We start from the raw sequence: 67,959 nt of genomic DNA, 5'->3' as shown, positions 1-67,959 counted from the left end.
ATTAGTATTATTTAGCCATAAGTTTCATCTACTCCCTAGATGAAGGAGTTTAGCTACTCATGAATGATTTAACAATCAAATTCACAAGTTTATTACTGCAAAACATCATAAAGTACAAGTATAAGAAAGATAAAAGAAAGCTTAGCCAATTGAAGGTGAAGCTCTCCAATTCCTGCTATGTTCTTGCACAATATGATTACAAGTGAAAACTCTAAAATGCTTCTCTAAGAACTCTTAACTAGAGAGAAAACTTGTTGCAAGAAGGAAAACTAGCTACTTCTGGTCCTCCAGGCTTCTCCCCTGTATTTCTGCATAAAAGGTGGTAGAAATTCCATTCCTCTCACTTCATAATTTCCTCCACTCAGATTTTGTAAAAAGAAGTCAAAGATATGATGTTTCCTTTTGTCCACACTCATTTGGTCTTCTCTTTTATTGCAGAAGCATGTGCACCGAATTCCCTTGCATCTTATAGCTGGAAAGTGGTATGCACACAAGAGAATTGACTGAGTCAAATTGCAGAATTTCGGCTATAAAACGCGCCTACACAAAACGCGGTATAAACTCGCGTTTTTTCTACTCGCGTTTTCACTCTGGCCTTATTTCAACTGCGATTTTCTCCATGATAAAGGCCAAAATAGCTTTTGTGCAAAACACAAAAGTTGTAGCCCTTTGAGTTAGCTTTCCAATGCTTCAAGAATCATCCAAATCGGAGCATTGTAGCCTGAGATATGATCGAAATACTGTCACCTGTTCAAACCTCTGTTTTAACTTCCGACCACAGAATGCAGCTTCTGTATTCCAACGTTTTGCCCATGAAGATGGCAGAAATGGATTTCGATGTCTTCATACGAATTGTAGGTCTCTTTCTTAGCTTTAAAATGGTATAAAGATCACCTCAATTCGATATGTGTAGCTCCAGATATGGTCAAAATACTGAAGAGTGTCAAAACTGACTTGTATTGCATTTCCTCACTTGAACGTTTTTCACTTCATTCTTCTTGTTGCCACTTGAATTCATCACCAAATCTCTATTTTTACCTCATTTGACATCCTTTGGTGATTGAATCATCATTCCTGCATAAAAATGAAGTTTTTACCATTAAAATCAATAGAAATGCAATATTATCCACTTTTACCAAAAATATATAATTTTACCAAAAACCTCTTTATTTTATTTATAAAACTAAATAATCAACTCAAAATTAACTAATAAAATGCACTTAAAAATACGTAAAATAACCTCTTATCAAATACCCCCACACTTGAATCATTGCTTGTCCTCAAGCAATATGAAATTCCAACCATCAATGATCCAAAAATTGAAAATAAACATATGTAGTATTTCAACTCCATTTCCTTGAATCAAGGTAAATAACCTTATGTGATCTTTCCATTAAGTTCAAGTACTCATAATATCAAGCAAAGAAGAGCCAAGTATACCATAATTTTACCAATTCAACTCAACTTCTTATTTTTATCCAATTTCGCAAGCAAGCAACTCCTATAGTCAATAAAGATGCTAACTAATCTCATGATCAACTTCTTATTTTTCTTAAAGAGGGATTTAATTTACTTTTATATATATATATATATATATATATATATTTTAAGGATTAAATATTACTTAAGTTGTGAAAAATGCCTTTTGACGCGAAGATCAACATTTTTAGATGCAGATCCCCGGTTACTCAACATTTCACATACTCAAGTTGCTTTGCATACTCTTAATTCAAGTACCTTTTTACGCGAATGTCGACATTTGTAGATGCCAACCCCCGGTTACTCGGTACGAGAATCATTGGAGTAGAATAACCCCTTTTTTTTTGATGTATATATATAATAAAATTCCCTCTAAGAGTAATCATGAGAAGAGTATGACACTTATTAACCATATTAATTTCTTATCTTATAAAATTAGATAAAAAGAAGAATTTTCATCAAATATACAAAATGTAGGCATAATTTTCTCCACTTTACTAGATATACTTTCCTATAAATGTAAAAATTATAATCACATAAAAATCATTTCCAAATTTCATAAGAAAAGAAGTATCAAAACCGCATATATTTATTTCAAAAGGATAAGTGACAAAATTTTATTTATTTATTATAGTTAATAACATATATATGTATAAGGTTTTGGAAAAATTTTGACAGAATCTCCCCTTAAAAGTGGACTAAAACTCCCTGCCAGCAACCACAAGAAACACCATTTAAGCACAAGAATTATATCAAACACAACTAAAACCACAAGTATCACACATATTTCTCCCCCCACACTTAAATTACACATTGTCCTCAATGTGTAGGGAAGAAATGAAACAAAAGAAGAAAAGAAAAGAAAGAAGTACTCCCCAAGTCAATGGCTGAGATCCTTATCAGCCACTAATCACGAACCACTGTCAAAATACAAGTACCTACCACATAGAAAACAGAAATATAAAATGAAGTTAAACATCTTAAGTTCCACAAGTTAAGATAATTAGGCAAGCAAGTTCATCAACTAAAGATAGCTTCTGCAGTGTGCCAAGTCAGTCATCCCCCTCGGCATCATCGTCATCCTCTGCATCACGATTGGGCGGTGGATGAATGCCCAAATGATCTTCAATTCGGCTTAGACGATTATGGAGTACAAATGAAGATTTGTGAGTTGGGTAGAAGAGAAGAAGAAAAACGCGGCTGGAAAAATGGAAAAGTGAAGAAATGTTCTGGAAATCGCGTTTTTGAAGCAGAAAAATGAACCGAAAACGCGACTAAAAACGCGCCTTAAACGCGCGTTTTTAAATCCGCGTTTTCTGCACAAATCTCGCAGAATTTAAAACGCGGTTACGTATTAAAACGCGACTAAAAGTCGCGTTTATATGTGTCGCGTTTTCCAGTTTTGCTCAGGCGTGAAAACGCGACTTCCTCTAAAACGCGACTTAAAGTCGCGTTTTAAAGGCGCGTTTTCTGTTCTGCAGGCGCAGAATTGAAAACGCGATTCTGAGAAACGCGACTTATAGTCGCGTTTCCTTGGAAAACGCGTTTTCGGCTTCGATTTTTAGCAGAATTTCAACTTTTGAAAAATTACAAAAGGTACCTCAATGACTCAAAATGCATCATAGATCATTTGTTTGCCAATTTTAATCACTGGAACAAATGTAAAACATTAAAAACATGCATTTTACCCCTTTATAATGAATCAAAAACACCTTTAACGCAAATCGAGGGGTTGAGTTGTTTGATCACAGTTCGCCTTTTTCACCTCAAATGGTCATTCTTGCTTCCATTTGCCAACCCTATCACACAAAAACAACAAATTAACTAAAACACTTATTCAAACCACAAAATGACACCAATTTAACACATATAACATAAACATTGGGTTGCCTCCCCTTTTAGCGCTTTTGTTTATAGTCGTTGGCTCGACTCACACATTCAGTTTCTTAATTTGAAGAAGAGTCGCCCAAAAGACATATGAGTCCTTTGGGTACGATTTCACCTGCCAAGTAGGGTTTCACTCGTTGTCCATTGACCTTAAACCTTTCATTTCTTGAATTTGCCACTTCAACCGCTCCATAGGGAAATACTTGAGTGACTTCAAATGGTCCAGACCACCTTGACTTCAATTTTCCTGGAAATAACCTCAGGCGTGAATTGAATAAAAGCACTTTTTGCCCTACCTGAAATTGTTTAGGAATAATGTGCTTGTCATGCCAATATTTGATCTTTTCTTTGTAAATTTTGGCATTTTCATATGCATGTAACCGGTGTTCCTCCAATTCACTCAACTCAAGTAATCTCCTTCCACCTGCAAGATTAAAATCTATATTAATTGCTTTAATAGCCCAATAAGCTTTATGTTCAATCTCTACAGGTAAGTGACAAGCTTTTCCATAGACTAAACGATACGGCGACATCCCTAAGGGAGTCTTAAATGCCGTTCGGTAAGCCCATAGTGTGTCATCTAGCTTTGTAGCCCAATCCTTGCGTGATTTATTCACAGTTTTCTCCAAAATGAGCTTTATCTCACGATTAGCTAGCTCCGCTTGTCCATTGGCTTGAGGATGGTACGGGAGTGATGTCTTGTGCCTACAGCCATATTTAAACAATAAGGAATCCAGTTGTTTGTTACAAAAATGTTTTCCTTCATCACTTATTATGGCCTTAGGTATACCAAATCTACAAAAAATATTCTTTTTAAGGAATCGGAGTACAACCTTAGAGTCATTAGTAGGTGAAGCGATTGCTTCTACCCATTTAGAAACATAATCCACTGCTACTAAGATGTACTTATTATTAAAAGAGCTTGGAAATGGTCCCATAAAGTCTATACCCCATATATCAAATAATTCAACTTCTAAGAAGGTAGTTAGGGGCATTTCATTCTTTCGAGATATATTTCCAGTTCTTTGGCATGCATCACAACTTTTAACATATTTCCGAACATCTCGATACATAGTTGGCCAATAAAACCCTGATTGCCATACCTTTGCCACAGTTTTTGAGGTGCTAAAATGTCCACCTGTTTCAAGGTTATGACAATGATATAAAATATTATGTACCTCGTTTTCGGGAATACATCTACGTACCATACCATCGGCACAATGTTTATACAGCAATGGTTCCTCCCAAAAGTAACTTTTGACATCATGTAAGAATTTCTTCTTTTGATGGTAATTAATTCCCTTTGGAATCTCTCCACTTACCAAAAAATTAGCAATATCAGCATACCATGGAGAATTGATAATTGCTAGGACAAACTCATCCGGGAAATTCTCTTGAATAGGAACTTGATCCTTGACTGGAATATATTCTAGGCGTGATAGATGATCCGCTACTAGATTCTCTGTTCCCTTTTTGTCTTTTATTTCCACATCAAATTCCTGCAATAAAAGAATCCACCGAATTAGTCTTGGTTTTGCATCTTTTTTATGTAACAAATATTTAAGAGCCGCATGGTCCGTATATATAATAACTTTAGATCCTACTAGATAAGATCTAAATTTATCCAAAGCAAATATCACTGCCAATAGCTCTTTTTCTGTGGTTGCATAATTGAGTTGTGCTTCATTTAACAACTTGCTAGCATAGTAAATGACGTGCAACCGTCCTTCTTTCTTTTGTCCCAAAACTGCTCCAACCGCATAATCACTTGCATCACACATCAATTCAAATGGTAGTGACCAATCAGGCGAAGTTATAATTGGGGCCGAAATCAATTCCTTCTTCAACCTTTCAAATGCAACCAAACAATTGTCATCAAATTGAAAAGGAGAATCTTTACATAATAAATCACATAATGGCTTTACTATTTTAGAAAAATCTTTAATAAAACGTCTATAAAAGCCAGCATGTCCTAAAAAACTCCTTATCCCCTTGACATTGCTTGGGGGTGGCAATTTTTCGATGACTTCTATTTTGGCTTGATCCACCTCAATTCCCTTGGAGGAAATCTTGTGTCCTAAGACAATTCCTTCTTTTACCATAAAATGACATTTCTCCCAATTCAGTACAAGATTTGTTTCCTCGCATCTCTGCAAAATCAATTCCAAATTATGAAGACACTGATCAAAAGATGAACCATACACAGAAAAATCATCCATAAATATCTCCATAATTTTCTCAATATAATCAGAAAAAATAACCATCATGCATCGTTGAAAAGTTGCGGGAGCATTGCATAACCCAAATGGCATTCTTCTAAAGGCAAAAGTGCCATAAGGACATGTAAATGTGGTCTTCTCTTGATCCTCTGGAGCTATAGCTATTTGATTATATCCTGAAAAACCATCAAGAAAACAGTAAAATTCATATCCGGCTATTCGCTCCAATAATTGATCAAGAAATGGTAGGGGAAAATGATCTTTTCTTGTTACCGTATTTAACTTACGATAATCGATACACACTCTCCACCCTACCACAAGTCTAGATGGAATTAATTCATCATTTTTACCCACGATTGTAGTCATTCCACCTTTCTTTGGTACCACATGAATTGGACTAATCCAAACACTATCGGAGATAAAAAAAACTATACCTGCGTCAAGCCATTTAAGAATTTCATTTCTTACCACCTCTTTCATGTTTGGATTGAGTCTTCTTTGTGTTTCCACCACTGGTTTGCAACCGTTCTCCAATAAAATTCGATGCATGCATATAGAAGGACTTATACCTTTAATGTCTGAAATTGTCCATCCAATTGCCTTCTTACGCCTTCTTAGAACTCGTAACAACTTTGCACACTGTTCATCATCAAGGTCAGCACTAACAATTACAGGTAAAGTTTTATTTTCTCCAAGAAATTCATACCTTAGATGAGTCGGAAGTGGCTTGAGCTCTAACTTTGGAGGTTCAATTTCTGAAGGTTGTGAAAACCCTTTTCCTTGGCCAAGACTTTCATACAAATTACCCCTTTTATAAGGTGCTTGAAAATCCAAGTATTTGGCCAATTCTTCAATTTCTTCACAAACATCTTCTTGCTTACCTAAACTCATTAAACAATACTCAAGAGGATCTAAGTCAAAGTTGACTTGACTCATCTCTTGGGTTAGTTTATCAATTGTGCCAATAGAATAAGCATGATCGGTAAAAGAAGGGTATTTTTCCATTTCATTCAAATTAAATTCTACCTCTTCTTCACCTACTTGAAACTTAAGTTTGCCATTTTTTACATCAATAATAGTACCTGCAGTAGCTAGAAATGGTCTACCTAGAATAATTGGCATAGATATATCTTCTTCCATATCTAATACCACAAAATCCACTGGAATGATAAATTTTTGAACTTTTATCAATACATTCTCCAACACTCCCAATGGATATCTAATAGACCGATCCGCTAGTTGCAAAGTGATATTAGTGCGTTTAAGCTCATGCAAACCCAATTGTCTAGCCACCGTTAAAGGTATTAATGATACACTAGCACCAAGATCACACAATGCCTTAGAAAAATCAACGTTACCTATGGTGCAAGGTATAGAAAAACTCCCCGGATCTTTCAACTTCGGTGGTAGCTTATTTTGAATAATTGCACTACATTCCTCCGTTAATGCTATTGTTTCGCAGTCTTCCAACTTTCTTTTTCTAGTCATGATTTCCTTGAGAAATTTCGCATAAGATGGAATCTGCAAAATAGCATCGGCAAAAGGAATGTTAATGTGCAATTGTTTGAAAAGTTTAACAAATTTTTCAAAATCTTTATCAAACTTATTTTGCTTTAATCTTTGTGGAAATGGAACCGCAGGGGGTATTGGAATGGTAGTGGAAGATGATGGTTGCTTTTCTCTTGGATTCTCCCGCCTATTTTCCTCCACAATCGCCTCTTGGTTCCTCTGCTTTTCTTCTTGTTTTTCATTCTCATCTTTCTCAACTTCCTTCACTGGAGGATCTTCTAATTGTCTACCACTACGAAGAGTAATGGCTTGCACCTGCTCCTTAGGATTGACCTCTGTTTTGCTAGGTAATTCTCCTTGATTTCGATTATTCAAAGAACTAGCAATTTGACCAATTTGGACCTCTACATTCCTGTACATTGTAGTGAGTTGATCCAGTCTCCCTTCTACTCGTTCAAATCTGTCCGAAGTCACCGTAGCAAGTTTTTCCACCGCGATCTCCCAACTTGGTTTAGTTTCAGCCTGTGGTTGCCTTGGTTGAAATCCCGGCGGATTGGTTGGCCTTTGTTGATTTCCTTGATCCTTCCATCCGAAGTTTGGATGATTTCTCCATCCCGGATTGTAAGTATTCGAGTAGGGGTTATTTTGAGCATTACGATTGTAATTATTGACGAATTGTACCTGTTCAGAATCGACACACTCATTAGTATCATGTTCACCTCCACATACAGAACAGCATGCTACATGTGCATTAGATGAACTTGGACCTTGTCTACTTAGCAATTTCATCACATTATTCATTTGAACACTCAGCATATTGAGAGTGTCCATTTCTATCATACCTGCGTGACGTCTTGTATTACCTCTCTCATTGGCCCATTGATAGTTATTTGCTGCCATTTCTTCTATCAAATTATGAGCTTCTTGGGGTGTTTTTCCCATTAAAGCTCCACCTGCAGCTGCATCAATAATAGTTTTAGTGGAGAAAGATAAACCATTATAAAAGGTTTGTATGATTAACCACTCCGGCAGTCCATGATGTGGACATTTCCGAAGCAAATCTCTAAACCTTTCCCATGCCTCATATAATGATTCACCTTCCAATTGGCTAAAACTAGTGATATCCATTCTAAGCTTAGCAGTCTTACCTGGTGGAAAATACTTATTTAAGAATGCTCTTGATAATTCATCCCATCCAGTGAAAGTATTGGGAGCATGAGAGTGTAGCCAAAGTTTGGCCTTATCTCTTAATGAAAATGGGAACAATCTTAGCCTTATAGCATCATCACTAACTCCATTCATTTTAATTGTATCACAAATTTCCAAGAATGTAGCTAAGTGTGTATTAGGATCTTCTACTGCATTACCTCCAAATTGAGATTGTTGAACCATTTGGATAAGTGATGGTTTAATCTCAAAGTTGTTAGCATTTACCGCAGGCCTTGCTATGCTCGTTTGTGAACCTTGTGTTCCCGGTATAGTAAAATCTCGCAGAACTCGCCTATTTAGGTCATTTTCAGCCATTTCTTCTTCAAATGGTAATTCTATCAAGATATCTTCTATTGGCTGCCAAACCTCTTGTTCCTCTTGATGCAGTGTATTCCTCCTTTGTCTCCGCAATGTTCTTTCAATTTCAGGATCAAAATGTCCAACTTCTCTATTTGATCGGTGCATGCACTACAAATAAAAATAAGAGAAATTTTTGTAGTTTTAATTCAACAACTTGGATAAAAACAATGAAAATGTCTAAATTAATAGAGATGACTAGGCCCTAATATTGCCGCTCCCCGGCAACGGCGCCAAAAACTTGACGGATTTTCACTTTAAGTGCAAGTTTAATTCCGATTTTACACCCGTTGGACTGCAAGTATACAGGTCGCAATTTTAGTACAAGATGCGTATCGGGTCGATCCCACGAGGAGCAATTTAAACAATTACTAAGCCCCTGTTCTCTCTATTATTTAGACTTACAATTAATTTTTGAGCAGAGAAAGTCTAATGCCTGTAATCTACAAATCTGATATACAAATCTAGTTTAACAAATGCTGAATGCAAATAGAGAAATTTCACTTAATGAAGATTCTAGGGATGTAGATTCCACTTATGGCATAAACTACACAAATGAATGGATTTACTTCTTGCTATTATTCTTGCTTAACCAGAGATTTATTTCCAAGATTACCAAGTCTCATTTTCATGATGAAATGGATTAGAGCAATATAGATTTCCCTATTTTCATGGTGAAATACTACTACTACTCCGTTTTATTTCATGAAATGCTCAATAATCCACCTAAGTGTATCTCTATTTTCATGAACATACAACTCAAGCACTACTCATGTGTTTCAATTGTTATTACCAATTCTCATTGAATAATAACACTATAAACATGCTATTGGTGATCAATCAATAACAAGAAATCACAGCTACACAAGTAGACAAGTTAACTCAAGATATAACAAGTGTAAATCACATTCAATTAGTATTATTTAGCCATAAGTTTCATCTACTCCCTAGATGAAGGAGTTTAGCTACTCATGAATGATTTAACAATCAAATTCACAAGTTTATTACTGCAAAACATCATAAAGTACAAGTATAAGAAAGATAAAAGAAAGCTTAGCCAATTGAAGGTGAAGCTCTCCAATTCCTGCTATGTTCTTGCACAATATGATTACAAGTGAAAACTCTAAAATGCTTCTCTAAGAACTCTTAACTAGAGAGAAAACTTGTTGCAAGAAGGAAAACTAGCTACCTCTGGTCATCCAGGCTTCTCCCCTGTATTTCTGCATAAAAGGTGGTAGAAATTCCATTCCTCTCACTTCATAATTTCCTCCACTCAGATTTTGTAAAAAGAAGTCAAAGATATGATGTTTCCTTTTGTCCACACTCATTTGGTCTTCTCTTTTATTGCAGAAGCATGTGCACCGAATTCCCTTGCATCTTATAGCTGGAAAGTGGTATGCATACAAGAGAATTGACTGAGTCAAATTGCAGAATTTCGGCTATAAAACGCGCCTACACAAAACGCGGTATAAACTCGCGTTTTTTCTACTCGCGTTTTCACTCTGGCCTTATTTCAACTGCGATTTTCTCCATGATAAAGGCCAAACTAGCTTTTGTGCAAAACACAAAAGTTGTAGCCCTTTGAGTTAGCTTTCCAATGCTTCAAGAATCATCCAAATCGGAGCATTGTAGCCTGAGATATGATCGAAATACTGTCACCTGTTCAAACCTCTGTTTTAACTTCCGACCACAGAATGCAGCTTCTGTATTCCAACGTTTTGCCCATGAAGATGGCAGAAATGGATTTCGATGTCTTCATACGAATTGTAGGTCTCTTTCTTAGCTTTAAAATGGTATAAAGATCACCTCAATCCGATAAGTGTAGCTCCAGATATGGTCAAAATACTGAAGAGTGTCAAAACTGACTTGTATTGCATTTCCTCACTTGAACATTTTTCACTTCATTCTTCTTGTTGCCACTTGAATTCATCACCAAATCTCTATTTTTTACCTCATTTGACATCCTTTGGTGATTGAATCATCATTCCTGCATAAAAATGAAGTTTTTACCATTAAAATCAATAGAAATGCAATATTATCCACTTTTACCAAAAATATATAATTTTACCAAAAACCTCTTTATTTTATTTATAAAACTAAATAATCAACTCAAAATTAACTAATAAAATGCACTTAAAAATACGTAAAATAAACTCTTATCAGAGAGAAAAGAATTTGACAGAAAAAATTGAGAACAAATTGCCCTAACAAATTGAGAACAAAATCCGAATGGATTGATTATTTTGATTGACACATAAATTGATATTAACAAATCAATTTAGTGCGAAAGAACCTATTTTTGAAAGGATTGCAATATCTCGACTAGGTTTTCAATGAACCATAGATCGAAACCTTAAAAGAGAATAAATTGATCAAATAAATCTCATGAAATTGATGGTTTATTCAAAAAATTGATTGGATTGTCCTAAAAATGGATAACTTGATCAAATGGATTGGATGAAATTGATGATTTATTCAAAAGTGAAAAAATTGGTCGAATGGATTGGATGGAATTGATGATTTATTCGAAAATCGACTGTATTACCCTAAAAGTGAATAAACTAGTAAAATGGATTGGATGGAATTGACGGTTTATTCAAAAATTGACTGAATTGTCCGTCCATCGGTAGTCTCAAAATTTTACAAATTTCATTGCAATGCATTAGCCTATGAGCCTTCTGACAAGTTGTCAAAACCTGTGCAATAATAAATACCTGCTGAACCGAAATATAATTTTCTGTAGATAGTGATAAGTAGGATCGAATTCACAGGAACTAGGGATATTTATGTCTTTTGAAGTTCAAACTAACAATGGGGGGTTTTTTTATAGCAATTGTAATAATTAAACGGTTTGAATAAAAATAAATAACCAACTAAAAATTAAATGTTAAATTATTAAAATCAAATTAACAATAATTAAGTTCTAGCCAATGAATAACTTCGGCAATGGTTCAACTAATTGATCATCGATGTAAAGGTAATTCCAATTATTAACTAATAAATAAGTTATAGCTACCAAACAAGCGATGACAGTCAACTCCTCCTTACTGTGTCGATGACTGAGGTACTCCCGTCAATTATTACTCTAATCGAGAAATAATCTTAGATACGCTAGTAAGATTTAATTTCCCAATTGCCTTACGTATTAGAGGAGCTCTATTCTAACCAAATAATACACTATCAGGGTTATTTTAGATTAACCTGTGTATTTCTCTGACACAAAACTAATCCTGTCAGTTGCCACTATTTTAGAATAATCGAACAATTACGGATTCAATACTCCAATTGACATTAGGTTGCTAAATTAATTCCATGTCCGGGGCCAAGATACTCAATTAATAAAATAACCATAAACACTACAATCAGAGAATATGCAAATATCAGTAAATAAGAGGAATAAATAAAATTAATTCGATCTCGCAATTTTTAGATAAACGAAAGCCTCCGTTGTTCCTTGATTAGAAAAAAGGATTTAGTTCATCCCCGTTGAGGTGAACCCAGGGGACATTGTAGAAACAGGTGCGGCATATATGTCCTCAATTCGAGAGGAAGAAATAATGGAATCAGAATAAGTGGAAAAACTACCAAGTCCAAAAGATGACTAATTGGTTCCTACCTCAGTCTAACATACGTGGACTGCAGGGCACTAAAAGATGAAATTGTCCAAAGCCAAAATGGAGTCAAAATTGACTGCCCTTTCTTTTCTACCTAATTCCTACTACATCTCTTATGCGGCTCTCCAGAGGAAAAAGGAAGACTCCTAGTCGTTCTTGATCTCCACTCTCTTCGAAAACTACCAAAAGAAGAAAAGTTCCAATCTAAGTGTCCCTGGATGCCGTATTTGCCCATGAATAAGGAAGCAGAGTTGAATTATTCTCCACCTTGTTGACTGGTGCTAAAACTCTTTTCCTGATAACCGTCAAATTGGCACCTTGTGATGGTATTTTTGTTCCACTCCCTGTAATAAATACAAATTTTCAAAGGTGAGTAGAATTTGACAATTAATCCCCATTTAGTAAGGTAATAGTGAAAATTAATTATAAAATAAATGATAAAATTACAACCTATCAATTTTCCCCACACCTAAACCATGCTTGTCCTCAAGTATGAGAACAGCAAACAAACACCAATATTTGATAATGGCTATTGCTCCATCTACCTTATTGCCAAGATACCAAGAAAAACATCTATCAAGTATCAATAGCCAAGATCTAAGAAACATCACCCCGGTTAACTTCTAAACCGCGGATCCCTCCAATTTAAGGCAAACTAATCTAAGAAAAAGGAATGGTCGCTCAACATTTATCAGCAAATAGTCCAACTATTAACCAAAATCTCAACATTAAATCCACAAATCGACAAACTGACTTTAATCACATATTGACACAACCTTCACCTTTTTATCACGCTTTTCTATTTTTCTATTTTTTTTCTTTTTCATTTCAATAGTAGTAATAGCCTTAGTCCCTAACCATTAGAGTCTTTTGACGCGAAGTCCAACATTTGTCAGAAGAAGGAGCCCGGTTGCTCAGCTCCTTTCACTATACGGCCACGTACTCATAGAAATTACTACTTTTTAACGCGAGAATCGACACTTTTGGTGAAGACCCTCGGTTACTCAGCAGTAATAACTAGCGGAGTACAACCAACTTTTATTCACGATCAGGCAACAAAATAACTCAAAATAACACAAAAAATAGCAGCTAGCCCTATTTCTTCAAATATGGAGAACTAAAGTTAATAACTAAACCAATTGACATGAAAATGCCAAACAGTTATTCCTTATGCCTAGAAAAATTAACCAGAAATTACAGGGGGTCACAAATCATCGATATTCACCAAAGAGATATATTTGGACTCAATCAAATTAACTCGATATACTTTTATTACTAAAACTTGATAATAGTAGAAATAGAATCAACAACCATCATCAAACCTTGGTAGTCACAGAAGACCTGAGCACTAATAAAAGTAAAAAAAAAATAAATGAAAAATACACAAATAACAAAGAAAAAAATAACGGAAAAATAACTAAAAAGCTAGAAAAAACAAAAAAAACTAGAAATATTAGTACCACAGCTGTCCTCCTCCCATACCTAAATCCGACATTATTCTCAATGGAGGTAATAGAGCAAATAAAGCAAAGAAGACAATGAAACTTCCCTAAATACATGGTGGAGGGTTTCGAACGGTTGTGGTGGCCCCTCTGGTGGAGTAATGGCAGCGAGCGACCAGCAGTTGCTGGAGGCGGTGCTGTCGAACAGTTGCGACAGCGGACAGGAACGATGCTAGGGTGTTGAGCACAGCGGGGTAGACTGCGGGCAGAAGGAAAGTCGCGGCGGCGCGTGGACTTGGTGGCTTTCGGCCGTCGTGGGTCAATGAAGACAGCGGCGCTGTGCGTTGGTGGTTGCGATGAGGAGGATGACGACGGCTCTGTTGGTTGCAGCCGAGAGGGAACCAAGGGAAATAGGGAAGAAGAAAGGATGAAAACAGAAAGAAAGAAGGAGAAAAAGAAAATAAGTTTCAATTTTTTTTAACATACCTTTCCCTCAAACATGACGTGGGCACATCATGAAGGCAAGACTTTTGATAAATGTCTTGAAAAATTGTGCATTATCACGCGCCCTGGTGACACTGGCGCGTCATGACGGCCAGAACCTTTCTGATGAAGAGTCGTTGAAATAGAAGTTACCACGCACCTTGTTGACGCGGGCGCGTCATGTCAATCAGTCCGCTCCAGGATCGAAGGAAGAGCTCTCCAGGCAACTCGACGTAGGCGCGTCATGACGGTGGAAACCCTCCTGACGAATGACTTGGGAGTTGTACTTTACCTCGCGTATTATTGACGCGGGCGCATCATGTCAGGGGGACACGTACTAATCATCAAAAACGAAAAATTAAACCAGAAATCTGGAAAAACTCTAAGAAAACATATTGAAACTATCAAATAAAACTGAACAAGCAACTAAAAAAATTGGATTGCCTCCCAATAAGTGCCTTTCTTTAACGTCTTTGGTTAGACATTAAACACCACTCTTCAATCCGAATGTAATTCAATTTTCCTTGTAATTAGTGGCCTTCTTTTGGGATCCAAATAGCCATTGAGTGCAGCCTTCTTCCTTAATTTTCTACTCATTTTCACCTTATAAAGTACTTTCATCCCATGATATTTGTTCGCAGCAACTTTGAATTTACCCCTACAAGCAAATTCAGAAAATTGTTGTACAGAGCGATTAGTGGCATGAATAGCAAACACAGAATGAGAATTAACCGGATGTTTCATTGTATTAAAAATATTAAAGTGGACTATTTCTCCATCAAATTTCATTGTGAAAGTACCCTTACTAACATCAATCTTGGTTTAGACAGTACTCAAGAATGGCCTTCCTAATATAATGGGTGATGGATTTGGGGCACTTCTATCATCCATGTAAAGCACAAAAAAATTAGCAGAAAAAATTAATTCATCTACTTGCACTAAAACATCCTCAACTACCCTATCCGAATAAACAAATGTACGATCAGCGAATTGAATTATTATCCCTGTTTCTTTTAAAGGTCCTAAATTTAGGAAATCATAGATTGATTTAGGCATCACATTAATTGAATCCCCCTAAATCTAGTATGGAATTTTTAATTTTAGAATGTCCAATCTTACAGGGGATAGTAAACATATCTGGATCTCCGCATTTAGGTGGTAGTTTCCTTTGTAAAATCGTTGAAACGTTCTCACCTACCACAATCTGTTCATCCCCCCTCAACTTATTCTTGTTGACGCACAAGTTTTTCAAGAATTTAGCGTATTTTGGCACTTGTTTGATCGCGTCCAACAAAGAGATATTGATTGCCATCTTTCGTAACACCTCTAGAATCTCATTTTCCTTATCTTGCTTCTTTGATTTCTCTAACCTGCTCGGAAAAGGCGGTGAGTTAGTTTCAACTTTAATTATAGAATCAGGAATTACCTTTGGATTTACATTTCTCATTCCTTCCTCCTCAAGCTCTTTTTCAATTCGATCTTCATTTTTATCCTTCGAAATCACGAGTTTGGGTTCCTGAATTTCCTTCCCGCTCCTTAAGGTCATTGCACTTACATTCTTCAGGTTCAGTTCAGGTTGAGACGATAATTTTTCATAAACCTGAGATTCCAAACGGTCGATTGATACTGCCATCTGATTCATCTGATTTTGCATTGCTTGCATCTAGTTCATTTGATTTCTTGTGTTCGGTAGTTTGGAGTCCGTCTTTTGCTGATGTTACATAGTACTAGCCATCAATTCTCATTTTCTTCTTAAATCAGCGGACATATCTCCGTAGAATGACCCAAGACAGTGCAAATCCCACATACTTTGGCTTGTAGAGCATTTCCCACAGTCAGTTGTCACACGAAAGATGTCAATTCAGAGAGTTGCTGTTGAATAGAGGATATTTCTACCTCATTCACTCTATGCATCGGGCCATCCTCTCTTGAACTAAACTGTTGTAAATTCTCCGCCATCCCTTCAATCAACTCCCATGCTTCTCGGGGAGTCTTGTTCACCAACGCTCCTCCACTTGCAACATCGATTATGTTTCTATCTCTGAAGAGTAATCCCTTATAGAAATACTGAATGAGCAGTTGCTCACTTATTTGGTGCTGAGAGCACTTGATGCACAACTTTTTGAACCTCTCCCAGTACTCATAAAAAGACTCGCCTGAGTGTTGCTTGATGTCGTATATCTCCTTCCTCAGACTAGCAGCTCGAGATGCAGGAAAATATTTTTTCAAGAATTTTTCTTCAACTGCTCCTAAGTGGTGATACTACCTGGAGGTAGGTAGTACAACCAGTCCTTTGCCGAGTCCTTGAGTGAGTAGGGGAATGCCCTTATTTTTATTTATTCTTCCGTAATATTTTGGGGCTTCATACTGTTGCAAACAACATTGAATTCTTGCAAGTGTTTATGAGGCTCCTCATCTAATAAACTATGGGAAGATGGTAAAAGATGAATCAGGTCAGATTTTAACTCAAAAGTGTGTTATCATTTAAATACGAAAAGTAATGAATAAGGGCTGCTGATTTAAATCAAGAGCAGTCAACTCCCTTAGTGTTCGTACATTAGCCATAGTAACTTCTTCTTGATCCGGATCACTCGAAGTATCGCCAAGCGAATTTGTTGCTTCAACTTCCGGATCAAGTCTCTGAAATGTAACACTAGATTGCTCCTCTCTGAGTTGTATGGACTCTCTTCGTGTTCTTCGCGCGGTCTTCTCTACCTCAAGGTCAAAAATCAATTCACCTGTACGAGAAGAACGAGACATACACTAGAGAAGTATCAGAAAATTAGAATAAAAATGAACTTAAAAAGAAACAAATAAACTAACGCCAGTCCTTGACAACGGGGCCAAAAATGGACAAGTTGTCGAAGTTTGTGCAATAATAAATACCTGCCCAAAATATAATTTCTGTAGATAATGATAAGCAGGGTCGAATCCACAGGGATTGGGGATATTTGTCTCTTTTGAAGTTCAAACTAACAATGGGGAGTTTTTTTTATAGCAATGGTAATAATTAAACGGTTTGAATAAAAATAAATAACCAACTAAAAATTAAATGTCAAATTATTAAAACCAAATTAACAATAATTAAGCTCTAGCCAAGGAATAACTTCGGCAATAGTTCAACTAATTGATCATTGATGCAAAGGTAATTCCAATTATTAACTAATAAATAAGTTATAACTGCCAAACAAGCGATGACAGTCAACTCCTCCTTACTGTGTCGATGACTGAGATACGCTCGTCAATTACTACTCTAATCGAGAAATAATTTTAGGTACGCCCGTAAGATTTAATTTTTCAATTGCCTTACGTATTAGATGAGCCCTATTCTAACCAAATAACACACTACCAGGGTTATTTTAGATTAGCCTGCGTATTCCCCTGACACAAATCTAATCCTGTCAGTTGCCACTATTTTAGAGTAATCGAACAATTACGAATTCAATACTTCAATTGTTATTAGGTTGCTAAATTAATTCAACGTCCAGACCCAAGATACTCAATTAATAAAACAACCATAAGAACTACAATCAGAGAATATGCAAATACCAGTAAATAAGAGGAATAAATAAAATTAATTCGATCTCACAATTTTTAGATGAACTGAAGCCTCCGTTGTTCCTTAACTAGAAAAAAGGATTTAATTCATCCTCGTTGAGGAGAACCCACGCGAAATTGTAGAAACAGGTGCGGCATACATTGTCCTCAATTCAAGAGGAAGAAACGATGGAATCAGAATAAGTGGGAAAACTACCAAGTCCAAAAGATGACTAATTGGTTTCTATCTCAGTCAAACATACATGGACTCCAGGCCACTAAAAGACGAAATTTTCCAAAGCCAAAAAGGAGTCAAAATTGACTGCCATTTCTTTTCTACCTAATTCCTACTAATCTCCTATGCGGCTCTCCAGAGGAAAAAGGAAGACTCCTAGTCGTTCTTGATCTCCACTCTCTTCGGAAACTACCAAAAGAAGAAAAGTTCCAATCTAAGTGTCCCTGGATGTCGTATTTGCCCATGGTATAAGAAAGCAGAGTTGAATTATTCTCCGCCTTGTTGACTGGTGCTAAAACTATTTTCCCGATAACCGTCAAATGGGCACCTTGTGATGATATTTTTTTTCCACTCCCTGTAATAAATACAAATTTCCAAAGGTGAGTAGAATCTGACAATTAATCCACATTTGGTAAAGTAATAAGGGAAATTAATTATAAAATAAATGATAAAATTGCAACCTATCACCTTCCAAAATCAGGATTTGGCCTCTATATATTTATCATTTCAATAATGAGGAATCATTTGTGAATTTCTTCAACTTAATATCCTTTATGCCAGGAAATTTTACCAACTGTGATAAAATGGCCAAAAGATAATTGTTAGATGCTCATATTCTAATGTGCAAAAGTTGCACTATCATCTTCGATGCCAATATCATGGACAAGATCGGATCCTACCTTAACTCGTGCACTACCCCTTTGGACGGTACAAGAAATATAAACGTGCAAGTCTCATTGGATTACATATCCGAGACACAGGGTGGTTTATTTCTAACGTGGGATTCCCTATGCAGCATTCCCTCTATGGTTGATGCATGATGCCAGTTTATTAAAACAAGTAAATATGCTATAACAGGAATTAAACGTGACTTAAAGGAACCCTTTTCATATGCCAGGGTAGGCTTAAAATGAAGTGCAATATTATGGCATTAAAATGCAATAACTTGTAATTTAGACGTGCAATAAACTATCTAATTAGATGGGTTCTTAAAAGAGTACCATGCCAGAACTCTTATTGTCTAAAGTTGGTGATGCACAATAAGAGAAAACAAAGAGAGGTTAGTACAACAAATAACACATAACAAGTTAGAGCAAGAAAATGATACAAAAAATGGAAAATAAAGAAAGAGGGGTAGAATCCCTCCCCTCGTGCTTGGTGTTCCTATTCAGGTAAGGTTGACTCTATTCTAGGCAATTTCTAATATGGATGCATGAGGTTGGGCTCACTAATGCATCTAAACTTGATAAGGTTTCAGGCTCCCAAGCCTTCAGACCAAGAGGCGAAGGGTCATCAATCCCAAGGTCGGTGACTTGAGTGATTCATTAGGCATCGCTATGGGCGCATAGCACACCATCCGCCTACATAAGGAAATCGACCTTAATCCTATAACGAAATGTGGGATGGCGCCCACGAAAAAAATAAAAATAGGGTAAAGTAATGCATGCACGTATGAGGTGCTTCCTTTTGATGGGAGGGATTATAATTAAAACACACGCGAAGGCTCTAAGCTGATATTCCCCCCACCCAAGATGCAAGCGCAATACAAGCATATAAACATAAATGAATGAAAGTAAATAAACAAATCATCGCATATGAGGGTATAGAGAGACGATTACATGTGTGAAAATGCAAAAACCCTAAAAAGAAGGAAAAAGAAAAGGTAAAAGAAAAATGCTACCTAATCATCCTAATGTGATAGGTAGAAAAGTTAAATAAAGAAAATAATCGACTAAATTAAGTGTTTGGACTCTTTAAACGTCCCCAGTGGAGTCGCTAGCTGTCGCGGCCCATTTTTTTAAAGAAAAATAAAATTACCAGTTATAAAAATGAATTTTTGATTAATTTTGAGTGAAAAATGAGTTTTGATTTTTAGAGAATAAATAAAGAAAAAGGGTCTAAAATGGGACTTAAAAGTGCGACGATTTTTGCCCAAAATAATAGTGTAAAAAGGGTTTTTAAGAAAAAAATAGGAGTCGCCACTTGGTATTGAATTAAGGTGTACCAAGTCACCTAAAAATAAATTTTTAAATAAAAAATAGAGAAAACCCTTTTTAGGCGACTCCAAGTCTTCAAAAAATAAAAGAAAAGGGCTCAGGAGTCACGGTTGAAGAAAGGGAAGGCAAGGATAAAATCCAAGACACTTTTTCAACCTAGCCAAGGCTAGTTGTGTGATTTAGTCGAAAATTTTCTTAATTTAACCTATAAATTTATCACATTTGGATGTTACTATATGGATGCAAACCTAGACCTAATGAATATCGAGAGGTCGAAATATCTCTTCAAATATTAATTGGTGCAAATCACATTAATTGTGATGCCCAAAATGATTCTTGAAGTGGTCACGAATATGCAAAGAGTGAGACTCGAAGAAAAGAAAGAAAAATTATAATATATAAATATACGTGACCTAAAAAGAGGAATGCAACATAACGGGTACGGGGACTAAGATTTGTAACTCAATTTTCCTTTTTATAGAGGAGATACGAGCGTGTTAAGGCCTAGAAATCATACTCGTCCATTTCTCATATTTGAAGGTTACCCCCTAACCTAATCAAGCAAATGCGCTAACCTATTTCTAATTTTTCTTAAATAGAATGCAAATCTAAATGTCATGTTTCGCACATAGGGATAAGGGATATACATATAGAGGAAATATCATGTAAAATGGTAAAGATCCTAAAAAGTAGAAAATATGCATGAAATGTAATGATTGTCACGCAAGTATGTGATTCTAGCGCGTGGACGGCCTAAAAGGTCTAGCATTGGCCTAACCCATTTCTACAAGTCTCTACTAGCGTTGGACTAGTGAGAAATCAGGGAGAATGACCACAATTAGCGTTGGACTAGCGTGGTAACATCATGCATTTATTGTAATTAAATAAATCATATAAAGTATAATTAAAGCAAGTACATAGAGCACATAGCACGTAAACATAATATCTAGATGCAAGCCTCCTAAGAAAGCGAGTAAAACACGTAAATACATAGGCATGCAAGCACACAAGCAAACAAACACACATGAGGACCTAACTATTATATTTGGGGTTCTAACTACAATCTAAGGGGGAATTCTTAAAAAATAATGCCCTAACTATTACATTTATCTAACTAAATACATTTTAGCAAAAATTAAAACCTATCTATTACATAGGCTACCTAAACACATGCCTTGAGCACCTATCTATTACAATTTGGCATTTTAATGCCTCTCAAATTATCAAAAATTAAATAAAATAAATGAAATTTAAAATGAATAATAATAATAAATAATAATAATAAATAAAAGAAAAACACTCAAATATGTAATTGCACATAAAACACGTTGGAGCACATAAAAGGAGTTTAAAATAATTAAAGAGAATACCTCCCTTGAAGTAGTGATTAAATGGGGGTGAAATTGGCTCTATTTATGCTCCAAAATGTACAAAATGATTAAGGCATCAATTTAATTATAAAGCAATGGAAATAATCATGAAATCTACAAATTAAAGCACTTAAATGAAGTATAACTAACAACTAAAGAAGAAAGAAAACGCATATTTAAGAAATCAATACTACTAGGGACTTAATTGCAAAAAAATAAGAAATTTTTGGGGCTAAATTATAATTATTACAAAATTTAATGGTCAAATTGAAAAAATTAAAGTTTAGGGACTTATTTGCAATTAAATTAGAGAACTAATTGAAAGTAATCAAAAAATTTTAGGGTCATAATATAATTACTCAAAAGTATAGGGACTGATGCGCAATTTCTGGATCTGGTTTGACCAGAGAATGGTTTTGGGCTATCATTCAATCAATTTCCTTATTTCGGTTGGGCCAAATCCTCTAAAATCCAACAAAAATCCGGTGAGAAACATACGGGCTAGCCTATTGTTTTATCCTAGCAAACCCAACTAAAACACATAGGCTCTATCTCCTCAAGCCCACATACAAACCCCGCATACAATAAGCTTCTTAGCCCAATGATTTAACCCAAAAACAAGTTTTTCTTAATATTAACCAACCCAGATGGATCAAACATAATAGGACGAAACGAAAATAATTGGAACAAACATAGAAGAGAATATATCAAAAACTTCCGACGGGTATGACTCGCCGGAAACTGGAAAATTTCCAGCCAACTTGGCCTGATTTAGCCGAAATCGCGTTTCCCAACCTTTTAACCCCCAATTTTTACATAAACATGAATCTTACATCACATTGAACTTAATCAAGCATCAAAACGATCCAAAAAACGCATAATCATGAAGATGTATGAGATCTAAGTTCTTTAAACATGAAAACCCCATAAATTCATCCAAATAGCTTGCATGACTATCGAATCAAACTAAAAACAGTTAGAGGAATACCTGATGAAGCTTTAAACCAAACTAGAACCGAGAGAACGCAAATGGAAGGTCGATTATGAAAGTTCCAGCAAGAGGGTAGTGAAACTAGGGATGATGAGACGGCAAGTTTGAGGCCAGATTCGAAAACTTTCCAATCGTTTTTTCGACAAAAGTTCTGAACAAAAGTTCTTCCCCTAGCTACATAGATGGTAGAAAAATTCAAAGTTCCTCAACAGAAGCTATAATAAAAGAGAAAAATGCTCTGAAATATGGCTGTATAATCAGCCTTTTCCCACAAATTTTCTGCAAAAAATCTTTTTCCTTTTTTTCACCTTTTCTTTCCTTTTTTCTCTCTGTTTTCTGTACTTTTTGATCTCTCCGCCGCCTCCCTTCTGTTCTCCTCTCGTTTTGGCTTCGTTTCTATCCCTTTTATAGGAACCCACAAGCCCTAAACCCTCACCTCAAAGGTGAGGATGAAGGCTGGGTTTTTTCAGAAAATTTGAGCCATTCGATGGCATTTTTCTAGAAAGATCTTGATATAGATTAAGGGCATGAGGTGGCAAATGGCTGGGGAAAAAGAAAAAACAAAAACAAGTGCATTTGGAGGCCAAAAATGGCCTCTGCAATTTTGTTCTTGATCCTCCATGGCTTCTTGTACGAAGCCATGGAGGCTGGCTGGTGCGCGTGCATTGGCTGCCCCTTTTTTTTTCAAAAACTGTATTTGATTTTTTTCTTTTTTGCTTTTCTTTTCTTTCCTTTTTTGATTTTTCTAAAAATGATTTTTTAAGAAATAGAAGTGAAACAAATAAATAAAAATTAAATAAAATTTAACTAAAAAATAAATAAAAATGATAAAATTTTGGTGTCTACAATAATAATAATAATAATAATAATAAATGGAGACAAAAATATGAAATGTGATTGTTTCTTAACAACAATATTCAAGCTACTATAACATGTCGTAACAATAATAAGTAGGAGACTTAATCCTAAACAAAATAAATAAAAGTTTGGACATTTAATAAGATAAAAATAGATAGACAAAAATAGATATCCACATAAAAAATTTGATAGAATTGATCTTAGAGCCATCGTAATAAATATGAGAGCAAATTATCCGGTTGGCCACTAAACTTTTGCGATCGTCGAGTTTGATCACTCAACTATTAAAAGTCTAGTTTTGGCCACTAAAATGTATAAAGTTAAAACGCGAGGCCATTCTGTTACATTTGGCCGTTAAGTTCGCAGATATGTCTTTTTGCACGATTTCCAAGACAAAAGGCAGGGTCAATATAGGAAGTTCAACATCCACTTGTACCTCTTGTTCCCCTCTTCATAGGTCGACCCAACAAGCTCTATCTCTCCACTCTCCTGTCACACCTTCTCCGTCCAAAACAAGGCCTCTCCAAGTCTGCTCTGCCAGTCCTAGATATGCTGCAGTGGAAGAAAGATGCGGTCATACAGCTCAAACCCCAACACTGAGGTCTAATTACCACCAGTACAGCGGTGGTGGCTTGCACCAACAATCCAGAGGCATGACTAGTGTGGTGCCTAATTACATGGCCGCAACAGAATCTGCTAAAGAAGAGATTGTTGTTCCCTGTCCAGACCCATATGGTGCAGGCACGGGCTACGGAGATTATATGAGAAGCCCAAGCTTTAAAAGTGCTTGTGGAGCGCATCTGGGGTTTGAACGGCAATCTAACTATTCATCTTGCTACACCAAGAGTCTGACAGCAGGGGAGATTTCACCTTCTTTGACTGGTGACTTGAGAAGGTGGTTGAGGTGATTGAAGGGGATGAAGAGAAAAGCTTCGATCGAGCATTAGATTTGGAGGGCCCTCTTAATCTCACTACTACAAAAAGCACCTTTAGTCACACACTTAATATGACATTTTTCTAAAAGTGTCACAACAGCAAGTTAATGTAACATGCAGTAAGGAACGTCATTAACGTGACAAAAAGGAAATGACGAGTACGACATCGTATCACTCTAACTTATCCAAATGGAAGTAAAAAATGAAAAACAAAAGCGGGAAAAAGAATGGCGCTACACTTCAGCGCCATTTTTTTGGGGGAAATATTCTAACTACTCCAATGAATCCAATGTACTTTACTCTTTTTTCATCCCAGTGCTCTCTCCTAAAGCCCTCAATCAAATAAACTCTCTGTAAAAAACCTAAATCCTTCACCCCTCTCACCACCGAATCCCTTGTTTCTTTCTCTTTCTTCCACCCGATTTTTAACTCTCTCCAATTTGAAGACAAACAGGTAAACCTTTAAGAAGGTAGCATAATCAACAACAGCATGGAGTTTTTAGCATGGAGTTTGAACGGGAATTGGTATCTGGGTTTTTAGCAACAGTGGAGCTACGGTGTTCATTGAAAATCGCCATCTGAAGGAAGATTACTACCAGGTAACCTATACATTTTCAACAAAATTGATAGCTTTTTTTATTACTTTATTTCTTCTCCGGGAACGCATGGGAAATGGAGTAGGAGCAAGGTGGGTGACGGAGGGTTAAGGATTTGGGGAAGACGAAATAGCAGGAAGAGTAGATATGGATGGGAATCCGATAAAGCCGATGACAATTTGCATGATTGGCCTTTCGCCTTGAAGAATTCTTTCGCCTTTCGTCTGATAACTAGCAAAATAGAGACCACCTAATGGGGTTCTCCATAAGATGTATTTTTGTTTCCGAAAAAAAAAGATCTATGCTGAGGGGGCTGAAAACGGTCTTGAGTTTACCATTGTTAGTTTAACTGGATTGGTCACAAAATAGATTTCATACCTGGAATTGATGGGCCCAGTGAATGGACGGACCAAGGAATGAATGCAGAGAAGAGGATTTACCTATGAAATAGCTGAAATTTGCCCAACTTATATGGGGTCAATAAACAAATTGGTTGCTGAGATTGTTCCTTCTCTTGCCCATGTTCCACCTTTCCCATTACCAGATTTTTTTTTTATTAATGCAACTAATGAACCAAAACTTTTTTTTTCCTTGTGCTCAGAAGTTATAAGAACTAGCGATACAGAGAAGTTTAACACAGTAGCATCAGGTTTCAGTTATTTATATAGTTGAAGCATAGGTCATGCGTGATGCCAAGATTTGCATATGATGGCCAAAATGAAGTCTAGTTTGACCATTCTTGCATTTTATAGAGTTTAATTTCCTTCCCCTTTCATGCGTAATAGTAATATTGAAAAAGTTGGTCTGCGTACTAGACATTAGAAACTTCTTTTTACTCAATAAGCTTCATATGTGATGATAAATTACTCATAACTGCTCAATAATTTTTTGACGTAAATGTATTTTTCTTTTTTTGAGTACTGACATCTCTTCTGCTTAATGCATACCACAACTATATGGGATCATGTTCTATCATTTTGTTCTGCCTCTTCAGGCTTCATTTTCATAATATAATATTCTTTTTGTGACTAAAAAAAAGCGGTTACTAAGTCAAGCTTATTCCATCAATGCAGTTTCAAGTTTGTAGCGGCCATCATCTTCGATTCCATCTAGCGAGCACGGATCATTGATTCCCTTTCCACTTTGAGCAAATTGGAGTTGTTGGTAACCAAAATAATACATTAAGTTTCTGCAACTCTTAGGTTACCAATATATTAAAGTTCGTGGCAGTTATTTTCAATTGGGTAGAACTTCTATTGCTGATTAGTTTGGTTGCTAATATTTTGTCAAAGTTCTCTATCTCAAATTGATATTGGCTACATTATTGGACTAATTTTGAATTCCGTAGACTGTTATTCTTTTGTGCCTACCATCTTGTTTTATAGTTTGTGTGTTACAATCTGGAATTGAACTTTTGATGTCTTTCCTTTCGATATTATTCTGTTTTGATACTTTTGGATTAGTTCTTATTACTCAAATGTCTAGAACACCTGGATATGTGAACATTGTGTTCTGATATGTCTAGAACACTTGGATTGGTGCTAACATTCTGTTTTGATACTTTTGGTATCTTTACTTTAGAAGATATTCCGTGAGTGATTTGTGTCTTCTATTAATCTCATTGAAATTAGTTTTCTTATCTAAGTAAATATTTTATGCAAAAATCAGTAATAGTTTAGGTAGAACTATCTTGTAGATGCTAATGAAGCTTTTTTTTTTAATATAGAATCTATGTGAACATGGATAAAAGATGGATGAGTATGTCACGATCAAGTGATGAGTATAAAGCTGGTTTAGAAGATTTTCTTGATTTTGCATTTACGAATGGAAGTATAGGGGAGATGATTTTATGCCCATGCATTAGGTGTGGGAATGGGGTATTTGTCACGAGAGAGCAGGCCAAATCACACTTGATATGGAAAGGATTTATTAAGGGATATACTCAATGGTTAGCTCATGGAGAGCTATCTTCGAATTTGCATCATACATCTTCACATGGCTCATCAAATGAAGTTCCACCACTCAATCCCATAGATGATATGCAGGGGTTGTTACAAGATGCAGTAGGAGTTCTAAACCAGAACCTAGATGTGGGAGAAAGATTAGAAACAGAACAGCCGAATATTGACGCAGAAAAATTCTACAATTTAATAAATGATTCGAAGCAGCCCCTTTATCCAGATTGCCCGCAATTCTCTAAACTATCTTTTCTGGTCCGCTTGTTACATATTAAATGTCTCAGCAAAATGCCCGATTCTGTATTTAATACACTTCTTGATTTGTTGAGGCAAGCACTCCCAGAAGGTGTAAATCTACCCAATTCTTATTATGAAGCAAAAAAAATAATGAAAGAACTAGGACTTGGATACGAAAAATATGATGCATGTCCTAATGATTGCACATTGTATTGGGGAAAAGATGAATCAAAGATAAAATGTGACACTTGTAAGCATCTACGGTGGGAAGGAACAAAGGATGATCCTACTGGTGAAAAAAGAAAGGTTCCCCACAAGGTTTTGTGGACACTTTCCGCTTAAACCCAGATTGCAGCGTCTGTTCATGTCATTTAAAACAGCATCTTTCATGAAATGGCATGTCGAGGGTCATACTAAGGATGGTCGCATAAGACATCCTGCAGATACTCCGGTTTGGCAATCATTTGATTACCAAAATCCCGAATTTGCAAAAGATCCTCGTAATGTCAGATTGGGTTTAGCTTCTGATGGATTTAATCCATTTAAATCTATGAATGTGAACCATAGTACATGGCCGGTAGTACTGATGCCTTATAATTTGCCACCATGGATGTGCATGAAGCAGCCATACTTTATGTTGTCACTACTCATTCCTGGCCCATATGCACCTGGGAATAACATTGACGTTTACCTTCAACCTCTTATAGCTGAGTTGAAGGAATTGTGGGATGTAGGTATGACTACTTATGATGCATCATCAAAGGAAAATTTTCAGATGCATGCTGCTTTACTTTGGACCATTAGTGATTTTCCTGGTTATGCTAATTTATCTGGTTGGAGTACTAAAGGTTATTTAGCATGTCCAGTATGTCATAAGCACACCGTTTCACACCATTTAAGACATGGTTCAAAACAATGTTACATGGGTCATCGGCGATTTCTGGAAAAGGAGCATCCATATCGAAAAGATAAACGTCACTTTGATGGAAAAAAAGAACATGGAGTTGCACCACCTCGCTTGACAGGTGATATGATCTTGGAGGAGTTGAGGTCTTATAAAATCAAATTTGGGAAGGCAGTCAATGATAACCCTGAATTACCCTTTAACTGGAAGAAACAAAGCATTTTTTTTGACTTGCCATATTGGAAGAACAATTTGTTACGTCATTGTCTTGATGTCATGCATATTGAAAAAAATGTATGTGAGACAATAGTTAGAACATTATTGAATGTGGATGGCAAGTATGATAACCTTGGTGTACGGCATGATTTGGAAGAAATGGGCATACGAGCAGGTCTTCATCCTATTACAGATGAGTTTGGGAGAGCATACTTGCCTCCAACATGTTTCTATTTGGATAAGAAGGAGAAAGAGTTATTCTGTAAAATTCTGAAAAAGGTTAAAGTACCGGATGGTTATTCAGCCACAATTTCAAAGTCCGTGCATTTGAAACCTTCCAAGCTAACCGGACTTAAGAGTCATGACAATCACATATTATTGCAGCAACTGTTACCACTCTGTTATAGAAAACTTCTTCCAAAATCGGTGCGGTCTCCGTTGATAAAGCTGTCCAAATACTTTAGAGATTTATGTTGTAAAGCTCTTTGTCCTCGGGAACTGCTTCGTATGGAAAAGGAAATTGCTGTTGTACTATGCCAGTTAGAGCGCGTGTTTCCACCATCTTTTTTTGTTATAATGGTGCATTTGACCACTCATTTAGCAACCGAAGCAAGGATAGCTGGTCCAGTACATTATCGTTGGATGTATCCGATTGAAAGGTAACTTTTATAACTTTATAATTTCTATTTTATTGCTATGTGAGTATCATTATTAATCACTTACTACATTTGTAATTGTCTTAGGTACCTATGCACTTTGAAAAATTATGTACGAAATAGAAGTCGGCCTGAAGGTTCAATTGCAGAGGGGTACCTAGTTGATGAGTGCTTGACATTTTGCTCTCTCTACTTGTCTGATGAAGTGACAACTAAGTTCAATCGATCAAGTAGAAATGAAGATGGAGGTGAAAGTTCAACTGAAGGACTTGAGATTTTTTCTATACAAGGTCGGCCATTAGGAAAAGGAAATTCAGTTGTAATGGATGATGAAACCATAAAAAAGGCACATCAATATGTGATATTCAATTGTGAAGCCATGGATCCATATATCAAGTAAGTAATTGTACTCCATACTTGTTGTATAAAACTAATCATCTTTTAATAATGATGGATGTATATAGACAACTATGTTGATTGACTATTGTAATTGATGAAGCCAACATCGTAAATTGGTTGAAGAGCAGCATTTGCGTAGTTCAAAACATGAAAAGGAGCGGATTCATAGTGAGACATTTGCAAATTGGTTTGACAGCCATGTGAGTTAATATACAAAGTATCATTGTGCTTTTAGCTGTCCAAATTCTGTACAGTTATTTTATTAATTTACTTTTTTATTTTGCATAGGTGGATGATTTTCTACCCGAGAATGAAGTTATCTCAAAAGATTTGAGATTATTGGCCAAGGGTCCAAATGTTGTGGGTTTGAAGTATGAGAGATACATTGTGAATGGTTTTAGATTTCATACAAAATATTTGGAGAGCAAAAGAAAAAATCAGAATAGTGGGGTGATTGTTACTGCAATAACATCAAGTTTCGCAAGCACCAAGGATATGAATCCGGTTTCAAGTGACTTGGCCTATTATGGTGTCTTAAAGGATATTCTGGAATTGGACTATGGTGGAGGTCGAAGAGTGGTTTTGTTTGACTGTGATTGGGTCTCTAAGGGGAAACGATTGAAACAAGATGATGATGGGTTTACACTTGTGAATTTTATGAATGTGAAGCGCCACCATGAACCCTTCGTTCTTGCATCCCAAGTGAAACAAGTATTTTACGTGGAGGATCCTTTGGATAAGGGGTGGAATGTTGTTATTCCAACTGTACCACGAGATGATTTGAAGATGGATCCCATAGATGTTGAGATGTACTTGCAAAGTCAGCCTTCAAGTAGTCATCAAAGAGATACATTTGATGATATTAATTGGGTTCGAGAAGGTGTCATAGGAGAAATAGTTGATACTACTAGAGTGGCATCTAGTTCCAAGGGATGATCTTTGGGTATCTTATATAAATTAAATGAATGTTATCTTTTCATTTCGCTTTAATGTCCAGTAAATTCGGTTGCTTTTCATGTATTGAATTGTGGTGTATCTACTTGCTTAAATTTTTTATGCTTTGCTGTTTATTACATGTTAATATGCTATTAGCTGTACACTTTCTGTTATGAATTTAAAATTGTAGTTATACAAATATGGCGAGAACAAGAGGAGGAAAAAGCTATCGAGGATCAAGGAGCTTTCAATTGCATGATGAAGATCCTGAAAATTTGGAAAATGAGGAAGGCACTGGTATGTTATTAATTACTAATTACTTAATATTTCAGTTAGATATAATCTATAACAATAGTTTCTATTTCATAATATATGTCATAATTGTCTATTATACTTGCAGGTGGTGGTTCTGATGATGATCAGGAGCATAAGAAAACTCGGGGACCAACTTATATGAGACACATTTGGGGTAGACATGGTACTGACAAGCGAATTAAAGTGAAATTCAATACACTTGGTGAGCCAGTTGGTACAAATAGAAGCAAATTCAATGAATTTTTGGGAGCATTGGCAAGAATTGGAAAATATGCACCAATTGACATTGATAATTGGCGTAAAGTTCCCAAGTCTTTAAAGAATGACATGATAGATGTAGTAAAGGTATCCATTTCTTGAACCTACTACATTAGTTGAATGCTTGTTCTCTTTTAATTGAGTGTTCAATATTACAGGAAAAATTTGATCTCCCTGTTCGCATAGAAGAACGAGTTAAGCAATCAGTAGGAAAGAAATGGAGAAGCTGGAAGCATGCTCTCAAGAAAACTTATTTCAATCCAAATGAGTCAATTGAAAGTCAAGTGCTTAAAAGACCAAAACGAGTTCTTCCACAGCAATGGAGAAATATTTTGACTAAATGGCTTTCCGAAGAGTCAAAGGTATGAAATGCTCACATAGTCATGATCATTTTTTCTGTTTGCCTATACTTAACTATTTTTTGTTATGTTTAACTATGTAGAGAATATCTGCAACAAACAAGGAGCACCGAGAGAAGAAAAAGATGAATCATAGTACAGGGAAAAAGCCATTTGCTCAAGTTCGAGTAGAAAAGGTATAATATATAAATTGATAACAACATCTAATTTTTCATTCTGATATATTCTTGGGATGTACTATTATATGTAGGAAAAAGAGGTTGGGCATTCTCTCTCTAGAGCAGATATGTTCACCATATGCTACACTAATTCTAATGGAGTGCCATCTAGTTATGAAGTTGGGGAAAAAATGGTATGTTGTTGCTGCTTATTCACTTCATTCATAACAGGCTTTTTCTGTTACGATAAGAATGAGAATGTAGTAACTTTGAATTGTTAATTTTAGGAGGAGATGGAAAGCTTAAAAAATCAACTTCCAGAAGGAGAAGAAGATAGTGTGGGTAGGAATGACGTGTATGCAAAAGTAATGGGTGAAGAAAGGAGTGGAAGAGTTCGTACATATGGTTTAGGAGTTACACAATCTGATTTGTGGGGCGATATACCAAGTCGTTCAACATGTTTTCGCTTGGTTATGGAACAAAGCGCTGCGATGTCAAAAATGGAGCGAAGAATTCAGCAACTAGAATCAATTCAACAAGGAAGATCACAAGGACAAATTTCGCCATCTTCGCAAAGACATACTTCACAGTCATCAAATGCTATTTCTCGGCCAATAAAAGTAATAAACAGTTCAATTATGACCTTCTTTAGATGCTGCATTCACAAATGGTTTTCATGAACATGTTTGTAATTGCTATATGTTAATTGTTGAGATTCTTGTTTTGGATATCATTATTGATTGTAATGGACTGCACTTTGGTTTTGGTATTTGTTGTGGCTGTCATTTTGGGTTGGTTCTTGTGGTACTGTGTATTGAATATCTGTTCAAGACTTGCTCTCTTATATGTGGTTATATGTTTTATAAAATTTGTTTTCAAGGTTGGGGATAAAGTTACAATAAGAAGCATGGTTGATTCGTCCAAAATTTGTGCTGTTGGAGTGGTTAGAAATTTGGATCCAACTGCTGAAGTTGGTGACATACCTTTGGGATCACATTGGTGTGAAGTTCATGTGAATGTGCCTGTGGAGAATGATGAAGAGCTAATGAGGCCATACCATAATTTTCTCAAGATTGGAGATGCAATTGGAGTAGCTATTGCTTGGCCAATAAACCTGGTAATCTTTTTATCTTATATTTATAATTTGGTTAACTTAGTTTTTATTTATTTTCTAACATTAAAACTGTAAAAGAAGAGTTGTAGATGTGATTGTAACTTCTATTTCTTGGTTTATGACACTTGTAGGTGATTCTTGAAGAAAACTAAAGGATCGTCCTTGGGTCAAATGGCTATTTTTTGAAGACATTGTCAATGCATTTTTTGTTGAGTTCTTGTTGAACTATTGCTTCTTTGATATGTATTGGCAATGCTACTGTAATACTCATAACTTTTGAAGAATCTCTGAATTGGCATGTAATTTGTTGACATAGCAGCAATGTCAGTTGCTTGGATGCTGTACTTTTGCACCATTTTGGCTACTTGTATTGCAGTAATCACTACAACAAAAATGGCTTTTCCTGACATGTCTATAAGGACACTTTCTAATTTGTGTCATTATAGTAATCCTATCATGACACTTATTATTAATTCAATAATATATACTATAAATTCTTTTTATTTTATCTAATATAAACATAATAATGTACCTTTAGACTATCTAGCGTGACACTTGAGAAAATGTGAGAAAAAAAAGTGACGAAAATTTTAAAATTCAAGGCAAAAAAAGTGGCGGACTCTCGTCTAATTGTCTTTTACCGTGAGAAGCAAAACAAAGCTTTTCTAAGTGTTGAACTCTCTCACAAATCACCTCTACCTCACTTTCACTCAGACGCCCACTCTTACCTCTACCTCCACCTCACTACTGCAATCTCAATCTCTCCGACGATTGAAGACCGGTGAAGTACCATGGCTCTCTGGCATGAAGACCAAGTAATTCTCCAAGTGTCTACAGCGAAGGTTAGTTCTTTCCCTCTCTTCTCTCTCTAAAATAATTTGCAAATATTTTGGCCCTAAGCCTGTTTTTTTTTCTAAAAATTTTTACCTGCATTCTTGTCGAATCTGCATTTAGGGTGTAATTTTATGGTTATTTACATGATTAATCTTTTCATCCGTAGAAATTTATTGCCCTAATTTTTAACTTGGGGGAAAAAATTGTTAAAAATTTTTGCCTTTCATCATGAATCCCCTAGATTAATTGCATCATCTGACTCTTGGCCGGCTTGGGAAGGACTTGCTACTTCTCAACCATTTTTTGCACAAAACCCAGCTACGGCTGGACTTGGCAGGGGGAGAGTTGAACAAAAATTGACCAGCGGTTGGAAAATTTTGGTTGTTGTCGTTGGTAGTGTAAAATGTTGACCATATTTTCTGCTTCTTTCCCTCATTAGACAAACCTACCCAACAAACTTAGAAAACATTAAATTAGATGCGTTTTGCCACTAGTTTTTGGGGTTGATTTAGTTTATCCAGCAAGCTAATTGGAGCTTTTGTATGGGCACGCAGAATTGGAAGTTGAGTACTAAAATGGGTTGATTTTGTACTCTGTTTTATGAATTAAAGAAGTTGCTTCTGCTTTGCAGCTGCATTTTTGCTTCTGCTTTGCAGGAGATTGGGTTTATTGGACTTTGTGGTTGGTATAAGAGGATGAGTGTTGTGATTATGGTTGTTGGCAAGTATGAGGTGGTAATTAATAGATGAAATTAAAGCTTCCAGGTGGGAAAAGATCATAACTTTTCTCTAGCTAATATTTAAGAAGTCCGGGTGTTCTTAGGTCTCTTGTTACTCCGACAGATCAGACGAAGGATCAGGAAAAGGAGTAAATCATCCGAGTCCTTTTTTGTATTGCAAACATCCAAGTTCGGAGACATAAAGGTTATTAGTGAAATCTTTCTCTTTCTCTCCCCCCCCCAACACACACACACTCACTCACTTATTGCCTTTTCGGTGCATCCACTCTTTTGATATCTGTATGTCTCTGCTGGGAAATCCACATGCATTATCCCTCAAATCTAGCTGTTGAAAGCCATGAGAAAGCTGGGAGGAGCTTTTTTCTTTAAGAGAATTGTCTACTGTGCATGTTCTATATTTTTCATGAAATTTCGTTTTTGGCATTGTGACTTAAGACTTAGCAAGAAATTGTATGCTTCCATGGATGTGTATTTGTGTATTCATTCATGATGGGTAATATGTAATCAAGCACCACATCGTACAGGTTTTATCAACTTGGAAATCTTGGTTAGCATCTTCACAACTTGTGAACTTGTACCTTTCGCATTTGTCTTTCTTATTATGTATATAATACTTGGCTTCGTGAGCATATAGCAGTTACTCCCAAGGTTGGTCTCCTCTTCTCATCATTACTTTTCATGGGACTAATTGGTGCTTTTGAGAAGTGAAGGTTCTTTGTACCTTGTTTCTATTAGCTACCAAGCTTTTCATTAGTGGTCGTGATTTTGAGGATCTTGTAGAATTATGCCCAATTGCGAAGTTAAATTGTATTAATGGATATATACTATACATGATTGTTGGCATACTAATTGAATAGGTTGCTGTCAGTGGGGTTTTCATTTTGTTTCACTGAGGGCCAACCCCAACCCCAACCCCAAACTTGTTTAGCTGGGAGTTGGATTTCATAGTACTTGTCATGCCATTGACTTTGCTCATCTGAGTTCATCTTGTGAGGAAAATAAAATGTTCTGGGTAGTTAGTTCCTACAGTCTGGGCATTTAGTTTTGTTCTACAGCTTAATGCAGAAATGTGGTGGTTCTTTTCTGAGTCTCATTTACTGGCAAAATGTGCTTAAGAAATTATATGCTTTGATTTTTTCTGAATTTTTATTTGGGGATGTTTAAAAACGAAAGGTAAGAGAATTTGAATGGGGAAGAATACAATTTACAGGGCAAATTTATGCAATAATTTTACGTGTAACATTTAAATGATGTTTTAGGAGAATTAACTTTGTTATAGTCAGCAAATTGCTGGATTTCTCCAAATACAAAAATTTACAGTATTTGATATGTTTACTTACGATATAGTCTAGATGTGCCTCGGTGCTTCCTCCAAATTTGCATGTTTAGACCAATTTGCTTTTGCTTATGATTGAAGTGGACATTTCTTTGCATTCAGAAGCGACGTTGCTTTAGATGCATGTCAGTATGCTGCGCGTTGACTAACTTGTCGCATTCAGTGTTTGGATAGGTGGGAGTATATTGGCGTCACTTGGTTCCTTTCAGCAAATGTGGTTTTCAAAATCTGAGTAAGCTTTTACATCCACTTTACCTTTCAATATTCAACTTTTCTCCTTTTTTCCTCCCCATTTTCAGTCTGTTTTATCTCTCGATTAACAGGTTTGAGGAACATGGAGCTTCTAATGTTCAAAGAAAATGCCCGTAAAGTACTTTACTGGTGCGGACAATTATCACATTAGACAGAAATTCATGGATTTGACTTCACTTTGATTAGTTCACTGACAGTATGGGTTGCTCGGTTTTAATATCCTGCTTTATAGGCGCCCAAACAATGTACTATATATATATATATATATATATATACTGTACCTCTCGCGGATCGTTGCTAATGTTGTACAATTATGTTACCTGACTTTTAGTTCAGCAAATTATACTTGTTAGGGAATTTTTCAAGTTTGTATTTGTTACTAACTTTTAGTTCAAAAAATTATATTTGAGCATTGACTTTTGCTTTTAGATTACTATATGCATTCTGTTCTTTGGGATAATTTTACATGTCCTTTGGGTTTTTTGACTGACGGAATGTATAGCAAGGAGCACTACCTGCAGGTTACTTCTATATCAAAAAAAAAAAAACTTCTGGCAATTAAAAGTGTCAGCATAACTCCGTTAAAAAAAACTCCTACTTATTACTGATTATAGCTATCCTGACACTTTCGATTATCAAGAAAAGGAATTTTCGTTGGCAGATGAGATGTTATAACAACACAGTTTTCCTGACACATTTGAATACTACATACCTATCCCTACATTGGAAGGGACGACACTCGTCCTAGGTGTGAGGAAAAGTAAAGTGTCAGATTATATTATCTATACTGACACCTTTAAATGCCGTTAAAGGGCATTTTTGTTGTAGTGAATTACTATGAAAATGTAAATCGGCTTGGTTTTCCTTTATAAGGTGGTAGTAATAACTTTATTATTCCAAAAAGTATAATCTATATTGTGTAGGCAGGATGAAATGTGATTCTGCTTTTAGGTATAAAACCTCGGATGGGATACAGGGCTAATGCAATATGATGTATTGACACTTAAAAGTGTCACCACTTCGAGTTTTGCGGTTCATAATATTCACAAAATTTCATGTTAACAAGTGTCAGAACAATCCGATCTAGTACACCATGAAAGTGTCATAATATTTCATTCTACTTATACGGCAAATGTGTCATAATATCTTATTGTACTTACATAATAGAAGCGTCATGATAGATCCAATATATGACAGGCATCGAGTATCACTTTAGATTCATATAACCTTAGCTGTTCTCTAGCATTTCTTGTCATTTAAAAGTGTCATTAAAACGATAAATAATAACGTTTATAAATGCCAATAGAACTACAAATTAGGACTCGTATAACTGTCATGAACTTATAGTGACGCTTATACTGTCATGAACTTATAGTGACGCTGGAATGGACGACGTTTCTAGCTGAGCGTTATTATAGATCAAACGTCATTACATCGAGCTATAATGACGCTTTTAAATGTCATTAAACGACATTTTTGTAGTAGTGTCTGTACTATTTGCTTCTTCAACTCCCAATTTGACTGCGTATTTTTTGCTTAGTTCCAGTTATATTTATGTCCCCACTTTGCTCGTCAGCTTTTAATTCATTTGAACTTCCTAAATTGACCCTGCCTTTTGTCTTGGAAATCGCGCGGAGAGACAGATTTGCGAACTTAACGGCCAAATATAACAGAATGGCCTCGCGTTTTAACTTTATACATTTTAGTGGCTAAAATCAGACTTTTAATAGTTGAGTGACCAAAACTCGACGATCGCAAAAGTTTAGTGACCAACCGGATAATTTGCTCTAAATATTTCATCCCACTTCACCAGTGGCTTAAAGGTACATATTATAGACAGAGAACCCTTAAAAGAATACAACTTTATGGAGTAGACGGAAGTTTTCACCACGATAGTATGTTGCAGGATATGATAATCCGTGATAGTATCTTCTAGAAAATGATAATCCATGTTTTGTGAGGAATACTTCTATAAAAGCTGCACTACACTGTCTCATGGAGCCAACTCATGATCCATCATCAGAAAATTTTCTAATTTGTTGATCGAAGTGTCTGCAAACTAAGGAAGCCCTCATGAAATGTGCAGAAAATTTTTTTCATGTTTTTTGCATATGATGAACTGGAACACCAGAGTTATCCATGGCATTGCTATTGTAGAAAGCTTGAACCATTGATCAAGGGCAAAAGAAATGAAAGAAAGCATTAAGGAAAAAAAATATCTATCATTATAACTGCCACTTCGAGGGGAAAAGTCAGAAATATACATCTATGCATTAAGATTTCATAGTGTAACAAGACACCAAAGAACATCAAAGAAAGAAAGAATCAAATAACCAAAAAAAAAAAAAATAGAGTCGTAGACACTCTCTAATTGGTAAAAACTACCAAAATATACTAGTGTTGGTTGTCATTGTCCTTGCATGGCCGAACCGCTCCCTAAATACTTGCTGGCCAAGCTTTTAAGCTTAATGACCAGGTCCTCTAGGGCTAGGTCTAGAAGCCAACCTTTCAAGCCAATGCGACATCGTGTCTCTTGCTTTTGCATAAACCGAAGGAAATTTATCCAAGTGATTGGCACCAGCGAAGTCTTCCTCTGTCAACAACCTCGCTGCCTCCACATGAACTTGGACCATGATGGCAACAAAAATGACAAAAACCAATACAAGAATCGCTGCTTTTCTACAATCCATCTCGAACCCAAAAATCGACTAAAACCCGCAAAAAAAGAACAAAGTTACCAGCTCAAAATATAGGTGATTTGGTTGTTGATTCATGGTTATGCTTGCAATGGATGCAGAAGCGCGGAGATTTGGGGTATTTATAGCTGGGAGAGTAAGAGCGGACCTGAGCGGTTTGGAGTCATGTTTGAAACTTTGAACGTAAAGGTTGAATATTCCGCAATCCTTAATATTGAAGTGGTCTTATTCGGGATTGACTTTTATTAGCGCAACTCTGATCGTTGGGCATAAGAACCGGCTGTAGGAATGCATAATTGGGCTCACTTCGACTTTGTGCTTTTGGATTTGCCATGGGCCATGCCATTATTTTCGCATGTTTTGGGGTTTTCCTCTTTTCTTTGTTTTATTATGTTATGGCCTTTCTTTTGAGTTATATTTTTCTTTGATCATTTATTCATTTGGATTCTCTTGGTTTCTATTTCACATTAGTAATGGATTTGGAGATAAAAGTCAGCTCCAGGGCTGCTAAGTTTTTCTTCTTTTTTTTTTCAAGATTTCATGGCTAAAGCAGTTGTAACATTTATGGTTAGAGAATTAGATAGGAATAGATAGAAAGATAGATATCTACAGAAAATAATTGGTAAATTTGATCTTCAATAGTATTATAAAAAGATGGAACTCTCCTAATCATGAACATACACAATTTTTTATCCATAATGCACGTATTGCTTTTGTGTGTTTAACCACAAAAAGACTAAAAAGTTGATCTAATATATCTAATATTCTAATAGTACTACTTACAAACATATCCACAGTTTAAATATATCTCTGTCCCTATTTTTTGATCGCTTTATAAAATCTTTTGCGATTAGAGTTTTGGAGTTTGGGCTGTATATCTCTAATCCCTAACAAAAAATGGGGAAGTTGAGTTTGTGAATAGTAATTCATGGCCCCCTGTGGACACCATAAGTAGGTGAGTGTTTTGGTCAATTTGGAAGGGGTTTTAGACTTTAGCATTGGTTAGTGGTTGTTTTTTGGACTATTGGAATTGGACTGAGAACGGTTTGCTTGTTTCTTTGTTTTGACCATAATGTCCTGACTTTCAAGTGTTGTTTTACAATGAGGCCCCTGTGTTCTTTTTTATGTCCTTACTAACGGTGAAATGGATTGGATAAACTGGTGTGGTTTTCAGGTCTTTTTGCATTCCACTGCTGGACTTAGGAAAATTGGCTTCTTGTTATTGGTAGCATGTAGATGTACAGCCAATAAATGATGTTCATATATTACAACTTTAATTACTTTATTCGTTAACACACTTGTGAATACAATTAGACCATTGATATTACTTACATGAATAGTTTTATTGAAAACTTACCCTGCAACTGTTGGTTACAGATATTATTAGTCTTTTTACTTACTTCAACTCATGTTATGAGGGTTTGTTTGCCTTCATTTCTTACTGTTTCGTAATGATTTTAACGTCTTTTATTACCTTATTTTTATGAAACTTAACTAAAATTTTTACCCTCATTATTGACATCAGGCACGTTTTTTACTAGCTAATAGAATATGTTCTTTTATGAACTCTGCTTAATTCAAATGCATCAAAAATTTTTCTGTTTATTAATTGAATCAGAGTTCTTTATCCTTAATAAGATATACCTTATATCTACCTACTGTTTCAGCTTTGGCTCCCAATTGTGATTCCTACACTTAGTACACCAATGGATGCCAGATCAATAGTTATATTTATTGGATTTTTCTAACGGGTGCCCACAGGACACTCGTTAATATACCTAACATTCATCTAACTTATCATGTAGATGCACATACTAACAATTATTACCCTCTTTTGCGTTTTTATATTTTTTTCCTATTTAATCTTACCTACCATCTCTTATACTTATTTATTTTTTCCTAATTAATTTTACACTTTCAAAAAATAACACTTGAAATATATCTTAAGAATGCCCTATGAGCTACCCTTAGACAGACCCATATTTATTTGGAATACTCTTTTTATTAATGAAATCAGACTGATAGCACAATATATTCATCTATGTAAATGGTTACTTCTCTTCTTTTCTGCATTGCTGATTGTTTCCTTAAATTTCCATGATTACTCTTCTATTTTGAAATTTTTTTATTTCCCATATACGTGCACTGCCAGTCATGTTTTTAAACTCGGATTGGATCGGTCGATCCAACTGATCAAATTGGAAATCAGTCAAGTATCCGGTCCGAGTTAACTTAAAAACTCGAATTGATAAAAACTCGGTCAAATTAGGTTAAAAACCAGGTTTGACTGGAAAAACCAAAAGAACGGGTAAAACCGGGCACGGGGCATAGGGCAAAAGGCTACAGATGTAGGGGCGCATGTGCTCTTGTTGATTGAAGTGACGTGCGGTTGATAGGCCATTTGACGCTAGCAATTCATGCTCACATTGCAAACTATGGACCTGTTTGGCACCCTAGTTTTTTACCAAGTTTTTTAGCTACTAGTTTTTTAACAACTTTTGCTACAGGAACCCCAAAAAAACTTTTCAAAGTTTTTTACTTACACACTTCAAAAATACACAAAAAATTTCCCAAAAACTTTTCTTCCTCCCTCACCCAACCACCACACCAGCCACCACCCCCACCCCCACCACCCCTTCCGGCGCCGGTAACCTCAAAAAAAATTTTCTGTCCATCACCCTCCCCTCTTCCCCTCTCCCTCCTCCGCCACCCTCCCCCTCTCTGCTCTACGATCTGGTCTGGTCGGGAGGGAGAGAAAAGCTAAAAAAAAAAATGCACAGCTGCCGGCCAGATCGCGTGAGAGGAAAGGGGAAGGGGAGGGGCAGCGGGGGAAGGGGAAAGTGAGAGGGAAGGGTCCCGACCAAATCGCGTCGGGGGAGAGGGAGGTTGGCTGGGGAGGGGAGGAAGAGGAGAGGCGGCGGCGGGAAAGGAAGGGGAAGGGGAGGGCGGCGACCAGATTGCGTCGAGGAGAGGGAGGGTGGCTGGGGAGGAAAGGGGAGAGGAGGGCCGGAAGGAAGGGGAAGGAGGGGCGCGGGACCAGATCGCGTCGGGGAAGAGGGAGGGGCGGCGGGGAGGGAGAGGGCTGGGGAGGAGGAGAGGGGAGAGGGAGGGAGAAGGGAACAGAAAAAAAGCAAAAAAAAAAAAAAAGAATCACCTGGAAAGTCTGCCATGGAAGTCTCGGGAGAGGGAACAGGGGAGGGAAGGGGGAGGGAGAAGGGGAAGAAAGGGAGGAAGGAAAAGAAAAAAGAAAGAAAGAAAAAAAAAAGAAAAGGAAAAAAAAATTCATCTTACAAACACCCCAAAATTTTTCTTACAAAAGTTTTTGGGAGAATTGTAATTTTGGTCCCCAATCTATAATGTATGCGCGGAATTATCCCCAATCTATTTCGAAAATCAATCTTGGTCCCCAACCTATTCAATTTTGCGCTAAAATGGACAATTGACGGAATCTCTTCAATTTCAATTGGAACTAAATCACATGAGATCACGTGCCGGCACCTAAAACCCTTTTTTCAATTTTTTAATTTCTAAAACATGTTTTTTTAAATATTTGCAGCTTTTTCTTGCCTTTTGTCTTATTAAACAAAGACATGAAAGAGGTAATCTCACAATCCAAATTACTCCTCTTGTTGGCCGCCGATTTCAAATCCCCAAAACCCACAGCACGAGTAAGAAGCTCAGCTTGGCCTCCAAGTCCAAGTCTCGTTCTTGCCTCCATTAGTAATGGAGATAATCTGCAATCAACGCCAGAGACGGATCCAGTTCAACTCTCCTGCACAAACAACAGGAGCAGCAGCAGTACTAGTTCATAAGCAAGCAAGCAAGCAGCCGAGAGAGAAGAGCAGATGATAATAATTGGAAATCAAAGGGATTATACGGACCAAATCATCAAAGGGATTATACTAGTAAGTATATTCTTTCCCTATTAGTCATTCTTCACCGTTGAACTGGAATGAGCATTCAATTGAACCACTAGTATATTATTGGTAGGTCATGCTTACGGTTGGAACAGACACTTCATCGATGACTATAGAATGGGCCTTGTCTCTTTTGCTCAACCATCCCGAGGTGCTAGAGAAAGCTCGAGCTGAATTGAATGCTCAAGTAGAGACTGATCGATTGGTCGACAAACATGATCTATCCAATCTTCCTTATCTTCATAACATTATTTCAGAAACACTTCGGTTGTACCCAGCAGCACCAATGCTAGTGCCACATCATGAGTCGTTCGATGACTATAAAATTGGGGGATACAATATTCCGCGAGGCACAATTTTGCTAGTTAATGCATGGGCAGTTCACAGGGACCCAAACGTTTGGGATGATCCAACGAGCTTCAAGCCAGAGAGATTCGAAGGCTTGCAGGTTCAGCCATCAAAGCTGATTTCATTTGGGATAGGAAGGAGATCTTGCCCTGGTTCTGGCCCAGCACAGCGGGTGGTGAGTTTGGCCTTGGGATCTCTAATTCAGAGTTTTGATTGGAAAAGAATTGGTGAGGAGGAGATTGATCTGGCTGAAGGGACAGGAGTGTCCATGCCAAAAGCCAAACCACTAGAAAAAACGTGTTTTAGAAATTAAAAAATTGAAAAAGGGGTTTTAGGTGCTGGCACGTGATCTCACGTGACTTAGTTCCGATTGAAATTGAAAAGATTCCATCAATTGTCCACTTTAGTGCAAAATTGAATAGATTGGGGACCAAAATTGATTTTCGAAATAGATTGGGGATAATTCCGCGCATACACTATAGATTGGGGACCAAAATTACAATTCTCCCAAAGTTTTTTTACAACTTCTACAGTGATCTACAGTAAAGTTTTATACAAACACCCAAAAACTCACCTTCCAAACTAATGTTTTGGCTGGTCTTTGTAGGAGTAACGTGGTCCTACAACTACTTTGATAAGCGTCACCTTTCAAATTATGTTTTGAATGACTCGGGATCAACGCATTTTCAATATTATGTTTTGACATCTAGGTTATTCAAAATTATTAATATGCCTCAAATATTTCATACTTTATAAATATTATCCTAAAATTTGGTGTTATTTTTCAATCAAATCCATAATTTTATTTTTAAACTTGTTAATGTTCATTGAATAATAAAAATTGCTACTTGATCATTCTAATTTCTTTATATTTTCTTGTTAAATACATTTGAAACATCAAATATATATATGAATATATCTTTATTAATATTAATATGCTCTTAGGTATTTTACATACAATATTTTAATTTTTAAATATTTTTATATATGATACCATCCGGTTCAACCTTCGATTAAATCTAATCTAATCCATTGACCCCTGATATCTAACCTTAACCGAGTCAATATCCAGTCCGAATCTAAAAACATAGACAGCCAGTCGACATCTTTGCGTGGGCAACCTTAGGCGAAGCACGAGGCCCATCTCCAACTAGTCTTTTGAAAAACTTGGGCAGCCATGACTCTCTCGCCCCTTAGTTCTGTCTATTTTTGACCATCTGTGTCTATAACAAGAACCTGAATTAGACTACTTAATTCCTAGTGAAGACGAAAAATAAATATCGACAAGTTCGAATAAGCCCCCGCGTGAATGGTCCAGCGGCAGCACCTCCCCCTAGTGAACCTCTAGGTCCCAGGTTCGAGTCCCTGCGCTGCTGGATTCCTCCGTGCACTTACCGTGCTTGGGTCGGGTTGGGGCGCCAAGGCCCGGGCCGCAGGGGATTAGTCGGGCCCCGTAAGGATTGTCCCGGACACCCCTGTGTCGACAAAAAAAAAAAAAAAAAAAAGAATAATGCTTGCCTAACTCCTATCGATTAATATTTAATTTCTCTCTTTACGCTTTTTAAATCTTACCATTTCCCTACTAAACAAAGGTGATAAACTTCATTAATATATTTTTAGGTGTGCATATCTTCTCAAGGTTATCCCACTACAGTTTTTTGATATAGAACAAGTTGCTGGGAAGGTTTTGGACAAAATGTAGCAGGCAAAAGAGAGAGCAAACGGAAGTTGCACGGCCACGACTTCAGAGGAAGTCCGAATATCAGCGCCAGACTTCCCTTCAGAGGAGGACCGACGCCAACAGTGGCATCGGACTTCATCAGTGTAGCATTTTGTTTTTCTTTTCTTTTTTTTTTCTTTTTCTGCCTTTTGTTGAAATTTTGTTTTCTTGAATCGCTCCTTTGTTATTTTCGGAAAAAGCTCGTGAAACCATTCCTTCTACCTGCTTCCGCATTATTTTTTCTATCCCATGTTTTGACTATTTAAAAGAAGAAAAAAAAGAAAGAAAACGTCATATTGCTCTATGATTTAGTGAACAAAGTTAGGGGAAAAAAAAAAGAACAGTCTTGTATATCATTTTCCACGCAAGACTATTATACTCCCCAAAAGGGAACAAGAAAAAAAAATGGAAAGAAAATAAACTTCAAGGTTGACTTCAATGCAACCAGCTACAATCATTTTATGGCTTTTGTTTGCGGAGAAAATTTTAAATTTATGATGAATTTTAAAAAATTTCTGCAAAGGGGGCAATTTGAGAATGCAATTCCGTCCACCTAAAAAGCCAAAAAAAAAAAAAAGAGTTAACATTGACCTCGCATTTGGAAAATGCGAGGTCCATGACCTCACATTTCGGAAATGCGAGGTTAGTGACTTGTAAAAAAAATTTATGATGATTTGTAAAAAAAAATTTATGGCTTGTAAAAATTCCAAATTTATGATGAATTTTATCTGCAAAGGGGGCAGTTTGAGAATACAATTCCTTCCACCCAGAAAGCCAAAAAAAAAAGAGTTAACATTGACCTCGCATTTGGAAAATGCGAGGTTGGTGACTTGTAAAAAAAAATTTTACTTAGTTGGAGCTCTAATAATTTTTTTTTTTATGTTATAGCTATCATGATATGAAAAATATTTGTTCCGTCAGAGGAAATAAATATTTTTTAAATATTTATTTATAACTGCAATCATTTTGCTCTTTTTGACCACTTCGCATATTGTCATTTACTAAATGCGAGCTCTTAAAAAAGTTAAAGTAAAATAATATTTGTTTTCTTCTAGCGAGCTTCTACAAAATTAAATTTAAAAAAGATTTGTTTTCTTAGAGTACTAAATGTGAGCTCCTAGAGAATTAAATTTCGCACAATATTTGTTTTGCAGATCTCTCATTTACTAAAAGCAATCTTTAGTAAAATCTTATTTTTAAAAAAATAATTGTTTAGGCATTCATTGAGTGCGAGGAGTAAATATTTTGGATCTTGCATTTGATAAATGCAAATTCATCGAAAACTACATTAAAAAATGCGGCTGGAAGAAGAAGATGAAGAAGAAAACTAAGAAGGGAATTCACGTTTTAAACCTTCGTACAATAGACACAATACGCGACTTCACAAAATGTGACTTGAAGTCGCGTTTTCTCCACTTACGTTGCTGAATCGCTTTTTCTTCACTTTCCTTGCTAAGTAGCAATTAGCATGGAAATCGAGGCTAATTTGGTTTTGGGCTTAGTCTTGATTGATTATTTTATCTGCAAGAACTATATTCTGATTTTGAATAATTAAATTTTGTAGTGTTGTCGTACAACTTAATTTTTATGTTCAAATTATAGATTTTTTTCACAAACCTATAATTAAAAAGAAAAAGGATTTATTCCTCTATGATAAATGTCAATTCGAAAACAAAAATGATTATGAGCTCCTAAATAAAAAAAAAAGCAATTTTTTAATGTAGTTTTCTATGAATTCGCATTTATCAAATGCGAGATCCAAAATATTTGCTCCTCCCACTCATGAATGCCTAAACAATTATTTTTTAAAAAATAAGACTTTACTAAAGATTGCTTTTAGTAAATGAGAGATCTGCAAAACAAATATTGTGCGAAATTTAATTCTCTAAGAGCTCGCGTTTAGTACTCTAAGAAAACAAATCTTTTTAAATTTAATTTTGTAGAAGCTCGTTAGGAGAAAACAAATATTATTTTACTTTAACTTTTTTAGGAGCTCGCATTTAGTAAATGACAATATGCGAAGTGGTAAAAAAGAGCAAAATGATCGCAGTTACAATAAATATTTAAAAAATATTTATTTTCTCTAATGGAACAAATATTTTTCATATCATGATAGCTGTAACATAAAAAAAAATATTTTTTTAGAGCTCCAACGAAGCAAATTTTTTTTTTACAAGTCACTAACCTTGCATTTCTGAAATGCGAGGTCAATGTTAAATTTTTTTTTTTGGCTTTCTGGGTGTAAAAATACGAAATGACTTTGGAGCTCGCATTTGCTGAATGCGAAGACCTCTTAGACCGAATTGCATTCTCAAACTGCCCCCTTTGCAAAATTTTTTTAAAATTCATCATAAATTTGGAATTTTCTCTTGTTTGCGCTCTCTCTCTCTCTCTCTCTCTCTATATATATATATATATATATATATAAGTTTTTTAGATCTTCTGAAATAAAAGTCAGCCAGGCCGATAAACTATCTTTTTCTCCTTTTGCCTTTCTCTTTTTGTTGATCATAACAAAAAATAATAATAATAAATGGAGACAAAAATATGAAATGTGATTGTTTCCTTAACAACAATAATCAAGCTACTATAACATGTCGTAACAATAATAGGTAGGAGACTTAATCCTAAACAAAATAAATAAAAGTTTGGACATTTAATAAGATAAAAATAGATAGATAAAAAATTTGATAGAATTGATCCTAGGGCCATCATAATAAATATTTCAGCCCACTTCACCAGTGGCTTAAAGGTACTTATTATAGGCAGAGAACCCTTAAAAGAATACAACTTTATGGAGTAGACGGAAGTTTTCACCACTATAGTATGTTGTAGGATATGATAATCCGTGATAGTATCTTCTAGAAAATGATAATCCATGCTTTGTGAGGAATACCTCTATAAAAGCTGCACTTCACTGTCTCATGCAGCCAACTCATGGTCCATCATCAGAAAATTTTCTAATTTGTTGATCGAAGTGTCTGCAAACTAAGGAAGGCCTCATGAAATGTGTAAAAAAAAATTTCATGTTTTTTGCGTATGATGAACTGGAACACCTGAGTTATCCATGGACTTGCTATTGTAGAAAGCTTGAACCATTGATCAAGGGCAAAAGAAATGAAAGAAAGCATTGAGAAAAAAAAAACTATCATTATAACTGCCACTTCAAGGGCAAAAGTCAGAAATATACATCTATGCATTAAGATTTCATAGCGTAACAAGACATCAAAGAAAGAATGAATGAAATAACCAAAAAAAAAGAAAAAAAGAGTCTTGGACCCTCTCTATATGGTAAATACTACCAAAATATACTAGTGTTGGTTGTCATTGTCCTTGCATGGCCGAACCGCTCCCTAAATACTTGCTGGCCATACTTTTAAGCTTAATGACCAGGTCCTCTAGGGCTAGGTCCAGAAGCCAACCTTTCAAGCCAATGCGACATCGTGTCTCTTGCTTTTGCATAGACCGAAGGAAATTTATCCAAGTGATTGGCACCTGCGAAGTCTTCCTCTGTCAACAACCTCGCTGCCTCCACATGAACTTGGCCCATGATGGTAACAAAAATGACAAAAACCAGTACAAGAATTGCTGCTTTTCTGCAATCCATCTTGAACCCGAAAATCGACTAAAACCCGTGAAAAAAGAACAAATTTACCAGCTCAAAATATAGGTGATTTGGTTGTTGATTCTTGGTTATGCTTGCAATGGATGCAGAAGTGGGGAGATTGTTGGGGTATTTATAGCAGGGAGAGTAAGAGCGGTTTGGAGTCATGTTTGAAACTTTGAACGTAAAGGGTTGAATATTCTCCAAACTGTGTTACGTGTGACGAAGGAGATGTAATATTGAAGTGGTCTTATTCGTGATTGACTTTTATTAGCGCAACTCTGATCGTTGGGCGCAAGAACCGGCTGTAGGAATGCATAATTGGGCTCACTTCGACTTTCTGCTTTTGGATTTGCCATGGGCCATGCCATTATTTTCGCATGTTTTGGGGTTTTTCCCTTTTCTTTTTTTTTTATTATGTCATGGCCTTTCTTTTGAGTTATATTTTTCTTTGATCATTTAGTCATTTGGATTCTCTTGGTTTCCATTTCACATTAATAATGGATTTGGAGATAAAAGTCAGCTCCAGGGCTGCTAAGTTTTTCTTCTTTTTTTTTCAAGATTTCATGGCTGCTAAGTTGTCTCTTCTTCCCTTATTTTTTCTCTTGATAAAGCAAAATTTTTTCTTCCTTTCTTTAACAAAATAAACAACATAATAAACAAGAAGAGTGTCATTTTCATTGTGGTTTTGCAGTCTTTTTCTGTTTTTCCTTTAGTTGTCTATCAGGCAGCCCCCATTCTAAAACTAATGGCCATAAAATCATGAACTGTTATAATTCCTTAACAAAAATGATCAAACTAGTACAAGAAGTTGTAACATTTATGGTTAGAGAATTAGATAAGAATAGATAGAAAGATAGATATCTGCAGAAAATAATTGGTAAATTTGATCTTCAATAGTATTATAAAAAGATGGAGCTCTCCTAATCATGAACATACACAATTTTTTATCCATAATGCACGTATTGCTTTTGTGTGTTTAACCTCAAAAAGACTAAAAGGTTGATCTAATATATCTAATATTCTAATGTAAACATAGTATTACTTACAACCATATCCACAGTTTAAATATATCTCTGTCCCTATTTTTTGATCGCTCACGCTATGAAATGTTTTGCGATTAGAGTTTTGGAGTTTGGGCTGTATATCACTAATCCCTAACAAAAAATGGGGAAGTTGAGTTTGTGAATAGTAATTCATGGCCCCTTGTGGTGACCATAACTAGGTGAGTGTTTTGGTAAATTTGGAAGGTTTTTTGGACTATAGGGCTGAGAACGGTTTGCTTATTTCTTTGTTTTGATCATAATGTCTGATTTTCAAGTGTTGTTTTACAATGAGGCCCCTCTGTTCCCTCTATGTCCTTGTTAGCAATGAAATGGATTGGATAAACTGGTGTGGTTTTTATGTCTTTTTGCATTCCACTATTACAAACGGTAGTTTGAAATTTTGTTCTTGACTGCTGGACTTAGGAAAATTGGCTTCTTGTTATTGGTTGCATGTAGATGTTTAGCCAAAAAATGATGTTCATATATTACAACTTTAATTACCTTATTCATTAACACACTTGTGAATACAATTAGACCATTGATATTACTTACATGAATAGTTTTATTGAAAACTTACCCTGCAACTGTTAGTTACTGATATTGTTACTTATTTCATTTCATGTTATGAGGGTTTGGTTGCCTTCATTTCTTGCTGTTTCATAATGATTTTAATGTCTTTTATTACCTTGTCTTTATGAAAGTTAAATAAAATTTTTACCCTCATTATTGACATCAGGCACGTTTTTTACTAGCTAATAGATTATGTTCTTTTATGAACTCTGCTTAATTCAAGCACATCAAAATTTTTTCTGTTTATTAAACAAATCAGAGTTCTTTTTCCTTACTTAATAAGATAGACCTTATATCTACCTACTGTTTCAGCTTTGGCTCCCATTGTGATTCCTACACTTAGTACACCAATGGATGCCAGATCAATAGTTATATTTATTAATGAAATCAAATTGATAGCACAATACATTCATCTATGTAAATGGTTACCTCTCTTCTTTCTGTATTGCTGATTGTTTCCTTAAATTTCCGTTTTTGCTCTTCTGTTTTGAAAATTTTTATTTCCCATATATGTGCACCGCCAGTCGACATCTTTGCCCGGGCAACCTCAGGCGAAGCACGAGGCCCATCTCCAACTAGTCTTTTGAAAAAAATTGGGCAGCCATGACTAATGCTTGCCTAACTCCTATTGATTAATGTGTAATTTCTCTCTTTTAGGTTCTTAAATCTTACCCTTTGCCTAGTAATAAAAAAAAAGGCGATAAACTTCATAAATATATTTTCAGATGTGTATATCTTCTCAAGGTTATCCTACTACAGTTTTTTGATGTAGAACAAGTTGCTGGGAAGTTTTTGGACAAAATGGAGCAGGCAAAAGAGAGAGCAAACGGAAGTTGCACGGCCACGACTTCAGAGGGAGTCCGAAGATCGGCGCCGGCTTGAAGATCAGCGACGGACTTCCCTTCAGTGGAGGACCCGGGCCAACATTGGCATCGGAGAAGCACTTTGTTTTTCTTTTTCTTTTTTTCGTTTTCTGTCTTTTGTTGTAATTTTGTTTTCGTAAATTGCTCCTTTGTTATTTTTGGAAAAAGCATGTGAAACCATTCCTTCTACCAGCTTCCGCATCATTTTTTCTAGGGTTTTTATCAGTTTACTCCCTTAAACTATATCCCAACTATCAGTTTAGTCCCTAACGTTAACTTTTAGTCACTTCAGTCCTTGGACTAACGGTTAAATGAGAAGGCATTTTATAATTCACGTAAAAAGACATGTTTAGATCCAATTTAATTATAAATGGACAAATATACCCATAAATTGCCCTGCTAATATGTGAGAATTGCTTCAATCTGGAAAAACTCGCATGTTCTTATAATTTGGAAAATTATAAAAAGAAAAGGACCACTAGGGAAAATTTTTTTACTAACATATCACTTGAGAAAAAATAGACTTTGTAATGGAATAACTATAAATTTTTCCTTCTAAGATTGTCTTTGCTCGATGACGTGCAAACAGATTATGAAATTCCACACTTCGATATCATCATATTTGCAATGTCTTGACAAGGTATTGCGTAAAATAAAAAATTTTGTAAACAATTTAAGAAAATAGAGGAGAGAAAAGCTTTCTAATCCTTGTTTTATACTTAAAGCACAAGGAGAGGGTATTTTTGTCATAAAATTTTTCACCAAACTTTAGTTAGTTAGCAGGGGCAATTTATGGGTATATTTGTCCATTTATAATTAAGTTGGATCTTAACATATCTTTTTACGTGAATTATAAAATGGGGTTTTATCAGTTTACTCCCTTAAACTATATCCCAACTATCAGTTTAGTCCCTAACGTTAACTTTTAGTCACTTAAATCCTTGGACTAACTATTTGACCGTTAGTCCAAGAACTTAAGTGACTAAAAGTTAACATTAGGGACTAAACTGATAGTTGGGGTATAGTTTAAGAGGGTAAACTGATAAAAACCCTTTTTTCTATCCCATGTTTTGACTATTCAAAAGAAGAAAAAAAGAAAGAAGACGTCATATTGCTCTATGATTTAGTGAGATGTACATTTCCAAAGTTAGACAAAAAAACAGAAAGTCTTGTATATCGTTTTCCACGCAAGACTATTATACTCCCCAAAAGGGAACAAGAAGAAAAAATGGAAAGAAAATAAACTTCAAGGTTGACTTCAATGCAACCAGCTACTATAATTTTATGGCTTTTGTTCTCTCTCTCTCTCTCTCTCTATATATATAAGTTTTTTACATCTTCTGAAATAAAAGTCAGCCAGGGCCGATAAATTATCTTTTTCTCCTTTTGCCTTTCTCTTTTTGTTGATCATAACAAAAATAATAATAATAATAAATGGAGACAAAAATATTAAATGTGATTGTTTCTTAACAACAATAATCAAGCTACTATAACAAGTGGTAACAATAATAGGTAGGAGACTTAAACCTAAACAAAATAAATAAAAGTTTGGACATTTAATAAGATAAAAATAGATGGAAAAAATAGATATCCACATAAAAAAATTGATAGAATTTGTCTTAGAGCCATCATAATAAATATTTCATCCCACTTCACCAGTGTCTTAAAGGTACTTATTATAGACAGAGAACCCTTAAAAGAGTACAACTTTATGGAGTAGATAAAAGTTTTCATCCTCGATAGCATGTTGTAGGATATGATAATCCGTGTATCTTATAGGAAATGATAATCCATGCTTTGTAAGGAATACTTCTATAAAAGCAGCACTACACTGTCTCATGCAGCCAACTCATGATCCATCATCAGAAAATTTTCTAATTTGTTGATTGAAGTGTCTGCAAACTAAGGAAGGCCTAATGAAATGTGCAGAAAAAAATTTTCATGTTTTTTACGTATGATGAACTGGAACACCTGAGTTATCCATGGACTTGCTATTGTAGAAAGCTTGAACCATTGATCAAGGGCAAAAGAAATGAAAGAAAGCATTGAAAAAAAAATATCTATCATTATAACTGCCACTTCGAGGGCAAAAGTCAGAAATATACATCTATGCATTAAGATTTCATCGTGTAACATGACATCAAAGAAAGAAAGAATGAAATAACCAAAAAAACACTGAGTCTTAGACCCTCTCTAAATGGTAAATACTACCAAAATATACTAGTGTTGGTTGCTCATTGTCCTTGCATGGCCGAACTGCTGCCTAAATACTTGCTGGCCATACTTTTAAGCTTAATTACCAGGTCCTTTAGGGCTAGGTCCAGATGCCAACCTTTCAAACCAATATGACATCGTGTCTCTTGCTTTTGCATATACCGATGGAAATCTATCCAAGTGATCGGCACCGGCGAAGTCTTCCTCCGTCAGCAACCTCGCTGCCTCCACATGAACTTGCCCGATAATGGCAACAAAGATGACAAATACCAATACAAGAATCGCTGCTTTTCTGCAATCCATCTTGAGCCCAAAAATCGACTAAAACCCACAAAAAAGGACAAATTTATTAGCTGAAAATGTAGGTGAATTGGTTGATTCTTGGTTTATTCTTGCTATGGATGTTAATTTGTTGCAGAAGTGTGGAGATGTTGGGGATATTTATAGTATGGGAGGTTGGAGTTGGTTTGGAGTCATGTTTGACACTTTGAACGAAGAGGGTTGAATGTGCCGCAATTTTCCAAACCGGGTTACGTGTTGACTAAGGAGATGTAAAATTGAAGTGGTCCTATTCGTGATTGAATTTATCAGAATTGAGGGGCTGTACATGCGAAATTTTGAATGCCACGAGGTGATTGGAAGGGTCTCTTGGCTGTGCAGTTTGGAATCATTCAAATGCCTAAGATTACCACGTGGATGGAATTTATTGCAACAGGGTTGGAGGCTGCATACGAATGGTCGTGTACGACAACTGACAGATGTAACAATGCTTCTATTAGGTTTGTCAACCGTACGTTTTACTACTATGTGTTGTACAAGATGTAAAGTAATAGCAGCACAATCTTCTCACCCCCTTCTTGCTTCTTAAATCTTTTTTTTTTCATTAAAAAAAATTCGTTTATAGATTTTGTATATAGTGTAAAAAATGATCTATAAAAATGTGAATTAAATTTTAGAATTTGAGCTAATTTTGAGAGTTAACTATCGGATATGATTAATTGCCCCTCTTTTGTTGCAAGGATGCGGTTTTGGTAATGTAGCCAGTAGAATGGGTTAGTAGAAAAGTATCTGCTTGTATCATGTTGATTAATTGAGTCCAAGGTTTGATGTTTTGAATGGACCAGCTGGGAGATGTTTATTTTCTTGGTCTTGAGTCTTGAATGGACTAAGCACTTGGTTAATGGAATTTTTTTTGGGGAATCCACTAAGATGCTGCCTTACTAACTAAAATTGCATATTTACCCTTTAACAATCAAATATAAATTTCTATTCTTTTTGGGGTATTCTCCGGCCGGACAGCACATTATATAATAAGACACATGTAAGACATTGTCGGAATTAAAAAAAGAAGAAACAAAAAACTTGATTCATAGTGAATTGATTGTTGTGTTATGCTGATTCTTTCCTCCCTAATAGTGTCCTACTATATTAATCAATAATTCACCTACTATATTTAATCAAGGGTGTGCAAATGATTTTTAAACAGTAGAAATGGTAGAAAAGGGAAGACAATTACAGTATTCAGCTTGACAAATTAAGTAAATGGAAATTTGGTCACTAGTCATGATGGCTAGCGTGTGTTCAAAATGTCAATGTTTGACTTCCGGTATGTAATATTATTTGCTTTAGCGAACGAGAAATTTCGTAGAGTCATGTGTGTATGTGTCTATATGTATATGTGTGTGTATATATATATATTAAATGATAAAGTTTATTCATTATAGAATTAATCTTTCCTACACTGACAGTATACACTATCAGCGTTGGATGAATGACAATTATACAAAATTTGAATTTGAAATTTAACTTTTGCACACATGTCATGAATTCAGCGATGATACTATATACACCGTCAGTATAGGAAAGATTTACTCTTATTCATATACCAATTACAAAATTAAAAATAAATAGCTGCTACAATATTTAGATGTTTTTCTATAAATATTGCATGAAAAAAATATAAGATTACCCACCATATAAGCTCATATTTAAGCACATAAACGTGAAATATTTTGTATTTTTTGACGTTTGAAGAAGAAAAAAGAAATGTTATAAAGTGGAAAAATGTGTTGAGAATAGTCAGCCCACGTAAGTAGTATTATTAAACATAATTTTTTCGTGTCCACTGGTTTACTGTGGTTTAATTATTAAATGTTTGTCACTTCAATTTCAGAATATGATGTAGAAGACTTTCTCGTTTAGACAAGAGAGTTTAAAATAATTGTTGAAGTTGAAAATATACAAATATGAGTCCTAAAGCACAGGCTTGAGTAATGACGTCATGGCGTCATTATATATTTTCATTTTCACACGCAGTGAACTGTTTCTTTTCTATGGTCAGTTATGTGATGCTAAGTTTTGAAAAGCAATCAACTATTTTACTTATCAAAGTCACCCAATTTTGCCTCGGAACCAGCAATAATGTTTTCTTGACTACGGAAGAAACAGCGAAATCAATTATATATATATATATACACATATATATATATAGTTGTCTAATGACTTGAAATTTCTTCCGAATGATTTGGATGTTTACTGCTGAACAAAAGAGATACGGAGTCAATGGTATTTGCCACTGTTTTTAGTTTTGTTTTTTGTCTTTTACAACAACATAGGAGTAAAGAATAATTGCACTTTCTTGCAACTAATGTTTCGTTTGTATTCTATATTGCTTTTTAGTTCCAATCTCTTTTAAAAGACTGAATGCATTTTCTTTTGAAGTGGTGTGGAAACTATAAGCATTCAACAATTGATTGGGCATTTTGTGACTAAAAAAGTTTGGTATATATATATATATATATATATATATATATATATATATAATTACATGATATTTTTCAATAGAATGTGCACAAGTGATTCGATTATTAATTACTTGTTACTGCGCTGCTTCCATTTTAACGTGGTATATAACAGATTTTTTGGTAGAATATTAACTTTTTATGTATTAGATTAACAAATAAGAATTAACATGTTACGTATTTAAATAAAGATTAATTTCAATATTCTAACCATGTATGCAATATCAAGTTTAGATAGATGTCATGTGTGTAAAACTTGATTTTCAAACTTATATAAAGATCAACTGTTATGCATTCAAACCTGATATTCATGCTGTCAATAGTGACAAGGCGGCTTCCATAATTTTTTAGTTTGTGTCATATAATTTTGTAATTTGTTGTGGAAGATATAAATACAGAAATTCTAAAATTAAGGAGATGGACTATCATTTAATTTGTGTCTATCGTACAAGTCTTATGTTGCCTGGAATAAGATTTTTCATCTTTTTTCCCTCTATTTACAAACTTATTTAATCTCGTAGCAAAACTTCTTTAACATGAAGGTCTTAGCGCGATCGAATTTCAGGCGCTTGATAATTTCAGACACAACAAAGTTGTCTAGCTTAGGGGTGCGTTCCAATCGAGTCGAGCTCAAGTAGTGCAACGCGAGGTAAAATAACTAAACTCGAGATCGTCGAGCTTTTAGAATTCGAGCTCGAGCTCAAACTCGACGTCAATTTACGTTACTCGAGTTTGAACTTGAGTTCGAGTTTAATTAAATCTAATCAATTCAAATCAAGCTCAATCGAGCCTATTCGAGCTCAATCAAGCCTAATCAAACTCATGTAATAAAAATTAATATTTTACATATAATTTTAAATAAAGGATATTATTAACATTTCACAAGAATAAAAATTAAAATATATATTATAAAAAGCTCGATTAGGCTCGTCGAGTTTTCGAGTGCAAACTATTGAAGCTCGAGCTTGACTCGGTCAAAATGAGCTCGAGCCTCGGTACAGCATCAGCCCTAGTCTAGTGTCAGGAAACTATTTTTTTCCCAAAGTGTAACGATGCCGTTTCATTTGATTGTCCAAATTAGGTTTGATAGTAGGAGGAATAAATGTGACGACGTCGTTGGAGGCAGGAATTAGTGGGACAACGTCGTAGGAAGGAATTAACAGATTCAGTTGCAAGAATTAATTGAGTCAGTTACTTGTTCTATTTGTACACATGTGATTGGCCAAGAAAGCATCGAACAGAATAACAGAATTTCATTTCCTTTTCTTACTTTCTCTCTCCACTTTCCCCAATCCTCATTTTCCCTTCTTCCCCTCCTCTGCAACTTTCTTCCCCAGCTCTCAAATAATTCATCAATTAAGGTCAGAGATGGAGTCAGCAGCTTGACAATTGGTATCAGAGCAAGCTGAATCCTTGGATTATACCCAAAATCTATGGCGGAAAGCACCAGATTCAAGACTCTGGAGGAACAAATCAAAAGGCAGGAAATCCAACTCCAAGACGTAATGGAAGGTCTGCAAACTTCGCAGTTGCAACAACAACAAATGCAGAATGAGTTCCGTACTGAACTCGAGGAAAACAACAAAAGAATGGAAGGCTTGGTAGCTGAAATGAAGCAGGAGTTCAGTGCTTTCATGAAAGCAATGATAAGCAAGGAAAGAGCTATTCCAGAAGAAGACAGACCGAGAGTGGAACAGGCACCACTCTTACCAATTCCTCTATTAAATCAGAGGCTACAGATGGGATCTGAAATCAGCAGAGCAGCAAGGAAGGAAACAAGTAAGATTCTGATACCAAATCCTCCTAGAATCGATTTACCTATGTTTATTGGTGAAAATTCGAGGGAGTGGATCCGGAAATGCAATACGTACTGCCTAAATTACCAAATTCCTGAGGATCAAAAGGTGGAAGTCATAGAAATGTACTTGGAAGAGAAAACAGATAACTGGTTCCAGGGAATTAAATTGGAAAACCCAGGGATAGCTTGGAGAACATTTCAGGAATTACTATACAAAAGATTTGATAATAGAAATGGACGGGATGTAATGGAGGAATTGATAGGTCATAATTTGTTGCTAAACTTATAATTATTTTTCCCTAGATTTTAGCCAAATATTATTTTAATTGATTGATTCTAGTTATATTTGGTATTTGGTACTAATTGTAGGAAGGTGGAGCAACAGGAGATTAAAAGATGTGATTTTTCAAGAGTTTTCTAATTCAAAATGGAGTCTACGTGGATTATTGACGGAAGATTAGGAGGGAAGTATTATACTCCTAGTAGGTCTGCTTGGTTTGGCATGTATTTCGTTTGGCTTTGATATGCTTTGTAAGCAATCAGGAGACAAAAAGGCCACAATTGTTGACCTTGGGAGATGGCTTTTTCATCTTTGGTTGACCGAAGATAGGAAACAAAAGAAACATTCTCTCATAAGCTTTGGAGGAGACTTGTTTTGGGAGTCTAAGTAGTTTTCTTCTCCTATTAGGTATCTATCATGTGGGCCGCAAAGGCCATAGGAGGGAACATTTAATTATCCCTTTGGCTTGGTAGTTCGGGATAGTTCTGATTCCATCGGGTTTTCTTCCTCCGAATGGGGAGACGAATGCCGTCGGCTATTATTTTTCTTGCACGGCTGGTTCTCCATTAATGGAGAACTAGCTTTTCAATTCTAGTCAAGGGGACAACTGAAGATTTGGTTCAACAATTATTGTAAGATCTAATTTATTTTAATTGCTTCTTTCATTTATTGGTATTCATATGTTTCCTGCTTTTAACCGTTATAGCTCATATGGATGATTGATTAGTGCGCAATAATTAATTATTCATATAGACTATTTTGCTAATTAGGGGTAATTGAATCCGTAATTGTTCGTTATCCCTATCTCAGTGGCAACTGGCGTAATTGGGTTTATGTCAGGGGAACATATGATCTAATTTAAACAAACCCTCGTAGCGTGTTTGTTAGTTAGGATTGGGTCTTTCTAATTATTAATGCAATCTAGAAATTGAATCCTACGGTCGTACCTAGGGTTGTTTCTGGGTTAGAGAAATAGTTAACGGTCGTACCTTAACTATCGAGAAATTAAGGAAAGGTTGGTTGTTTATCGCGTGCATGACAGCTATAACTAATCTATTAATAAATGTTGGAATTACCTGTGAATCGATGATCAATGCCTGAATCATTTCTGAAGTGTACCCTTGGCTAGAGCTCTCTTAATTATTTTTTTTAATTAATTATTTTCTGCAGTTAAATTATTTAGTTAGCTTTTAATTCTAAAACCCCTTTATTTGTTTTGACTTGAAAGGAAATCAATTTCTCTCCAGTTCCTGAGGAGACGATCCTACTTGCCACCGTCTGCTAGTTAGTGAATTTAGTCAAATAATTAATTCTGGTATATTGGATTAAGCAAACTCTTCGAGAACAGGGTGAATCAAGTAACCCATTGCACACCTAGAGTCCCTGCTCCAGTACTTAGAATTGATTATTGACTGTTTTTAGTGGTAGTTAGGTTTTATTTATTATTATTGCACAGATTCGGCACCTATCAGGAATTTAACAAACTGAGGCAATCTAGCAAAGTGGAGGAGTACCAAGAAAAGTTTGAAGAACTTAAAACTCTTATGATGATTAGGAATCAGCATTTAGATGAGGAATATTTTGTGTCTAGCTTCATCAGTGGACTTAAGGATGAAATCAAAACTATGATAAGGATGCTTAAGCCTGCAACCCTGTCAGAAGCCTTTGACTTGGCTGCACTACAGGAGGAGGCATTAAGGCTACAAACAAGGACCTTCAAAGAAGGAGGGAAAATGGTGCCTGAAGACAGATTTGGGATTTCCAGGAGTCCTTCTCAACACCAGACCCACAATTCTCGCTACAGGGTGCCTTCTACTAGTACATTCAGGAATACTTCATTCAAAGGCAAAACAATGTCTACCTCGGGTTCTGAACCTATGAGGATCTCAGCACAAGAGGTACAACACAGGAGGAATAATGGACTTTGTTTCAAGTGTGGAGAGAAGTTTGGACAGGGTCATCAGTGCAAATCTGGTCACCTAAACCTTCTGGTTACAGACGAAGAAGAAGAGTCTGAGTTTGAAGATGCATTGGGGGAGCAAGATGAGTCCACAGGGAATCCAGGACACATCATAGAAATGTCCTTGCATGCATTGTCAGAGGCTATGAAAAGAAAGACAATAACACTGATAGGGAAGTGGGATGGAGAGGAAATGCTCATTTTAGTTGACACTGGGAGTTTAGACAGTTATATTAGCAGTGAGAAGGTGATTGCATTTGACATACCATATCGATTAGTGGAACCATTCTCTGTGATTGTAGGCAATGAGGCCTGTGTGACCAGTAAAGCCATCTGTCCCAAAGTGTCATGGGAAATGAGCCAGCATAAGTTCTGCTTTGATCTCAAAGTGATGGACTTAAGTAGTTGGGATATGATATTGGGAGTAGACTGGATGACTCACTTCAGCCCCATTACTTTTGACTTCCATCAGTTGACTATCTTCCTGCATAATCAAGGGGAAGTAGTGCAATTGAGGGGGCAAGCAGAAAATTGTGATTTAGATCTCATCAGGGGTAGTGACCTGAGAAATTTCATTGACTATAAGAAACAGATGTGCTTGGCTTTGAGGATGGGACAGAGTAAGTTGTCTGAAGAATTTGTTATGCCTACTGAGGTTCAGCACATCATTGAAGAATTTAGTGATGTATTTCAAACTCCCACTGAGTTGCCCTCACTAGGGAAATAGACCATGAGATTCCGTTAAAGCCTGGATCCCAAGCTTTCAAAATGAAACCTTACAGGTATCTTCATTCCCAGAAAGGTGAAATAGAAAAGCAGGTAAAAGATATGTTGCGGCATAGGATCATTATCCATAGCAATAGCCCCTTTGCCTCACTAGTGTTATTAGTCAAGAAAAAAGAAGGCATATTGCGTTTTTGTGTGGATTACAAGCGTTTGAATGAGATGACTATTAAAGACAGGTATCCTATACCAAATATAGATGAACTGATCAATGAATTAGCAGGATCAAGGTATAAAACCAAATTGGACCTTACTTCTGGCTACCACCAAATCAGAATCAAGCCGAAGGATACTCATAAGACTACTTTTCAGATTCACTGTGGTCACTATGAATTTTTGGTGATGCCATTCAGATTAACCAATGCACCAGCAACATTTCAGTCTCTTATGAATCAGATATTTCAACCATACTTAAGGAAATTTGTTTTGGTATTCTTTGACGACATCTTGATTTACAGCTCCACATTGGAATTGAATTTAGAGCACTTGAAAATAGTGCTATCTGTCCTGAGAAAGCACAAGCTATTTACAAAGAGATCCAAATGCTCCTTTGCACAGCAAAAGGTGGATTATCTTGGCCATACCATAACTGAAAATGAGGTATCCATGGGCCAGTCCAAGATTGAAAGTATCATGAATTGGCCCACTCCTAGGACAATAAAAGATTTGAGGGGATTTTTGGGGCTGACTGGATATTACAGAAGGTTCATCAAGCACTATGGGATCATCTACAAACCACTCACAGAGTTACTCAAGAAGGATAATTTTGTTTGGAATGGTGGAGCAAAGAAGGCCTTGAAGTCACTGAAACACATCATGTGCAAGGCTCTTGTACTTAGACTACCAGATTTTCAAAAAACCTTCACTATTGAAACTGATGCTAGTGGAGGAGGAATTGGAGCAGTGCTGATGTAGGAAGGCCATCCTATAGCCGTCCTAAGCAAGGCATTATCACCTAGGAATTTGGGGCTATTAGCTTATGAGAAAGAGCTACTGGCACTGTTGATGGCAATGACCAAGTGGAAACACTACCTGCTAGGATACCATTTCATTATTAAAACAGATCATCAGCCCCTGAAGTACTTGTTACATCAGAAACTCACCACTGCATTGCAACATAAATGGTTGGCTAAATTGCTTGGCTTGGATTATGAGATTCAGTACAAAAAGGGAGCAGAAAATAAAGTAACTGATGCACTGTCTAGACTACATGCAAGAAATACAGATCAAGCAGCTCAACAAGGGTCCTGCTTGGCCATCTCCACTGTTAAACCACTATGGATACAAGAACTTCAAGAGAGTTATGATTCTGATCCTCAGTGCCAGAATATCATTTCCTCATTATTACTGGATCCAGCTGCTCATTCACAATATGAATGGGACAATGGACTATTAAAGTACAGTGGCAAACTTTATGTAGGATCGACTAATGGATTAAGGGATAAGTTGATCCAAACTTTGCATGATTCTGCAATTGGAGGACATTCTGGACAAAGAGGGTGCTGGTAGAGATTGAAGACCTTATTCTACTGGCCTAACATGAAGCAGGATGTCATCGGGTATATTCAAGCTTGTGACATATGCCAGAGATTTAAGTCAGAGCATGTACCCTACCCTGGACTACTACAACCATTACCTATTCCTCGTTTAGCTTGGACTCACCTAACTATGGACTTCATAGAGAGCCTTCCAGAATCTCAGGGATATAATACAGTGATAGTGGTGATTGATAGGCTGTCCAAAGTATGTCATTTCCTTGCCTTAGCTGACCCCTTCACAGCCAAACAAGTGGCTCAACTCTTCCTGGACAACATTCTTAGATTACATGGACTTCCAGAATCTATAGTGACTGACAAGGATAGAATATTCACTAGTACTTTCTGACAAGAAATGTTCAAGCTAGCTGGGACAGCATTAAGCTATAGCTCTGCTAAATCACCCTCAGTCAGATGGGCAGAGCGAAAGGCTTAATCAATGTGTGGAAGCTTACCTAAGGTGCATGACTGGGGAGTTTCCCCACAACTGGAACAAGTGGCTGCCATTAGCAGAATGGTGGTACAACTCCTCTTATCACTCCAGCTTACAAATGACGCCTTTTGAAGCCTTATATGGCTACAAACCTACTCCTTTACCTCTAGGTCCTCACCTTGATACGATTATACCGGCAGCACCTCAACTTCTCCAAGAAAGGCTGAGGATTTCCAGTAGCATCAAGGACCACCTCACAAAAGCTCAACAATGGATGAAATATTTCGCGGATCAAAAGCACATTGAAAGGATTTTGGAAGTTGGGGATGGGGCGTTCTTAAAACTGCAGCCTTATAGGCAGCAATCAGTTGCTATTAGGAGGTGCCTCAAACTCTCTGCTAGATTCTATGGTCCATTTCAGATCAAAGCAAAGGTTGGACCAGTTGCTTATCACCTCAAATTACCTACAGGGGCACGCATTCACCCAGTTTTCCATGTTTCGTTGCTCAAGAAGAAGATAGGACCACTGCAACCAATTGCAGCTACATTACCCAAGCCTGACAGTGATGATCAATGTCCCTTGCTACCAGAGCGAATTCCGAGAAGGAGGGTGATCATGAGAAATGGACAAACCGTGATTCAATACTTAATCAAGTGGTGTCAGCTAAGTGAAGAAGAAGCTTCGTGGGAGGATTAAGACTTCATACAAACTCAGTTTCCTCAATTCCAGTCTGGAGGACAAGACAGTTAAAAGAGGGAGGCAATGTCAGGAAACTAATTTTTTCCCTAAGTGTAACGATGCCGTTTCATTTGATTGTCCAAATTAGGTTTGATAGTGGGAGGAATAAATGTGACGGCATCGTTGGAGGCAGGAATTAGTGGGACGACGTCGTAGGAAAGAATTAACAGATTTAGTTGCAAGAATTGATTGAGTCGGTTACTTGTCCTATTTGTACACATGTGATTGGCCAAGAAAGCATTGAACAGAATAACAGAATTTCATTTCCTTTTCATACTTTCTCTCTCTACTTTCCCCAATCCTCATTCTCCCTTCTTCCCCTCCTCTGCAACTTTCTTCCCCAGCACTCAAATAATTCATCGATTAAGGTCAGAGATGGAGTCAGCTGCTTGACATCTAGCTACTGGACATTTTTGTGTAATCAACCCCTTATTTAAAGCAAGAATGGACTACTAGGCATACAAAGTTTGGTCAATAGAAATCTTCAAGTATATATAGTCAATAATTTTCAAAAAAATGAATCTAGAAATACACGAAGCAGCCCTCAAATTATACAAGAGGAAATAGAAATTTATTGCGAAAAAAGTGCCGAAAACAGATTTTGGCAGTCCTTAGTGATATCCTTAACTTGATCAATGGTTTTCAAAAACAAGCAATCTTACGAGGCTTTGAATATTTGTTTCCGTGCATAAGAGATCTTTCAACAATGAATCAAACGTAAATTTTCTAAAAGATGAATCTGGAAATACAGTAGGAAACAAAATTTTAGATATCAGCTATCTTTAGTCTGAACCCATGAAGTTCTTTCAGAGTTTATAGTATCTTGAAATGGGCTTTCCCGTTCAGGCTGGAATTAGGTGTTCTTCCGAATTTTAATGGTCTCACAATAATAATAATAATAATAATAATAATAATAATATTATTATTATTATTATTATTATTATTATTATTATTATTATTATTATTGTTATTATTGTTATTATTGTTATTATTATTATTATTATTATTGTTGTTGTTATTATTATTGTTATTGTTGTTATTATTATTGTTATTGTTGTTATTATTGTTGTTATTGTTATTGTTATTGTTATTGTTATTGTTATTGTTATTGTTATTATTATTATTATTGTTATTGTTATTGTTATTATTATTATTGTTATTATTGTTATAACAACTATGAGTAGGAGAGACTAGTAAATTACTAAATCTTTTGGCTAGAAGTACAACTTCTAATTCTTGTGTTAGTGCTTGACCAGTGACAAAAATACAAATGACAGATGTGTATTTTAGGATGTTTCTTAAGGTAAACATCTGTTACATATTAGTAAACAAATTTTTGGCTCTAAAATAGTTATGGAAAATGTCCTTTTACAATGTACAGAAATTTTAAAATGTACGGAATAAGACATAAAAATTTGCAAGAGATTTGCAGGATCAATAGAGAGTTTTAGAAAAGTAAAGGAAATGAAGGGAAGAGAAAAAAAAAAAAAGAAGAAGAAGAAGGAATATGAGTCAGGTGGATGTATTCTTCTCAAGCTCCAATGACATGGATTTGGAGAAAACTAGTGTAAATCACAGAATTTGCTTTTCAAAAAAAAAAAATCACAGAATTTGAAACAGATGGGCAAGGGGAAAAATGATAAATTACACTTCACCCTGTAATTTACACCCTTGTGTCACTTTCCTCCTCGCAAGTTCATTTATCATCACTTTATCCCCTTTCAAATTTTAAGGGACAAAAGTGCCCCTTCAATTGGTTTTTTTTTTCCTTTTCCCTTTCCTTTTGTTTTCCTTTTTTTTTCATAAATGCAACATATTTCGATAACAAAAGTATAATAATCATTTCAATGCCCACATAAAGAAGTCATACCGTAAACAAGAATAACAAGGTTAATTGATTTGCTAAGGTGATGATTGACAACTCATTGTGCTACAAAAAAAAAGTTTGATTAATTATTCAACTATTTATATTTAGTTTTATATTGCTCATACTTCGAAGGCATACCCATTCAAATATTCAATTACCATAAATTTGCGACTATTACATTCTCTTGTAAATACTTCAAATATAGCTTGACATGCTATAGTTCATGATTAATCAGTGATTCATAGTGACAAAATAACAAATCCAAAGACTGCATAAAAAAAATGACAAGATGCGATTATACAAATAACAAGTTCATTCTAAAAATGCAAAAAAAAAAAAACAAGACATGTCAGAATTTAGTTGCATGGAAAAAAATCAAGAAGCCAAAAGGAAAAAAGGAAGAAAAAATGAGAAAAGAACGGAAGAGGCAAAAGTGCGCGCGCGCAGACACACAACTCAAAGAAAGAGTATAACAATAGGGGCATATTTGTCCAACGATTCTTAGAAGTCGATAAAAAGGTATTAAATGTTGATAAACAAAATTGAATGGTGCAAAGACAGACAGAAATAATAGGGTTTGGTGCCCATCTTGGGAGGGTGGTTGGTTGGGAGGAGAAGTATAATTCACCCAAAAGAATAAAAAGTTAGGAACTTCAAAGTGAAAAATCAGGGAGATTCTATATGAGCTACGGTTGATTGATTATAAATTTATAATAGAAGATCACAAGGAAAACCTTAAACTTCAGAGCTCCAAATTATTTCCTTTTTCTTTCAGTGCACCAAAATTTTCTTAGATAACCGGTAAGTAAAGTCATAGACCTAGTAAGATTCTTTTTATGTTAATTTTCTTTTTTCAATTAAGACATGGTAAATTTCTTTTCTTTTCTTTTCTTTTTTGAGAATATATGGTTTTAATTTTTTTTTGCGCCAGTAAAGAGAAATGCTTATTTGTTAAGGAAAAATAGCATTCTCCCGATACTAATCTATACATGTTTTCTGCGTATGCTAGGAAAGTTGAGATAGCAGCAGAAGTTTATAAGCCGTGAAGCAAGAGAAACTTCATATAGATAACCTTAACTGTAGGAGAGATGTTTGATATTAATGTTTGAAGATTGACTTTTCAGGGAAAAAACTTGAAAAGAAAGTTGGATATTGATGTTTGATATTGCAAAAAAAGAAAAGAAATTTGGAGATTGACTTTTGAGGGGGAAAAGAGACAATAAATTAAGTAGTAGCTTTTGAGAAGAATTCTACAAAAAAAATAAAAAGTCTGTTTAACGGGTGTTCAATAGAAAAATTGAAAGCAAATGAAAAAGTCGTTTATGATAAAATTCATAATAAATTTAAAGTAGTGTAAACATAAAGAAATAGAAATTGAATAATGATTCCGCGTTGCCCAAGGTGCTATTTAGATCACATGTTAAAGACATAAAATTAAATCTATTCTTCTAAACCAATGAGCTGATTGATTGATTATTACAATGGAGAATCAACTGGTTGTTAAATTGTGAAAATTACATAAATAAAGAGTTATTGATGTGACCAATGTAAAACGAGTCCGAGTAAAACTTACCTAAACAACTTAGCAAAATTTCAGGTGAACAGCCACTCATAATTTTAATAATCATACATAATAAAAGATAAAATATTGTGTGATATGATATGATAGGGTTTCCATCAGAAAATGACATTGCCAATTAGTGGCTGACAATTGCTGTATTTAAGTTTATTTGACAGATAGGCTGTAGAAATTGGGTACAAAATTTCCTCTTTTTGTCTGTCTACTTCAAAACTTTACCTACCTCATTAAAATAACATCTCTATTCCGTAACAATTGAAACCACTTCCGCCGGAACTAACGATTTCATGGGATTATTAAGCATTATTTCAAGCAGAAAAATTCGTCGCAAAAATGATAAACTATTCACTGATCTTGCAAACCAGAAAGGCTGGAAAAAATGCCCCCAATGCAATTATTTTATTGAGCGCAAAAGCGGATGCGACCATATAAAATGCAGGTTTGAATTTCTAACTTTTTTCTTCAATTGCTTCTTATTCGTGAAATTTAACGACTTTATTTCCTACATCTTTGTAATTTATTTATTTTTTTGAAGATGGTTCCGTTAATTTCTTTGAACCTATTATTACTGATTCTCTGCATAAGATTTGTCAGAGTTAATCGTCTATGTCGAAGCCATTATGGGTTTTCAACACTTGATTTTCTTCACCACTTATATTACCATGGTTTAATAAAAAATCTTTTATATGCGTGTAAATTCTTTTTTTTTTTTTGTTGCAAACGTAATTCCTTTTTTTTTCTGCGCACATTGAGGAAATAATTTCTTGTGTAGATGTGGAACCGAATTCTGCTACAAGTGTGGTGAAAAGCAAAAATGGTGCTACTGCATCGAGCGTGAAGGAATGGGTAGTGTTTACTACCCATTGAAAAGGAAAGCACATCAAAAAAGATGGTTCTTCTGGAAAAAAAAGGCAGAAAATGCAAGTCATAATTAGGGTCGATCCCTAGTCTGTCTGTTCAACTCCCTAACCACTAGCCCTTATAAACTTTTCATAATACTTTAATAGATTAATATTTCCTTGTTCTTTTTCTACCCCATGTAGTGTCCTTTAATTCCTTGACATTGCAAATGATTGAGGGTATGCCTTTCACATTAATCGTTGCTTTATGTGTTGCACACTTGATTATGCTAAGAACTCTTATCATAATTATTTTCTTTGGCTGAAAAAAAAAAAAGAAAAAATCTCGTCAGTTATTTGCTGCTAGAACTCATGTTAAACCGAAAAAAGGTTCTTTTCTTTGTGTAGTAATGGATGAGCATAGGCCTGTCAACGGTCCGGGTCTAGACCCGGATCCGGACTAAATCCGTCAAATTATTACAGGTACGGGTAGGGATTTAATTCCGTTACCCGGATCCGGATCCATTTTGTCAAACAGAAAAACGAGTCGATTACGGAATATATTATTCCGCTCCGTATTAGACCCGGATCCGGATATAAATGGATTAATAATTTAAAATATATATATTTATCAATATAATTTCATTAGGGTCATGTATTTGAGTAAAGTCAATTTCATTTCTTTTCTTATTTATTTTTTTTGTATTAGTTAGAAATTAGTTTACAAATATATATTTTTCTCATTTTTATTAGAAATTATAAGTTTGATAGATTTTTTTGGGTAGACCCGACCCGGATCCGAGATCCGAAATATAGAGTAAAAGACCCTTCGGATAAACGGGTCGGATCCGCATTCAATATGATATGCCGGGCCCGGGTTCAAAGTAATTAATTCCGGCCTAAACCCGACCCGTTGACAGGCCTAGATGAGCACACAAAAAAATAGAGATGGACAACAACATACACAAATAAAATTGC

General features: G+C 35.7%; 2 protein-coding genes, 1 long non-coding RNA gene and 1 other non-coding gene across 4 annotated transcripts; all 4 read left to right on the top strand.

The window, feature by feature from the left end:
* The first annotated feature begins 8,124 nt into the window (after window positions 1-8,124).
* Window positions 8,125-8,231, top strand: LOC113750942. The gene has a single exon (XR_003464709.1). It is a non-coding gene; the product is annotated as a small nucleolar RNA R71 (small nucleolar RNA).
* A 19,046-nt stretch (window positions 8,232-27,277) lies between these two features.
* Window positions 27,278-30,024, top strand: LOC113749239. The gene is made up of 4 exons (XM_027292925.1): window positions 27,278-28,692; window positions 28,777-29,085; window positions 29,189-29,288; window positions 29,377-30,024. The coding sequence occupies exons 1-4, from the start codon at window positions 27,278-27,280 to the stop codon at window positions 30,022-30,024; spliced, it is 2,472 nt and encodes an 823-aa protein (XP_027148726.1).
* A 2,859-nt stretch (window positions 30,025-32,883) lies between these two features.
* On the top strand, window positions 32,884-35,739 carry LOC113749877. The gene is made up of 3 exons (XR_003464594.1): window positions 32,884-33,070; window positions 35,301-35,369; window positions 35,461-35,739. It is a non-coding gene; the product is annotated as an uncharacterized LOC113749877 (long non-coding RNA).
* A 6,069-nt stretch (window positions 35,740-41,808) lies between these two features.
* LOC113749238 (cytochrome P450 81D1-like) lies at window positions 41,809-42,663 on the top strand. Its single transcript, XM_027292924.1, has 2 exons — window positions 41,809-41,883; window positions 42,076-42,663. Exons 1-2 carry the CDS (start codon window positions 41,809-41,811, stop codon window positions 42,661-42,663), a joined length of 663 nt encoding a protein of 220 aa, XP_027148725.1.
* The last annotated feature ends 25,296 nt before the right edge of the window (window positions 42,664-67,959 follow it).

Source organism: Coffea eugenioides, chromosome 10 (assembly GCF_003713205.1).
Source record: "Coffea eugenioides isolate CCC68of chromosome 10, Ceug_1.0, whole genome shotgun sequence".
In the NCBI taxonomy this organism is placed as follows: Eukaryota; Viridiplantae; Streptophyta; class Magnoliopsida; order Gentianales; family Rubiaceae; genus Coffea; species Coffea eugenioides.
The sequence above is the reverse complement of the archived record's forward strand: the minus strand, read 5'-3'. Positions and strand labels throughout refer to the sequence as shown.

Bases quoted from the DNA above. Each gene is read 5' to 3' on its own strand.
- LOC113749238 (XM_027292924.1), top strand. From the start codon at position 41,809: ATGGAGATAATCTGCAATCAACGCCAGAGACGGATCCAGTTCAACTCT. The intron at 41,884-42,075 runs GTACTAGTTCAT...TATTATTGGTAG, and splicing joins AAACAACAGGAGCAGCAGCA to GTCATGCTTACGGTTGGAAC.
- LOC113749239 (XM_027292925.1), top strand. From the start codon at position 27,278: ATGTCATTTAAAACAGCATCTTTCATGAAATGGCATGTCGAGGGTCAT. The intron at 28,693-28,776 runs GTAACTTTTATA...TAATTGTCTTAG, and splicing joins TGGATGTATCCGATTGAAAG to GTACCTATGCACTTTGAAAA. The intron at 29,289-29,376 runs GTGAGTTAATAT...TATTTTGCATAG, and splicing joins CAAATTGGTTTGACAGCCAT to GTGGATGATTTTCTACCCGA.